The sequence below is a fragment of the Argiope bruennichi genome, chromosome 1 (genome assembly GCF_947563725.1).
Source record: "Argiope bruennichi chromosome 1, qqArgBrue1.1, whole genome shotgun sequence".
In the NCBI taxonomy this organism is placed as follows: domain Eukaryota; kingdom Metazoa; phylum Arthropoda; class Arachnida; order Araneae; family Araneidae; genus Argiope; species Argiope bruennichi.
This window is the reverse complement of record NC_079151.1, coordinates 61258296-61330384: the sequence shown is the minus strand read 5'-3', so window position 1 is coordinate 61330384 and position 72089 is coordinate 61258296. Positions and strand designations below refer to the sequence as shown.

The following is a 72089-nucleotide window of genomic DNA, read 5'->3' as shown; positions in this document are numbered from 1 at the left end:
GAGAGACAATTTTTGCTCACCTTGGTTAAGCAGCCCCCAGTAGGACCAACACCTGAAATCGAATTAAAAATATCATTTCATTTATTCTAATCAACTAAATAAGAAATCAATTAATAAACTTTTAGAGCGAAAAACACAAGAAATTTTCGAAATTACGAAGAAGTTCTAAATATCCAGTGTGTTTACAATTATTCTTTTATGAATTCTTCAAATAAAATGCAAGAATAAACATAGTACTTCTTAATCTGTAAAACACATAGTTGCTTAAGTTGTAAGATAAATGAAGATGAAAATGCAAGAATTAAAAAATACCATTCTTCATTTTTAGGGGTGGCCATATACTAACTCGAAAGAAGAAACTTTTAGTTTGTTAAATTACAGTTAAAGCTATCAGCTTAACTTTTGTTGCAATAAATCGTAAAATACTGCCTAATTGCTTATTTATGACCTATTTTACAATCTAATATTTTTCAAAATGTATGTCTTCTCTTTTTTTAGCGTGTAACTTGTATTAAAAATATAACAAGATTTTTTTTCTGTTGAGTCTGTACAAATGTTTGTTTTTTATCTAAAAAAATCCATTTTAAAATATTCTAATTTCAAATTCATAATTTGTATAAACTCCCTTCGGAGTTGCCACAGATCTGTTAGTGATAAAATAAAATTTAATAAATGAAATAAGCTTAAAATGAGTCAAACTCAAAACACAAGATGATTGCGCTTCTGAACTAAATAGTATCTGTAAGCTCAGAGAGCATTGTAACATGCCGTTTTAAGCGTAAATTTAATCAATTCTAAAGATATATATTATCATTCATAAAAGCAAAAATTTAAAACATTTTGATAATTATGAATGTAAGTCGTGATATCTCTTATTTATCCTTAAGATTTACAAATTTACATCATTTTATTTCAAATTTGCCGCTTCTAATAATCAGCAGGCACTTAGAGATTAATAGTCGCTAAAATTTTCAATTAAATATTTCATGTAGGTTGGTAAATTTCTTTCGAACTAATTTTTTAATACACAGAGAATTTTTTTTTTATTTTCTGGGAAATATGAGTTAGAAAATTTGCTAAAAAATTAAATTAATTAAAATTTGAAAAATGCGGTAAAATAATAGATAATTTTTTGTACTTTATGACCATGTAAGAACTATTTTTGTGCTGTAATAGGTTCGGAAGTTATCACTGGAACTTGTTAATTTTTGATTAATTAAATTCTATTTAAAACTTTAAAAAATCGCTTTGAGGTGTACATTACCACCCTCCAAAGTATATGTATGTCCTAAGTTTGGTGGCTGGAAATTAAATGATCTGATCTACAGAGCACCAATGTACAGACACTCACGCATATATTCTTTTATGCGTTCTTTTTTCAAAAGAAATATATTCTTTTTTTATTATAAATAGAGATTAACTATCTTTGATGCCAAGTAGAATTATTGGTTACGTAAAATGTCAATTCATTCTTTACTAGCTAACTTTATCTTAATGACTTTTATAGAAAAATGTTTTTAAATTTCAAATTTTCATAGTCATGTAAATGTTTTAGAAATCTTAGATAGTTATGTTTGTCATGCTGTTATTCTCTAATTTGCAATATTCATTTTGCTGAACATTTGAAGAGTAGTCAATTTTTTAAAGAGAAATGATTAAACTTCAACTAATACAATAATATTGTTACGAAATTTCCGGGGTTCGTTTGGATAGTGGAAGTTATATGGTGTGAAGAATGCTTAATCACCATGCGGCACTAGAAAATAAAACAACGACGTTGATTTACACGAAGACACACAGGACAGCACAAAGATGACAACTATATACAGCACAGCAGACGATTATTTTCAGCCGAGACGTGCAGTATACAACAGCATGCACAGCAGCATACAACAGTATACACAGCAGTATTCAACAGTATACACAGCAGCTCTACACCGTCGCTGCTCCGCTAGTCCCTGGAAGACGAGTTCTTCAGCGTCGCTTCCGACTACTCTTCGAGTCCACTGGTCCACGACTCAATTCACCGTCCGTTCACCACTACTGGGTCACGACTCCGATTCACCACTGGTTCACCACTCCTCTGCTCTGCCGCTTCCGACTTCTTCTCAATTCACCGCTCCCGGTTCACTACTGCCCGGCAGCTGCGGCTGCTTCCTTTTATAGGTCTCAGGAGGCGGGGCTAGACGCCTCTCAACCAATCAGTAACGTTCGAGGCGTATCTCCGTTCCTACTCGACGGATCGGGAAAATTCTCGATGTTTCGGGTATAATTTATTTTGGCGCCAAAGTCGCCAAATGGTCGCCAAGTTTGTCGCCAGGCTGTGGGACCTCCTATGGAACCAGCTATGCTGGGAAGCCGCATCACAGGTTCGTAACAATATGTATGCGGAATGGAAGCACATTTGTGAAAAAATATTAGAATAGAAAGAAAAATCCTCCAACATTGAAATTTGGGATATACTGCAGAATATATTGTAAGATTTAACTAATACATCAAAGAATTATTCAAAATGGTGCAGGAAAATAAGCCGAAAATTCATAACTTTATCTTCAAACTTCAACATCATAGCCTCAACAGAAGAAACGGGATAAATTATTAGAAGCTACGTTGAAAAAAACACCGCTCTGGTTTCTTTTAAAACAATTGCAATACTATTGCAAAATATACTTGTAAATATACGAAAACATTAATTAAATTTAGACTAAAGAATTTTACATTACATTGGTATTATTGAAAAATATTTTTTTTAATTTATAAAATGGTATAAAAATAATTTTTTGAAATAATATTTTTGAAATGATCAAAAAATGGCAAAATCCCGCTTTATTTTTAATAAATTAAAACTCTTCTTAAAAATTTTTTTCCTTTATTATTAGTAGAGAAATTAGATGAAAGTTTATTATTAGTAGAGAATTCTTCCTTTATTATTAGTAGAGAAGAAGATGATACTTACCCATTTCCTGAAAATATTCTTACGTAGTTATGCTCCTTTGACCTTTTTTTAAAATGAATGCAGGAATTTCTTTCGATCAGGCCCATCGCTACTTCAATCGAGGCCTTCATATGAGCTACATTTTATGTAATAAATGATAAATGGTTTTGTGTTGTTACTTTTGAAGAAAATGTAATCAAGACAAAAAAAAACCATAATTATAACTATAATTATACCTCACACACACACACACACACACACACACACACACACACACACACACACACACACACACACACACACACACACACACACACACACACACACACACACACACACACACACACACACACACACACACACACATATATATATATATATATATATATATATATTAAAATCAAGTTAATAGGAAAATCAAATAAAAGAAATAACAAAAAAAAAATCCGGCCTGGAGACTTTTTCAAGGGTTACCCTCAGGCAAGGATTCAAAAAAAGGGATTTTTTCTGTGAGGGAATGCAGACAATAAAGTCTAATAATGATTCCTCGTGACCCGAAAATCTCCTGAAATTAGGCCTAAGAGATATACCATTTTAACAGAAAGGACAATACAAAACAACAAATTAGAAGAAAATAACCTCTAATAAATAAAAATACAATAACAAAAGAATAAACACTTAAACCATTAAAGAAAAACAAAAGTTAAAGATCCATACCAGCAGCAGGCAAGGAAATTTTAATCTATCGATTGTGATTCCCGCTTTTTAAAAACACAAAGCTAACGTATTAAAGGTAACTAATAATTGTTGTCTCCCAGCGCCATCTATTGAGTGATCTAATATGCAAGGAAAGTTCTATATTTATTTTAGGTAAAGGATTAATCCCAAACCATACCTTGTTTAATTAAAAAGTTGACATTACATTAATTTTTAGGAAATTCATTTTTAATTAAATCTTTAATGAGGTTATTTGATGCTAAAATATAGGAATTTTTGTTATTGTAAACCCTTTTGATCCTGTTAACTTGTGAGAAAATTAGATTTTTGAAAATTTTAGAGTTAAGATTGGAATGATAGTTACATAGTTTTTTAATTTTAAAGTTGAATTCATCCCTTTTATCGTAGATACCAACTATTGTTTTATCATTAGCAATTTCGATTTTTAATCCAGAAAGGTAGCCACAAGTTGATTTTTATTTATTTCTGTTAGAATTAAATATTTTGGATAGCAAATAGCAACAATATTAGTATTGTTGAAGTTTATCAAAAGTAGGTCATCAATATACCTCCACCCGTTTATTAAATTATATTTAATTATTTTTTTCTCATAGTAATGTAGGAAAATATTAGCTAAAGCACTTGAGAAAGCTGTTCCCATTGGAATTTCCCTTAACTTCTTTATAAAAATTAATACCATTCAAAACGTAATTTTCAGTAATATTAAAATTACATAACTCTAGCCAGTTATTTTTAGGAATGACATTTCATTTAAATATTCGTCATATTTAAAAGTGCAGACCTTTATTAATTTTTCATGATGTAGATTGGTGTATAAATTTTCGAAATCATAAGTATTAAGTTTATTAATGTTGTTATCTTTAAGAAAATCCAGTACTTCTTCGTTACTAGAAATAATAAAGTTGTCTTCATCTTTTATCTTGCCCAGGATAATTTATATATATATATATATATATATATATATATATATATATATATATAACCAATCTAAAGTAAGAAAAAGTTTGAAAACGAAACTAAAATGAAAACGAAACAAAACAGTTTCGACATCGCAACTAAAATTTATTACCTATTTAAACTAAAACCAAAAAAGAACTTCATAGAATTTAGAGAGCGCAATTGCAGCTACTTCTATACCACAGATGAATTCAGGCCTGATTCTTTTTTATATTTTTTATAATTTTTTGGTTTGATTTTTATTTGATTTTTTGATTTTCCTATTAAATTGATTCTAATACTTAATATATATATATATATATATATATATATATATATATATATATATATATATATATATATATATATATATATATTATATAAAATGAATTTTTTATAAACTGTAATAGTGAAATTAATAATGCTAGGACTTTTTGAAAGTTGAAATAATCATTGTAATTTATAATGCAAATTGTTACTTTTCAAGGTCCTACATTTTATTTTTAAACGCTTATACTTAACTTGATATTTTCACGTGTGTAATCATAAAGTTTAGAAACTTATTTTTTTTCTGTCGTTTTTTGTACTAAAGATGCGAGAGATGCAAAATCCTTCCTAAAGCCTTCTTTATTAATAATGTAGCATTATTAATCCTATTTATTATTGAAGTACTAAATCAATAAAAACATAAATAATATATTAGTAATATTACATTATTAACAATATATTATTAATATTATTTTATTGTATATATATGTGTAATAAAATAATATTAATAATATATTAGTAATATTACATTATTAACAATATATTATTAATATTATTTTATTGTATATATATGTGTAATAAAATAATATTAATAATATATTATTATTATATTTGTTATATATAGAAATTGAACTATTTAATAATATAGTTAAATATTATATCAATTGCTTTCAGTGCTTATATATAACATAAAAGACAAAACATTCAAAATATTTTTATATAAAAATAAAATATACCATAGATCTGATTATAATTACAGTATGTATGTATTATATTACAGTATGTACAGTATGTATAATTAAATGTATTTCTGTCTGAACCCAATGCTTTTGCAATTTTTCTTCTAACCCCCAGATTATTGATTTTAAACAAATTGTTTTTTTACACACTATTTAAAATTTTAAAATTTGTATTTGTATTTTTATATGTTAATTACAAATTGATAAATGCATACTGTTATAAAACGAAGATATACTTTATTTAGATTAAAGCGATCTTGTGAACCGATATTATTGTAATTATATAGCTCAGTTCATAAAACTAAAGATAACAAAGTTGTGAGGAAGTTTCGAATAACAAAAAATGTGCTTTAAAAAAGGCTTGAAGCAAATGACAGAAATTTCACCATCTAGATTCGTCTTATAAATAAGTTTGCAACAGTTATTTATTGCTGTTTTTAACATCAGGGCATTTCTGCTCTTTATCAACCTATCGCTTTATACAAAAGATTTTAATTTAACTTTACTTATGAAACAAATTTGCTTATAGAAGTTTCTGGGTCTTGGAAGAGCAAACCAATAGTTCCATCAGGAGAATGAACTTTCAACTTTTATCACACTGATTCGTTCGTTCTTGATATTTTGTAAGTATGTTTTTGCAGAATTCTTTGCTGGTCAGTATTTCAAAAAGGAGTATATTGACTCTGGAGGTAAATGCTCTTGCAAAGCATTTTATTTAATTATAAACGAAAATCTGGGTAAATAAAACTGTTAATGGTAGTGGTACAATTTAAGCGGTAATTTTGATCAATTTACAATAAGAATGTACGTTAAAATTCTCCTCTATTGCTTCCTTTAAATGAATGTTTTAGCTTCCCATTTAAAATATGACTCATTTCCCGGTTCTGAATTTTCATTTGTCATTACTGTACTTTCTTAATAATAAAATAATATTAGTGAAATTTCTGTCCTTTTTATCATTTTATCTCTCTTTTTTCTACCTAAACTATCTTGTATCCTATTCTTGCATTAACGAATGAATTGTACTTGAGTCTAAATGAATGCGTCGTTCTAAAAAACAAACCTGATTGACAATTATTTTGAGATAACCAGCGGTTTTTTAAATTTATTTTTTCTTTCTCTCTAATGTGAAGCCAATTGAAACTGCAATTTGGAGATGGGCTTTGATTCAGTTTAGTTATATTAACGTTCCGTTTTAAAGCAGCACTAAGGCTATTTGGGGACGGTCCGTGTAAATTTGAACATAAGTCAGTAGACGATACTTGAGCTGGAAACACCGTCTCCAAACTACCACAATACACCAGCGGAAGGATGCTTAGCCCCGAGAGAGTTACCGTACACCATACTCGCTTACACGACGGTTCTTCGGGGGAATTGGGTCTCGAACTTGAAACCCAACGATTTCGAATTTATCACTAGGCTAACCCGGCTCAGTTTGGAGATGGGAAAATATCCAAAAGTAAACTTCTAAAAGATATAAAAGAAAATTAAGATTATTAATCATTTCTTAATAAAATTTGTTTATAAATGTGGTGGCTTGCTTTACAGGGCTTTTTTTTACATTCGTAATCGCAAGAATCTGTCTGAAAACGCGTTTAATGCAGGCTAACGAATTTCCGATTTGTTTGCACTTGTTTTCTTTTTTAAACTATTGTTTTGATTCAATTCGTATAGAGATACTGATGGTGCAATTCTCGAAGTAAAAGTGAAAAATCTTAGCCTTTTTAGTAGAAACGAATCTAAAGAGATAGTTATGAAACTTAAGTAGAATTTTTTTTTTATCTTGAAACATCGTGAAATATTCGAATATTTCTCATTGGTGAAAAATAATCCTTTACAGATTTACTGGAGTAACCGTAGACATTACTTATTTGACTGCGAACATTTAATGGCCATTGGTAGTCATTTATTATTTTTGCTTAATCAGGTGACGATAATTCTCAGATTGAAAGCTTTGCAAAACAATACTGATTATAAAATGAATCATGCAATATAATACTGCTCGTACAATCACTTATTAAATCAATGAAAATGAATTCGCATCAAACATCAGAAGGTTAATAGAAAAAATATTGAAAATCTCGATCGCCCATCTTAAAACTTGAAATTACCGTTTTTGCCATCTGATCCTCTATAAGAGCAGATTTTAAAATTTTGATGTAATTACTCCTAAATGTTGGAAAAATGAATTTATTTATTTATCTTTAACTCATTACAGTCTTCTTATCTTTATACCCTATAATGGAAAAATGGCCTTCAAACGTCAACTTCCATTTTTTTACAAACCTTAAAAACTAATGTTATTCTAATGGGAATCTGCACACAACAAATTAATAATAGAATCGTTCCAATGTGGAAATTTTATTATTAACCTGGGCAAAAAATGTTATAAAGATAGTAAATTATAAATTTGAAATATACATTTAAAAATTTCAAACAAAAGCCAAAACAAGCCTATTAAAAAACAGATGCCGTCAAACAGATAAATAAACGAAAACAGGAGCCAAAATCGATTAATCCCATTAATTTCCCATTTTTCTCACTTTCCGCAGTCGGAAGGTGAGAAAAATATAAGCAAGAATGCGATTTTATAAGTAAATAAAAAATGTATGGTACTCACTAACAGATGGATCCATGACATAAGGAACGATACCGTTACGCCAGCGCTGAGAGTCTAAAGGAACTGCATTTCTGTCCTGTGAATTAAAACATCTCTTGGTGATGAATTGTTTGGTATTAAAAACTGTTAAAAATTAATATTCATTTCAATTATTATCGTAGTATTTTTTCTATTCCACCCAAATGAAAATATTTAAAATCATTTTGAAGTTTTGCAAAACATAGTTTTTTTTTTTTTAGTTTTTAAATTATCTTCGGTATTTCCAGTTTTTATTATATATCTTTTTATGAAAAGTATTGAAAAAAAAAGACTTTCATAAAAGACTAAAATAAAAAAAAGTAAAAACAGTTTTAAAAAATTAAGTAAAGAGAAAATACTATAATCATTAGAAAAATTCAAGATTTTAATGAATTTCCAAGTTTCATACGTCTTTAAGTTTGAAAAACACATTTTTGTAATTATGTCTGTCTGTCTGTGAACATGATAATTCTAAAATATTCAGAACTGGATAAAAAAAAATCAGATATACGATCCCTATTCTAGACTTGTAGATTTCTGACAAATTCCAAATGAAATCCTTTCTGAGGAAGTCTGTTTGAGTATAAATTAATTTATTTTGTATTATTGCCTAGCCGTTTAAATAATATTGTCTGGCCGAGTATAAATTAATACAATAGCTACAAAATAAAGGGAGCCAAATCAATAAAATGTGATACAAAATGTAACATCTAAAATTTAGATCTTTATCAAATTTGTAGTAAAATACATCAAAATGTTGAATTTTATTTGTATTTTCTCAAGCATGTATACTCAATAATTCAAAATCACCATGCCCTAAGTATATAAAATTTCGAATATATATTTTGGACAACTTTTTTCCGATCAATTGAAACCGGCATTTTACATAGAACTATAGGTATAATCAGAACATTTCGGTTACTTGTTTATTAACTGCATGACAAGGATTAATCGCCAAAAAATTGCTAAAGATTTATATTTAGTTAACTATTGTTCACCTTTGCCATATAATGAATTGGCAACTTTATCCAAAATATACAATTTTATGCGGGAGAAGAGATAACACTTTTATTAGAGAGTGTAAAATTTGAGAGTGAAATTTTAAATGTATATCAGAAAAGGTATATTTAAAAAAAAAAAAAACTTACAATTAGAAAAAAGGGGAAAAAAAAACGGCTTTTTGCATAACTTAACTAACATTTAGATAACTTAACAAAGTATTTAAATAATATTTTAAATTCAATAATATATAAGTATATCTTTACTATACTGTATTGATGAAACAATATTTTTATAGGAGCAAAAACTGAAAAGAATCTTCTTTATCTTGTAAAACATTCCTTTTTGAAAAATTGTTTGTAATTTAATACCTAATTTTAATAAATGTTTTTTGGCCTACTCTTTAGAATGCATATTATAATTTATTTCTTCTTTGTAACCCTAAACTAATTTTAATTCTCAATTTCCTTTTAATAACGAGTGTTATTCTATTTTATTCAAAATGTGATATTGTATTTATCGCAATAAAAACTTATCATTTAGTCAAAAAAAGAATGCTATGCCAATTGAAATCTGTTATATTTCGAAAACATTTACAACTGCACATTGATAAATCAAATAATTTTCACTAATTTTCAACGTGTTTTAAAATGTATATCATATTTCCGAACAGAAGACATATTTAAATTCAAAGCTGATGCACAAATATTTGGGCTACAGACTTTATACATAAAAAAATGCTGTACAATAATTTAGTAAGTGAAACAAATATTAGAGAAAGGATTGAAACTTAAGATTCTAGGCTTTTAAAAATAAAGATAATGAAGACATTTTTTGAGAAAGTTACCTTGTAGGGATCTATTCCAGCTATGTCACCTTCAAAAAGTCCTTCATTGATCATGGGATCAGGTTTTTTGACTTAAAAAAGAATTTTTATAAAAAATAAAAATGTGTTTTAGTCAGTACAATTCAAATAAAACTTTTTGAATGAAATCATATATAATGAAAAAGTAAAAATGTATAAAACTTTTAAAAGCTCCACTCTAATGAAATAAATCTGAACCTTATGGCTGTAGAATTTGAATAGCCTTCTCGGCTTGGTTCCGAGCAAATCCATGATTTAGACACATAGTTACAATGCTTATATTGTTGGTTTCAATTTCATAATAAATGCTTGAAATTAAATTAAGGATTATTTAATATTTTTCCAAAAAACTGCTTTTATAATTGCTATATAAATTAAAAAGGAGTTTTCAGATTCGTCTTCCACGAATCTTTAAATATTTTATGCATTTTTTTAATTTTAATTTCAATGACTTAAAAAATGACTAATTTATTTGGCATACCTGGAATAGCAATTACCGAGGCTACAAGAAAGAAAATGAATGCTATCATCCTGATTGTCATTGGTTCAACTGAAGATCAATCAATATAAATGTTTACAATTACTTTTGCACATTTCCTTTATCAAGACTTTTCATGGGAAAAAGAGTTTCTGTCCTTACACACCTGTTGATTCTTCACTGGGACCACTAAAGATTAATTTATTAACTTGATCTTTAATCTGTTTATCTGATTTTATTGATGAGAATTGATAATCGGATCATAAAAAAGTTGAAATTCTTAACAAGATAGCAGTTTAGTTATGCGATTGGGATGCATAACATGAGTTATGCATTGCATGAATGTCGAGTTCACGTTCAGAGAACTCGATATTTTATGTAGTATTTTTTAAAATAAATCTCAACTTAGTCTTTGAACAAAAATTTACTAAGGACCTTCAAAAATCAATTGCAGGTTAGAATCTTTGAAATTTCTGTATTATTAATGTAGTTATAGCTCCAGATGCTCATTTTAGAATTGAACCTCGAAACTCATACACCCAAATTTATCTGAAATTTCTAAAATAAATTAGAAAATTTTAGAAACAAAAATCAAATATAAATTTTGGGAATTAGAGCTAAATGATGGCATTAAGAGTCGCGCTCAAATTTTTGGATTTCAGACTCACTATTTTGAACAATTTCTAAGTTGGAAAAAGATATTATAAGTATAAATTTCTTAAATTTTTAATCCGTTACTCTTCCGCTCCATTGCATACTCTTTAATAAAAGTGTTATCTTTTTTTCCCTCCCGTGGAAGTTATTGACCTATGGCAAGGCAATGAAAGTCACAAGTGCTCAAATTTTTATGTTCAGGGTCTCCAAAATTAAATATGCATTTTGGAAGCTCCTTACCAAAAATTGGCATCAAACAGGTAAAAAAAAAAAAAAAAAACTACAACTTTAGTAACAAGATTACACACCCAATTTCATTTATCTAAATCATTGCGTTTGTTGTTGTTTCTTATGGCACTTGCCACGGACAAGCCCGCCGTTACGAAAACAGCGATTTCAGCCGGAAGGGGAGCGTCTCTTGTTTTTATAGTAGCGCCAACTAGGACCAAGAGTACGACTTCGCTACTCAGGCATCACTCATTCGCTTGCGCAACCCCTTTTTACTGGAGGGCACATCCACACATCTCACAGACAGAACAACGAAAGAACCACCATGCCCAAACCGGGGCTCGAACCTGGGAGGCCGAGATCTCGGGGAAGACGCGCTATCTATATGCCAGGACGCCGGCTCATTGCGTTTGTAAGTTATTGAATTTACATGTATGCGAATTTAAAGATCAATCGATAATCAAATACTTGATGAGTTTGGTTTAAAAGTTGATATTTATCTGCACCTTAAATGCCAAGCTGTGTGCCAAATTTTATTCATCTAGCATTTTCAGTTATAATTATTGCAATCACTTGCGCTCAATCAGACAGAGAATAAAACCCTCCAATGAATGGATTGCCTTTAAAATGAAACAGAAATCAGCTAATTTGCTTCAAAATCGAACTTGCACTTTAACAGAAGACGAATTTAATCCGTCTTGATCAAAACATTTTTGAGTTATCGTGTTGACAAACAGATGGCGTGATGTACAAACAGGCAGACATAATGCCAAAAATGTGTTGATAAAAATAACAGGGAGATCGAAAACTTGGAAATTTCAAAATCTGAAGACCAAATTTTTTGACAAGTATAATTTCTTGTTTTTGTACTCCTCGTAAATGAGAAAAGTAGAAAGGAGCACGAAAAGAGGTTAAATGTGGGAAGCCATTGTATTAGATGGTTTATTCTTCCTTTAGTGTTAAATCGATTAGATAAGTTTTTAATAGAGATTATCTGCTGAATTTTAAATATTAGTCATTTCTGCTATGTAGCATATTTATTCTGTTATTCTTTCATGCATTTCATTCTAACCAAGAATACACTTAAATTTTGCCCCCCTTTTTCCCCCCTGAAATTTCAAATGAGTCCTTATGTCCTTTTAACAAAAAAATCTTAAGGATTTAAACTTAATATGATTTCGAACCAGTTTCATCAATTAAATTTTGTAATTAAAAACCGTATTAATACAATGAATTCTGTGATCATCGGTTTTTGCTGATATTCCCCGATTAATTTTTATAAAATTTATTTCAATCTAAAGTTTAATTAATTTTTTTTTTCATTTTGAAACAATAAAAAAAATTCTGCCATCGATGGATGAGTTTGGACTTCATAGCTTAAATCTGATAACGAGTGACACGTGACCTGTGGCAAAGCGGAAAAGCAGCGGAGATATTGACCATTATGTTTTCGTAGTTTAAAATCATGAGATCCGTCTCGAAAACCCATCACATCACTTCAAAAAGGAACGCTAATTTTACAGAATTATTTAAACCTTAGCAGATTTTTTTAATAATGTTTAGTACTTTAATTTGTAATGGGAAATATTGCATTTTCCAATTCAACTACAACTTAGAATATTTCACATCTATTTTTAATAATTTCAAACCAGAACTTCTATTTCAAAATCTAGCCACAATTTTATTTAAATAAAAATATATGTTTGTACATTTTTTTGACAGTCAAACAATACAATTAAAAATATTATACGTTGCTTGCAAGAAAGCATTAATGTTTTTAACATATAATATGATTGCATATTGGATGAAATATGAATTTAGATTAGTCAAAAATTAATTTAATAACCTATATTATAAATTAATATAAAATAAACACATAATAATAAAATTTATTCACGAACATGGAATACAAAATAGTAACAAAACTACACAATATAAAACAATATTTGCATTTAAAAAATTATGAGAATGTTCTGTATTATTTCAGAGTCTACGTAGTTTCTGTATATCGATAGAAGATAAGTCGTTGTTTCGACGTATTTCTCTTCCGTCTTTGGTCTCTATAGTTATTCTCCCATTTTTAGAGAAAGCGTAGCTTTCGTAAAGCATAATTGAATTATAATCGAAAGGGAAGTCTGTCCATCTGTACTCGCCGTAATCCAACTTCCAGAACTGAGACATATGACCTAGAAGTATAAACGACACATTCTTTCGTTATCTATTCGAGATATTAAAATTTAAGAAATGAAATAAAAACTGAGATGATACTTAAAAGGTTAAGATATAACGCCTTCGTTTTTTATGAAAAATAATAATTTGTCAAGTAAGAAATTTCATTTGCCCTAATCTGTTCCTTATTTTTTCTCTTTTTTTTAAAACAGAATTTGTCAGTACATATAAGGAGTGTCCCAAAATTAATGCAAGATTTGAATTTGCAACCATTCGTGCATTAAAGTGTTGACAACCCTATTGAAAAACCATTTGGCAGCTGATAGTTTAGGGTTAGTAAAAATGGAGGTTACAACATGTTAACGCAAGTTTTTAATTAAATAAAAGAACACAGTTTTTTCCTTTAAATTGTTATATTTTTATTGAATCGTAAAGTATAAAGGATAAGGTTATATATGAAACAACACATAGGGCAAATGGTCTCCATGGCTTTGCTGGCATATGCGCACTCTCAAAATTCTCCATGATCATTTTACGTAAATGTGGCTGAATTTCATTAATGCAATGTTGAATTTCCACCTTTAATACACGCGAGCTTGTGGTCTTGTTGGCATAGATCTTTGACATCACATAACCTAATAAAAAGAAATCCAATGGTGTTAAATCACACGATATAGGGAACCAATTCTCAATATTTCGAACTGTGGCCGTCAGATTTTCATCATTTTTTAAATATTTTGCAACAATGAAAACATGTTGTCCTATCGCTTAACATTGCATTTTTACTTATCCTAAACTATTAGCTATCAAATGGTTTTTTTAAATAGGGTTTTAATAACACTTTATTGCATGAATGGTGACAAATTCATGTCTGGCGTTAATTTTGCAACACCCTTTATTAATCCTAAGACCTTTAAAAGTTTTCTCCAGCATGTCAAATTCATTTGTTGACTAAACTAATAAAATTCACAATTTCACCCCCATATCAATGTGATTAAAAGAATGGAAAACGATTTTTTTTTTACTCAAAATGTAATGAGACAATATTAATTTACTAATTATAATCAGTATTACAAGGCATCCAAATGAATTCTAATTGCAATGGAATTTAAAACTGTTACCCCAATTTTTAATTGGCATAAAGAATTATATTTTATGATATTTTGGTCAATACATGTAATTTCAGAAAAAAGTAACGAAATCTAATTTTGAAACGCCTTCTAAATCTTATAGTTTATTTAATAAATTATTCTTAACAATTAATATTTTAAACAAAAGAAAATATTCCCAAATTTGCAACTGAAAGTGATTAAGGGCATATTATATCACTATTTATATAGTTTCAGATCATTTCAATAGCCACTTTCAAGCAAGATCCAGCAAAAAATCGGCACTATTTCCTCGAAGTGGCCGTTGACTGACCTGAAATTCAAAGCTTCATAACTCAGTCAGTTTCATTCGCAGAAGCGCAGATACTTTAAAAAAAATTATGCACAATTAATTAATTAATTATAACTAAATACAATTAATACTATAGGAGGACTGATTAAAAATTTAAACATTAAAATCTTTGCGTGAGAATAATTAATGACTCTAGCAATGTAAAATATAACTCTTTGCGTCAATTGGAGCATTATTCTAATTATTGCTATCTAAGTTACCCCTCTAGCAGCTTAAAAATTAACTAATACACCATGATTGAAAACTCTCAGAATATATTTATTAGTAGAAAACATTTAATAATATGGAGAGATAAATTTAATGAAGAGGTAATGTTATATTATTCAAAATTAACATATTCGCTCTGTTTAACGCAGTGTTTAAAGAAGGAACAAATACAAATATCATTAATTTTCTGGTCATAAGAAAGTTCACTCAAGTTAATGCCAACTATTCCGAAGGAAGAGTTTTTTCAGGAACCTAAAAATGATATTACTATATACTATCCGCCTTTGGTGACCAGCCGGTTCGTCAGTATTAATGCTCTCTAAAATGTGCAATTAATATTTTATGTAACTTGTTCTTATAATAAGCTTTTTAGCTAAATATTTTTAAGCTTAAAATTTTGATAGTCCTATTATTCACTTATACTATTATGTAGGCCTTAAGCCGTTCAGTTCATTGTATTACGCGTCTCTCTCTAATTTTCTATAATGCCCATAAAATTCCATTTTAAATTAAAGTGGAAATAATGAAACTACAATTAATATAAAAACGTATTTTAGTGAATTCCAGCATGCCTTTAAAAAATATAAGAACTGAAAGCAGAGTTGTTCGGCATTGAAGTTTTATGTGACCGTAGAATAATTTTACTTAATTTATAATATCTCAAAGAATTATTCAACAAAAATTTCACGAATTCAATAAAAAATTCTGTTTTTAGTTTTATTTTTAAAAGGATATAAACTCGGTCAATAAAAATATCTTATTTTTTTAGTTTATAAATATACTTTAAAAAATTATGAAATTTAAATTTTAAACAGTCCCTTGGTCCTAAGAATAATAAATAAATAATCGTTTCTATCTTCTACTCTCAAATCTGATCAATTTTTTAACTTTTGAATTTTACAATATTAGAACAATCAACATTTTCATAATCTAGGCCAATCATTCTTGAGAAACTCTTTGAAATGATTGGCTTCTTTGAGACGGTCGATGAAGTGATCCTCCATTTTTATAGAATAGTGACGTTGAAAGTTTCCTAAGATTTCAGCTATAGTGATTGACTTAGTTGATTCGAGTGCCACTTTTTTTATTTAAAATATTAGCATCTTAAGAATATTTTGTTAAATATGACTCACAGGGCAGGATATATGTAAAAATTTAAAATTAGTAATTCATCAGCATTTAAATACTCAAATCATATAAAATATAATTACTTATTTTATTTAGATCATTTGCTAACAAATGTATATCTGTTACTAAAAGTTTACAAATTAGCTGATAGACTCCAATTAGAGTAGATATCTTGTACATATTAAACCGTATTTACCTTAAATAAAATTGTTTAATTGAATTAGTAATATAGGTATTGTGGACGATCATAGAAAAGGTTTCCTTACATTTACTTTTCAAAAAATATTGTGTTTCGCATTTATTTCATTTTATACAGACACGTGCTGAAAATTACATTTTTATATATTTAATTTGGAATCATAGTTAACTTACTTTTTAATTTGAGCTTTTGTCAATATGATGGCAAAGTTAAAATAACGTAAAAAAATAAAAATAAATAAAAGTTAATTTTTCACCCGTTAACGTGCAACGTGCTCATGCAGCTTACATTTTACTTTTATTTTGTGTAAAATAAATTGTTGAAAAATATAATTAAATTATTTTTTCAAATTCATTAAAAATAGAAATTTAATTTGTTGGGTAAAACATTAGCATCATTAAACAGATTATTTTTTGAACTTCAATATGATGTAAAAATAAATTTTGTGCTGCAATATTCTCGGAAGTTATAGCGGTAGCACGCCAAAATTTCGTTTATTTATTAATTAATTAAAAATTCAAAAAAACCAACGCTCCGAGATTTACATTACCGGCCTTCAAGGTATACATGTGGCAAATTTGGTAGCTGTAGGTCAGAATGTCTGGCCTGTAGAGCGCCAACACACACACACACACACATTGAGTTTTATTACAAGTATAGATTTGGTTTTTCAGTTAAGCAAAAAAATAATTCAACTACGTGACTTTTTTAGAAAAAAATATTTTTTCTCAAAACAATAATTTGCTTACTTTTCTTAATATTCTCCCAATGGATAATGAGATATTTGTCCCTATCCGGCCTTTTTTGTTCGTGTTGGAATCCTAATGCATGGAGCAACTCATGCAGAATCGTAGCATAGCTCTCGCAGCCTATACCAAGTGAAATCTTTGGACGATCACAATCGCCATAGGCAAAATAACATCTGTAAAATAAAGGATTTTTATAATTTCAACTTTCAATATTAGTCTTTGGATCACCGTAAAAATATCATTTCTGCTATGAGAAAACTGAATGAAAAGTTTTTAGTTGATTAGTCATGCTTTTATAAAATGATATTATCGACTAAAATTTTATGAGATTATTTTTGCGCAACTGGATATTAAAATGATTTTTTACTGTTATATAAGATGTCTCTAAAATATTTGGAAAAAATATAAAAGCATATAGAGGGTCCCAAATAAGAAGACATTTTTAACGGAAAGTGAGCGCAAAAATGCTACTCATAAGCGCTAACACGTAAAGAAGATAAAAACAGCATTAAATTGCAAAAGGCAGGCACAGCTTATAGAAACAAAAATTCTGATCATCACAGTTTCTACAAGAGATATTCTTAAAAAATGTCAGCAAGTATCAATACATGATCCACAGCTCCGTAGTGTAGAAAAAAATGGTAGTTTTTTACAAGACTACGGAGATCTGGCATACCACTCACATTTCCAACAGCAACTGGCAGTTAGGCCACAAGATATACATCTGCCTCAATGGACTTTTGCATATTTAATACGTATCAAGATCCGAATGGGAAATGATGATTAACACATGGGATCTCTTTCAGTTACAATCTGAAGAGTTACATTCATTAAGCTTCAACGAGCATTTTTCGACCACATTTAACAATTTTTACTACTCCGAACAGAAAATAAGTAAAAATATGTGACATACTACGCACATTAATAACAGCAGTAGAAATTTGGCCGATAGATCTCCATCGAATCCGATGGCATTTTCACATATTAAATGTGCTTCTCAGAACAAATTCAGAAAAAAATTTATGCTTATCAAATATGGCGATTGTGTCGAGTTGAATTTTCATCGACACAACTGCCATATTTGGCGATTGTGTAGCCATATTGGCTACACAGTTTTGTAAAGAATGGCTAACTACACAAAAATTAGTTTCCTATTTGTGTGTAGTCAGCCATTCTATGACGCACATATGCATGCCTAAATATGTGCGGACATTTTGAACGTCTTCCTGTGAGAACATATGTAAATACTGCTGTCTCTGTTCTCAATAAGGTATTTTTGATTTACTGGATATAACAGGATACTTTATTCTTGCATCTTTCTTGAAATCTTTGGGTCATATAGATATAGGACATAAAATAACATGGAATAATTTAAGATAAAATATAGGTAACTAATTAAAATTTAAATTAAATGAAGAGATATCATTACATATATATCTCATTTAATAGGACCCCCTGAGATACTTCGTAAACCTTCAGTAATTTAAATTACGAATCGGAATGTAGTAAATACCGTCTCAAGTTCAAATATATTAAAGGAAATGTGTTACTATACTTTTTTATAGTAATAGTAGAACATTAAAGATTTTTCCACAAATACGGTGCTTCTGAACGGTGGCAGAATAGTGACTATATTTTGAACAGGATGTACAGGAACAATACAGGATGTTCATTCAAGTCACCCCAGAATGAGATGAGGGATTTTTTTGTCAAATTCTACCTCTCAACAGCTATTTATCTTTTCTATTACAACTTTTAATCTTTTCACTTATGTTAGATTTATCTATTAATGACCACCATTATATCATTTTTTTCCGCATACCCTTGAGAACATTTCACATCATACACAAACATAAATTCTCGAAAATAGTATCCTTCAGTTGGGAAGTGACCATCCACTATCCTTTTCCCAATTAAATCACTGTTCGTGCTTTGTTTATTATTTCCCAATTTTAACTTTTTTAAAATATTTTTTATTTTATTTCCAGAATCAATTCGGATAATTGAATTTTCATATTTTCATATCATTAGGCGTCAGACAACTGAAATTCTACAATGTTTCTATAAATGATTTTCTTTTTCTTACCCATCCTGCCTAGTTATCTTCAAGAAAGGTTTTTGATACGATCGTTTCACAAACCGAATGCGAGAATACTTTTCGATAGTCTTCATAGCCTTCAGTATTCGATCTCGATTGAAATCTAAAAAAAAACAAAAACATATTCATCATTTTTATATTAAGTAATTTATTTTAGCAATAAAATATCCAATGTTGTGAAGATCAACAATTGGACGTTTTAAAAACGATATCCGAGTTTTACAAAACCTATTAACTAATATAAAATATTTATCATTTTACTGAAAAGTAACAAGTTTGTTAAACATATCCATACTCAAGAAAAGAATTAAAGAACTATAAAATATATCGAGCAGTATATTGTATAGATATTAAGCAATTCTATTTTCAGACATTGCTGAAATGAATAGTTCTCAAAAAAATTTATGAATAATTAGATCCAAAAATTTTTAATTTAAATATTTTTAACATATATTAATATATGTTAAAATTTATTATATTACATTTTATATAATATTTTTAACGTATAATTTTATGTACATTTCAGCATTTACTGAGATCTTGAAATTCTAAAATTATTAATAATCAATTAGAATAATTAATAATTTAGAATATTAATAAATTAGAATGTTAATTAGAATATTAATAATTAATTAATTAAATGAATTCTTCAAAGAAAATATTTGCTTGAAGTATAATAATAGTATTTTTTTTTTATATAAACGATGTCTGTTTTTTAATACATTAACGTTGCATGATAAATTTCATTTTAAAAAGTAGTGATTTTTTTTCGATAAAAAATCTACAGGTTAAGGAATAACATTTTAATTATTTTTGCACAGCTAGTGAAAAATGAAAACAAGTTTTTAGGAATTATTATTATGTAAGTGTTTATATTAAGTTAATATTAATAGATAGTAGAAAAAATGAATGCTTTGACTAATTAATTGATTTTCAAGAATGAATTCGCCATTTATTGTTCGTCATCATTCCATTATAATCATGTCCGCTTTTACAAATTAAAAAGTATTTTGTGACGAATAGTGATTCTAGTTTCAATTAGCCTAATATTAGATATATGAAGTGACAATCAAGAAAAAGAAATCAGGAAAAATGAACACTGTACACAAATTGAAATGCGAATCAGGTTTGAACAAGTAATATCAGGCTTTTTCAATTATTTTTGTGGAAAAGTATTGCTACAATTCTTTATATATGGACACCGAAACAAGGATTATTAGGAAAGGTGGAGACCGTACACATACTTGAGATGCGATTCAGGTTTGAACAAACGCCGGACATTTTCAATTATTGTAACATATTTTTTTTTTTTTTTTTTTTTGAATAATGACTTGTTATGTGCTTAGAAAAAATAATTTGTGTTGTCCAAACCGCAACTGAATTAACTTGAATATAGAAAAATGCAACAATAAAGACAAAGGCGAGGTTGCTGTAAAAAAGAATCTGAAAGGCAATATAAGAATTACATTAATAGTAAGCGTCGTTTTTACATAAACTTTCGGCTCGAGCGAATAAGCACCCTGATGATTTCGTAAGTTAGGATATGCAAAAGCAGAATTGTCTTGATCAAGTTTGAAGTCACTTGAAACAAGTTTTGACACATTTGTGATTCTAATTTGCCACGCTGAAAGAAAAGAAATTTTAAATAAAATCATCATTAGCTATTTTTTTTTTAATTTTAAAGGTGTAATTTTATTCATCAAATAATGACTGTCCAGTAAAGTTCGAGTAATAATAAACTGTAACATTTAAGAAATTTTAAATTTTTCTTAAAGAGTTGGAAACATGCACTTAATAAACAAAAATTATACTTTTAACTGGCTTCAATGACAAACTTCATTCTGTTTATAGATAGCGATATTGTAAAATAAAACCGATATTAAAATTTATAAAGAAGAGCGTTTTAGAATTATTTGATACAGCAAGACAGAAGTGAAAAAAATTAAAATGAGTCTTCATCTAAATAAAGCAACTATTAAATAAAATGATGAACACTGTAACAAATGCGCCTTCTCCTAGAGATGCATAATCCACGATTTTTTGAATAACAAATAATTTTGCTATTGTTATTTTTAAATATTTGTTCCAAACATCTGTTATTTCAATCATATTATTAATTAAAAATTATTACTTAATATTAAATATAAAATTTATTAATTGTAATTAATACTTAATTTACTAATTTAAGTAACGTGTTATTGAATTAATTTATCTATTTCAGCTTACTTCTTAAATTTGATTTTTTTTTCAAAACTATTTATTTAACTTCTTTATTGGAGTAAACCATTTTCTGCAAAATTTGAATTAAATATATATATCATTCCTTCAAATGTTTACTTTAGTTCTATATTTTACCAATAGATGGCACCAGCAGTAAACTGATTATATCTAAAGTTAAGTCACGAGCAATTAAAACGGATTTGTATGGAATAGTGCATCATCAAATGCGAATATCGGAAAGTCAAGGTTACTCGTATGAAGTGAACACTTTCCAGTGAAGTCACCGCTCCGATAAATTTCAGTGATATGCAATTCAATGATGCGATAATTCCAATAACCGCCCCGTTCACTTTTCAATCCATTCACAGATTTCTCCTTTTCTGTTTTGTTCGAGAGCTTCCATTGGACAGATCGTATCGATTGTTACTTTCCAGTGAAGTCACCGCTCCGGTAAATTTCAGTGATATCGTATCGATTGTTACTTTCTATCGTGATCCAAAACCTGTAATCGAAATATCACCAGTAAGATCGTATCAAGGATTTAAATCACACCCCTCTTTGAAAAGTGTTGATCACTGGTATTTGTGACTTTATGATACTGGCTACGTAATAACCGCTCTTAAAATATTCGTCATCCCTACTTTCTCCACAGCAAATACAGTGTCATCATCAATATAAACACCGCCACCTATCGGCGCTGAGATAATTTGAAATGATAAATAGTGATTGAAATCTTTATTGTCTCTAAGCGTTTTGTGTGTATTAAATAAATTTATCGTGTTATTGCAACAATTCTAATTACTTAAAAAAATTTAATGATGCCTTAATAATTTTTTAATCAACCACTAGAAAATTATTTTGACTTTTTTTATAATGTTTAAAGGCAGATAAGTTCCTTAATAGCACACTATGTTTCCCGATATCTCCACGGTGTTCCTCGGTATTCTGAATGCCGGAAAATATTGTGAGGGTATCATAACGATGTTGTGGGGTATTTCGTGCTATTAGGAAACACATTAGACATATTTACCAGATTACATTTTAAAATATATATGTCATCTCATTTTCATTCTATGGACTTTTTCAAAGTGCAGAAATAAACACAATATTTAATATTTATTAGTTTCTGAAAAATAATTACTAAAAAAATGCAATTAGAATGAAAACTTACCAAGAGAATGATCGATTTCATAAGGAACTATGCCATCTGGCCATAACTCCCCGACTTTTGTCTAAAAAAGAAACATTTTATTTAATTGCATTTATACGTAGAAAACTGAGTACTTCCCCACATATCTCAGATCGATTTAAAGCTATAAAATAATGTCAGTTATCATTCTTTCTTTTTCTTTTTTTAACTATGGGAATATCACAGAGAGTTGCTTAAATTTTACAATATCATTATCTGAAACAATTTTCATTAATCTGTCCAATAGTGCTGCTTTTAAAACCTTTTAAAGAAATTTTTGTCTATGAAAATTTTTTATATGAATATACAGGAATGCATCTTTTATCATCATTTCTGAATGCAGCATGTATCTGACGGTTAATTAAAATCTTTATCAGCATTAATGAAAATTGCATAATGTAGATGATCAATTAAATGAATCAGACAACTGAAATTTTATACATGGCATTTACGCTAAAAGTGCAGATTAGGATACAATTTTGGACTAAACATTCTACAAAAAAAAAAAAAAAAAAAAAAATCCCCAACACACTTATTTGGTTTTTTTACTATATTAAGATTTTAAATATTGAAAGCATTGCCATATTATTGACTAAGCACCTGCAGACTGGGTCTATAGGCAGACCGACTTAGATGTTATTAACCTAGTAGTTAAAAAAATAAATTTCTAAGAAAATTTTAATTATGTGAATTATAAAATATTAATATATTTTTACATCATATATATAAAAATTTTATAGAATTAATTTTTCAATAACGTGTCCAATTATACTTTCTCAGGAGATTATTGGTTAGGTTCTTATTTGATTTTTTGCGTTCACTTAATTAGAGATGCATAATCCACGATTTTTTGAATAACAAATAATTTTGCTATTGCTATTTTTAAATATTTGTTCCAAATATCTGTTATTTCAATCATATTATTAATTAAAAATTATTACTTAATATTAAATATAAAATTTATTAATTGTAATTAATACTTAATTTACTAATTTAGGTAACATGTGATTGAATTAATTTATCTATTTCAGCTTACTTCTTAAATTTGATTTTTTTTCAAAACTATTTATTTAATTTCTTTATTAGAGTAAACCATTTTCTGCAAAATTTGAAATAAATATATCTATCATTCCTTTAAATGTTTACTTTAGTTCTATATTTTACCAATAGATGGCGCCAGCAGTAAACGGAATATATCCACAGTTAAGTCACAAGCAATTAAAAAGGATTTGTATGGAATAGTGCATCATCAAATGCGAATATCGGAAAGTCAAGGTTACTCGCATGAAGTGGACACTTTCCAGTGAAGTCACCGCTCCGATAAATTTCAGTGATATGCAATTTAATGATACGATAATTCCAATAACCGGTCCGTTCACTTTTCAATCCCTTCACAGATTTCTCCTTTTCTGTTTTGTTCGAGAGCTTCCATTGGACAGATCGTATCGATTGTTACTTTCCAGTGAAGTCACCGCTCCGGTAAATTTCAGTGATATCGTATCGATTGTTACTTTCTATCGTGATCCAAAACCTGTAATCGAAATATCACCAGTAAGATCGTATCAAGGATTTGAATCACACCCCTCTTTGAAAAGTATTGATCACTGGTATTTGTGACTTTATGATATTGGTTACGTAATAACCGCTCGTAAAAAAATTCGTCATCCCTACACTTAATCATACTTAGTCATTTATGAACATTGAGAATCTATATAAATAATTGTGTGTATAAAAATGATGTTGTGCGGTCATGAATCTGAATAAACAAAGAAATGTTGCTAAAATAAAAAAATAAAAATAAGTATACGCTAAATTATTAAAATGATATTAAATAAAGAACGTAAAACTAAATTGACTAGTTTATTAAAAGAGGGGTTTCATAAGAGGCCTAGGATCGAAAAATGCTCCAAAAAGTGGAAGTAGAGTTAACTCTAGGAAACTTGTGGAATTCTATGGTGAAATAGAAATGATGAGCAAATTCCTTGGATTATTAACTATATGGCAGTAAAAAGTATAAAAATCGATACTGAAATTGTTTTGAACAATTTTTATTTATAATATGATGCCTAGACTATAAGTAGGACTTAACAAATAGTAGATTTCTGCACAACAAAATGTGTCGATTTACGTTCTAACAACAAAAAATGTCATTTGATTGAGTTTTAAAACTCTCTCTTTTTTTAAATCCCTTATTGAAGTTTTTAACAACATTCTGAGATTAATATTTGGAAAAAAATCAGAATTTTACTGAATTAAAAAAAGTCAAAAGAGAACACTGGTTTAAAATTATTTTGTCATACCTTTTGACATGCCACATAATTTTGATTCGTTGATGTCCAACCTCTTCCCTCTGCTTCCCCTGGATCTTCCTCCTTGAATGAAAGACAAAGAAATTATTAAGACGATTCCAACTTTAATATAAACAATTCCGAAAACACTTTAGATAAATAGTATCTCACCATACACTAACAATTTATTTTTTAATTTTGGATATTCTTAATATTCCATTTATTCCTTTTTATATGGCTAGATAACTATTAGACAAATTTAAAATAACTTAAACTCAAAATTTCTTTCTCTCATATTCGAAAGTTTTCTAAATTAAAAAGTAAAAAATTCGGTTTCGAGGATCTTCAAGCTAATCATATGGATGATAAAAATTAAATTTAATAAATTATAAAATACCACTAATAAATAATAAAATAATAAATAAATATAAAATTTTTAATAATTTTTTTAATAAATTATAAAATACCAAAATTATCGAGTTACTGAAAATACAGAGGAGAAGAAAGAGGTATAAATATCCCTGTCATCAGTATTGGGGGGGGGGGGTATGAGAACAAACATTAGTACATTTAAACCACATATTTCCTTCTTGTATACGAAGCTTCAATGAAAAAGTTTCGTAATGATCAAAAAAATTTCAATTCCAGATTTTGATGAAGCTTCACGTTTCGGATCTTCCTCAACTCTAAGTACGTGTTATGTGTTCATAAGATGACGTATTATGTCAACATCAAAATATCATTTATTTGAGTAACAGCGTGCTGTCACAAATTTAAACCTTTAAGATTCCCTTTATAGATTAATTATTAATGTTGTTGCCTTTTTTTTTTAAATTGCACTCTCGGAGTGATAAATTATATGTTGGTTATATAACTTTAAATTTTGTATATTAAATATAATTAAGTACAAAAAGATAACAAATAAGAGGTTTCTAATAAAGAAATATATTAATATTTCGCAAATAGATCATTTACTGCAATGAAAATCTGTGAGAGATTTTAGCTGAATTTCAGTTTAATTTTTTAGGTGCACTTTTAAATAATAATAAAAAAAACAATGATTGTAAAATAAAACAGATGAAAATTGAATTATGTATTAATGAATGCAGTATAGATTTTTCATGAATTTAAAAACTACTTGGAAGTTTTATATGTTTTATAATGTAAAATAATTCATTAAAAATATCATGATTGAAGTTCTGGTAGTACATTCTTTAATAATGAAAGTGATAATTCAAAAACGCAGCTAGTTAGATAAATGATATTACAAACACAGTTTTAAAATGTAGATTCTTATCAAAATGTGAAGTAATCTTGTGAAATACTGCACAGTCTGTCGATCTGTTGTACTTTTAGATACGTATAAATAAGACATCTCAAAAGCTGAAACACTTAAAGGAAATTTGGTATGAGAGCTTTTTACTGAGATTTTAATTTTGCATTCAATGTGATTTCAGTTGGTTAAAAAAGAAGGCATTCAAAATCCAATTTGGTTTTCTTTAAGTAGGATGCAAAGCAAAAAAAGCTCATGGGTGTGATACTGTAAATATAAACCTCAACATTTGTAGAGTTCAAGGCCTAGCTGAAGTTTTTATGTAGAAGGGGATGATAATACCTTTATTAGAAAGAATGCTTGAAAGTTTCGGGGTGATTACTTCTGCAGGTTAGAAGGAAATATTATGAAGAAGTGAAAAAAAATGTCATGCTTGGGATGATGATGTATTATTCACATTATGCTCCAGGCGCTATTTACCCATACTACGTCACTGCCTGCCAGTTAACAATATTGAATTCTTAATTATTATATAAGTAACGTTTCATTTGTGTATACAAATTCTAGGAATAAAGTTTTATAATTAAAGTATAGATAACCCTTTTTCAAATTTAATATTGATGAAATAGTAAATGAAACAAATAATGAAATATACCGATTTTTTTTACGTGAAACTTCCTAAAAATTAACTTTTATAGCAGTCATTTGAAAAACGTATATAAAAACATTATTTTATTACAGTAAACTTATGGCATAACAAAGTAATAAATGATTTAAAATGAATTTAAATCTTTGGCAACAGATTACAATAAATTGAAAAAGACAAATTATAATTTACACCAAGATAAGACATTTAAATTAATGATACTTACCTCATTATTAAGTGTACCGGCCGGACAATTTCCCATTTTCAATAAAGATAATTTAATAATGCGAAATGCATTCACAATAGACGACTGTTTTATAACTGCAGTTGATAACTCGTCTCCTTTCACCGGAATGCTGCGTCTAGCTACCCGGAAGTGGGGATAAAATAAACCTCGTGAAGTTTCGGTTCGCAAAAGATGGCTTTTGAGGGGAAATTATAAATTAAAAATATTAGAATTTTGCCTTGCTTCTAACGGAAAAAAAGATATCTTAATTAGCATAAACATGTAGCAAACAATTTAACAATGACTTCTTCGCGTTAAATGATGAATCTAGCACTGAACATACATTTACAAAACTTTTCATAGTACAAAGTTTTTTTTTAAAGAATAACTAAAAGTTTAAATTATGTGCATATAGACATCCCTTAACAGATTTCCGACTGGACAGATTACACGATTGCCCAAGTGGGGGCCGCAAAAAGATCAATTAAAAATTTTGTTTTCCCAATAAATAAATTTGTAAAAATACACATAATATGAATGATAAAATAATATTTACACTTTACCAAGTATAATTGGTCAGATTCCTTTAGATTCACTTTTTTATAAAAATATTTATAAAACTGAACATTTGCACCAATAAATTTATTTATAAATGGTGGTCTGAAATCGTAACAGATGAGTGAAAAATTCGTAATTGCAAAGTGAATAAAATAAAAAATACAATAAATCATTAGAAGGAAAAAGTGTGTTTAAATGTAAAACAACACTGACCATTTTATTAAAAGAGGGGTCTCAAAACGTACACTGTCTAGAGTCACAAAATATCTAAATCTGCAACCGTGGATATCTCATATCTCTGATGAGAATTATAAAGATAGAATGAACTTGATGTACAAACGCCCTCAATAAAGGACACAATATTAATTTTTCAGTCTTTATTCCAGATAAATAAAGACTGCTCAGCTTTCTCCTTCGAATTTTAATTATTCATAGAATATTGATATCCTATTTCATCGAATAATAGCTGTTTCAGCATCGAATTTTTTTCAATAAAATTTATTTTTGTCTTGCATAGGCAAGTGAATCATGATTATCTTATTATTGAATTAACGATTAACGAGAAAAGAGTTTTCAAAATAAATGCAAATACACAGTAAATACAAATAATCTTGATGGATTCATCTGAAGAAAGGTTGTTGCAAACTGTTTATGTTTCTTTGTCTTTCTTTGCTCTCTTTTTGCCCATTTTTATTTAGAAACTTTTTTTAACCTAAAGATCATTTTTTTCTAACAGTGCTTTCTTTTTATCAAACGTGCATAGAATATGTTTTTTCCAACTGTGTTTCTCTTTGTTAGATGCTGAAATATGTAATTAATTAACATTCAAAGCCTGTCGGAGAGACCTCCTGGAAAGTTTATCACATACGCTTCATAAAAAACTTTTACCGTCCCTTTCCCCAACATTAAATTGTTCACTCAGGCAAGGCTATGAATGCCATGAATGCTCAGATTTTTGCTTTCAAAATCTTCCACATGAAAGTTTGTGCTTTATATTATAACTAAGAAACCGTTTATGCCTTTAGGACGTCTTTTTCTGGAGCGATTTAAACCAATATTTGACACAAAACTACGGCTCTAGTAATAAGTTCACATAATAAATTTCATTTATCTATGTCTTTTAGTTCTTGAATTATCGAGTTTACATTCTTGAGAAGATACAATCTGACAGCCGGCCAGACCGGTTTAGTTTAAAATTTCATACAGATCAACATTTTAAATAGTTAATCTGTCTGCCAAATAATATTCTTCTTAATATGCTTTGTAATTAATTGTTTTCACCTGCAGTTGGTCAATTAGACTTCTTGTGAATGGAAGTTAATCAAAATTTAATAGAAAATCTACAAATTTTATGTAAAGGTCACATATCAAATTTCAGCAGACTAATTCCAAAATGTTTTTGAGTTACCACATTCTCAAACAGGCAGACATAGTTCCAAAAATATGTTTTGGACTTCGGAGAAGTCTCTGCATTCGAAAAAATAAAAATAAAATTTTTAATCGTAAATTACAGTAATACAGAACTTTGTTTATTGCAATTATTCTTAAATTTTTTTAATGAAATCAATTATTGTATCGTAATAATCTCACAAAAACATAATTGTGCAAGTATTTTTTACACCTATCAGAAGCAGTATTATTTTAAGCAGTAATGTGGCTTCAGAACATTTTTTTTTTTGGACAGAATGCGCAGTTACTATTGTCATGTGCCTATATTGTTCCCACCATTATATCCTCATACATATTATTTTGTTATTTCATTCAAGACTTTTCCCAAAATTATAATAAAAAAATTAAGAGCATTTATTTTCAAGTAATGTTTACAGGAATTTGATATTAACATAAAATTAGAATCACACTAATTTTTTGTAAAAAATGACTTAAATTCTATTATAAATTCCTTGATTTTGAATTATCTAAAAAAAAGCAGTATTAAAACTTTTAGAACGTATGAATAATGCATCTACCAAACCATTAATTTGCCAATTTGCACCGTTAATTTGAACTCAAAGGTAATTCTTTTAAAAAGATAGAGCAGGCCCGATTTTCTTAAAATTTTTGTTTTATCATAAAAGGTGAAAATAAAAAATTCTCTTGATAATAGTGATCAAATATATATTCAAAGAAATATAAAAAACAATATATTAATACTTTAATTTATTATTAAGAATGAAAAAGATAGCATAGTATATTGTCACAATACAAGAGACATTGGAATACTTTTAAATACCACTCGAATGAAATTTCATTAACAGTTGCAAAAAAATGCAATTTTTAAATAACCCCTCTAAAGCGATGGAATCCGAATTGAAACTTTTCACCAATAGGAACTAACAAAGGAAGAGATTAAAAAACATTTACAAACTGTTGATATTTGATTAGATTTCATTGTATAGAATGAAATCGCTTGTTTGTTTGTTTTTTAGTAATTTAGAAGAAATTGTTGATATATGTATATGTTAATAGATGTTCCCATTTGACTCAATAACAATATCTCTATAAATTATTTGAAATACAATATTTCCGTAATGCAACATCAAGCCTTAAATTATTATGATTAATATGCTAAATAAAAATTATTATTTTATAAATATGCGAAATAAATAATTTTTATTTTTAAAAAAAAATCAAATTTCATGATTTTATTTAATTAATACTACATAGGCTATAAAAAATCTTCATAGAATTTTTTGATATTAAAATGTAATCGATAAGAAAAGGTATTATATACCTTTTATTAAAAGATTCGATCAAACTTTATAAAATAGATGAATTATATTAGGTCGGTGTAAGAATAATTTAAGAAATTAACTGTGCAAAAATGATTAAACTTAAAAAAAAGTTTTAAATAAAAAAAATTTGAAAAGTGTTTTTTTTTCCAGTTTTGGGAGAATTAGTGTTTAAACATGATAAAATAAATCTCACAAATTGTTCATTAATGCTTATGCATTTTTATAACTTTTTTAATTAATTTTATTAATTGTCCAAGTTAAAACTAATACAGTTCCAGCATTTTAATTTAATTTTGAAATCCACTTTGTAAGTGCAACTGAAGGCATCTTCAAAGTGTATATACTTCTTTATCTTTTATGAATACCAAATGCAAATATAGTTTTTTTTTTCATTGTGGCTGATTTTTTAAACATGTAATTTTTAATGTAAATTTTACAAAGAGAGATTCAATAAATAAAAATTTATTAACAGAAACAAAAAAAGGAATTTCTGGTTCACTTCTCATAGTCATAATAATCTAAGTTTTTCTTTGTCCATTTCAGACAGTTTGTTATTACGAACTAATTCTCCGCCATTCTTCCGCTCAATGGTAATCAGATCATTCTTTGAGAATGAGTAGCTATCATACATCATGATGGATTCATAGTCTATTTGAAAGACATTCCACTTGTATTTGCTAGGTTCCAGCTTCTCGAATTGAATCTTGTGTTCTGGAAATACAGAATGCATTTGCTAACTCAAATAAAGACAAATTAATCAAATTGAAACAAATAAGGCAAACGTCAACAAAAGCAACTTGAGGCTTAAACAAATAAGGCAAATTAAAATTAAGAGAAGTATATCACATTCAAAAGTTCAGAACATACAAAATCAGTGGAAGTGGTCTCTCCGAAACTTCCTCGCATGCTCTCCAATCCCGCTTTCGCCATCACCCCACTCCCGCAAAAAAATTATGGATGTTGTGTAAGGCTGCAAATGTAGCGTTGGTGCACGATAGATACGAAATACAGATTCTGTGATATGAATGTAGAATTTGAATTGATTCTATCGTGTGAATGTAGAATTTGTATGGATTCTATCATGTGAATGTAGAATTTGTATAGATTCTATCATGTGAATGTAGAATTTGTATTGATTCTATCATATGAATGTAGAATTTGAATTGATTCTATCGTGTGAATGTAGAATTTGTATTGATTCTATCATATGAATGTAGAATTTGTATTGATTCTATCTTGTGAATGTAGAATTTGTATTGATTCTATCATATGAATGTAGAATTTGAATTGATTCTATCGTGTGAATGTAGAATTTGTATTGATTCTATCATGTGAATGTAGAATTTGTATTGATTCTATCATATGAATGTAGAATTTGTATTGATTCTGTCATGTGAATGTAGAATTTGTATAGATTCTATCATGTGAATGTAGAATTTGTATTGATTCTATCATATGAATGTAGAATTTGAATTGATTCTATCGTGTGAATGTAGAATTTGTATGGATTCTATCATGTGAATGTAGAATTTGTATAGATTCTATCATGTGAATGTAGAATTTGTATTGATTCTATCATATGAATGTAGAATTTGAATTGATTCTATCGTGTGAATGTAGAATTTGTATTGATTCTATCATGTGAATGTAGAATTTGTATTGATTCTATCTTGTGAAGGTAGAATTTGAATTGATTCTATCATGTGAATGTAGAATTTGTATTGATTCTATCACATGAATGAATATTTTGGGCGCTTTTTTTCAGACAAATTGGAACAAAGATTTAACACGGATTTACAATTGTAATCATTTTTTTAGTACCGAGTTTAATGATTTAAGTCGTTGCGTTTATCTGCATGTGAAAGTACAGACTCACAGACGATCAACCTGTTGGGAGATTTGGTCTCAAATTTTATGAGAATCAGTATTTTAGATGCTAAACCTGTGTATTAAATTTTATAAACCTAATTCTTTGAGTTTTGGAGTTACCGAAGAATTTGGAGTTATCAAGTTTTGGATGAAATTCAATCAGATGTCTATCTGTCCATCTTTGCAAATGTGAGTTAACACGATAACTATAAATTGAAGGGAGCTAGATAAATACAATTTTGTAAGACGACTTCACATCTAAAGGGAATATGTGGAAAATTCAGAACCAAAACCTGGAAAAGGCTGACCATTGATCGATCTGTATTTTTACAAGTATGCAAACTTGATAACTGGGAAACGTAATGACTTAAATATAGGAAATTCGTAAGTGATTTGGAGACTATAACTGTAGTTTTATGATAAATTTTGGCTTCAATCGATCAGAAAAAAAGACGTCAAAAATGCACATTTGGCATTCTGGTACTTGTGTAATGATCGCCAAAGACCGGACGCCAATAAGCTCCTTCGCAAATAATGCTCATCAATGGCGTGAAGTTAATAATCCACAAGTGCATTTATTAGTGACATTACGAAAAAGTTTCGAATGAAACCACTTCCTATAACTTATAGAAAGTTTCATTTGTAAACATAAAAGAAAAAACTAAACTACAGGTAACATAAATTCTATAATCGACAATTTCTGCTGTAGATTTAGGGTATCTACATCTGTTTTCTGAAACATTTCTTAGTTTTAAAACTTTTTACTTTAACATACTAAATAATTCGATTACCTTCCTGTTAATGATAATGAAGTGTTCGATAAATTTTATGGATATACTTGCCTTCTTCGATGTTATCCCAGTGAATCGTGAGATATTCATCACGGTCCGGCCTGTTGTGTTCATGTTCGAACCCAAACACATGGAGCAGTTCATGGAGAATGGTTCCAAAATCTCTGCAACCTACTCCAAGGGAAATACTTTGAAAGCAGTTGTCGCCGCTATTGAAATAGCATCTGTGAAGAAACATTCGTATTAAGATAATTGTTTGAAATATTTCATTTAGTAATTTGTTTACATTTCTTATTAACATATATTTCAATCACTTAAATTGGCATTCATATTCTGCCCTCAATTTACCCGTATATACAGTAATATGGAATATTTTGTGTTTAATTTCGATATCCAAAATAGAGAATAGAATAACTTTAAGAATAGAATTTAAGAACTTTATCCTTAAACCTATCGATCTCAAAATGTTTTACAGATTTATAATTTTGATGCAAGATTACATGCAAGGTCGACCTTGGGAGACATGGCATCCATTTCGAAACATATAGATTAACTTTCTGCTTTCCAATAAACCAAATTAATAAGAAAATTGAGCGGGTTTTGTCTCCTTTTATACATTTCAAATCTGGTGGAAATGGAAATAAAAAACAAAAAAAACTTAGGCTGAATTTTTTTTTTCATATTTATTTTTGTAATTTTTAAAAATAAGGTCATTGTTTTATTTTTGCATAAACTATCTATACAGAATTTTGACTTTTTCTATTAATGATGCGAAAAGAATACTGAATCGGAAAAAAATTTATCTAAAAGGCTAATTAAAATCATACCTATGATCAAATAGTAAAAAAAAAGGACTTAAGAACTAATACCTCCCTTTTTTGCTGTATCATTAATTTTTTAAACAATTTTTTAAAAGATATTAAGGATTTGCGAAAGGTTGACAGCTAGAACTGAGGAAAAAAGAAAACTTTCTTACATTCGTAAAAATGGCGTGCCTTTTATAATGATGATGCTTAGGCACATTTCAATTGAATTTGTCCCAGTGTAGTTACCTCACTGAAATGGGTCAAGGGTAGATTGTACTTCGGCACTGGTCTATTTAGACGTACGAATATTTATGAGTAATCGGTTAATGGTAAATTCTGACTGCATACCAAATTATATCTATATTTAACTTCAATTAGCTACTATCAATTAGCATGAACCGTCAATCTGTTTATGGATTTGTTAGTCTGTTTATATTTTGATATGAATCGAAGACTATTGTGAATTTAATGTTTGTAACTCATTACAATTTTGTGTTAACACGCACACGAACGAACAGATTCTATATATATTTCTGAAGAATTTTATACGAAATTAGTAAAATTCACCAGTTTTTATGTAAATAGACATAATATGTACGTAAATAGACATTTCTTTGTATTATCCTAATTGTAGACAAGTATAATCAAAAATTGGTTTTGTATTTTTTTTTTTTTTTTCCGATTCCTCAAAATCTTTTTGTAAAATTCATCGAAGAGTGAAATACTTTCTATATTTCGTTAATGAGAGCGTAAAAAATTATTAATAATAAAAGTTGAAATTAATATTCTGATATTTTTATCAAAAGAAATTTAAAGGCGAAAACATTAAATTAAGAATGTTTAGATATCAAATTAAAGATTTACTATAAAAACTGTATAACTACTAGATAAAAATGAATGAATTATATAATACATGGAAGATATATTATATGGAAACAGAAAAGTAAGTTTCCAATCTGCAATTTCCACAAAAAAGTAAATAGTTTGAGTTATTCGACTGTAAAGCTCATTAAAATATACGCAAAAAATAAGAGTTTTCTAACTCTTCCAACACATAACTTTCCATATCAGAATGTTTTCTAACGAAAAAACAATTACTTACCCGTCATCTTTAGTAATGTTCAGATAACATCGTTGAGTTGTTCGTGGAAGGAATTGAATACGAGAATACTTTTCTATTTCATTCATGGCATTTTCTATATGTCTTCGTTTGAAATCTAAATGATCAGATATATTATGAACACGTTGATACAAATTTGGATTGCATATTAAATCAAAAAATATTTAATTTGGCTTTTATAGTATATATTGCGAACAACCGAATTCTTAACACAAGGAATTTATTTTAAATGATATCATTAGAGTTCCAAGATAATAAAAATGCAATTTTGATGTTTTTTTTGGGGAACCACTATCAATTGATTAATCTAATATCTAATAAGAGGTACGAATTAAAATAAGGTAATGAGTTTGTTGTTATTCCTTATGACACTTGCCATGGACAAGCCCGCTGTTACGAAGCGATTTTAAGCCGGTGGGGGAGCTGCTCTTGTTTTTTTAATAGCGTCAACTAAGGCCAAGAGTACCACTTTGCTACTCACGCATCACTCATTCGCTTGCACAACCCCTTCTTACAAAAGTGCACATTCACACATATCTCACAGATAGAACAACGGAAGAAAAACCATGCCCAAATCGGGACTCGAACCCAGGACACCCAGATCACGAGGAAGACGCTTTACCCCTATGCCAGGACGCTGGCAGGTAATATGTTTCCTTTAACGAATGAAATTGCTCCAAATGCTGACTTTTTGCCTCCCAAAAAAGAAAAAAAGATGTACTTAGTGGAAAATTGACAGGAATTTGAATATAATGTCCTGGGTTATTCTGGGTCTCTGTGACCTAATAGTAAGGTTTTGATTGCGAAGCAGGAGAATTCCGGATTCGGAATCCTAGTCCAACAAAGAGACGCCGTTTATGTGAACCTATGCACATTAAAAATGATGGCCTTCCATTGATGTGATGTGAAAGGTTGGAGAAAGGGGTACCAGCTGATCTGGATTCAAAATTACAAGGCCCATTCCAAAATAACCCTACATTTGTTTTCAAATAAGACATTAATATTACTGAGTTAAACTTGGATTGTCCTGTTTTTATATTTACTTGTAATTACTTCAAGGAAAAAAAATAATATTATTTTAAAATATGCAATTACATTCGGGAGAAACTTTTTGAAAATCGATATAGAATACACAGACTTTGAAAATGTAAAAATAGATTGAAGAAAACGGGGATCTTAAAAAATTATAAAGTAAAACAACTTCTAGTTTAAAAGTTTATCAAATGATATGTTTAAAATTTTGCAGATAACTTGAGAATTATATTGCCTAGTTGTTTTAAATCTAGTTTTTAAATATTAGGGCTCAACTTTAAATAAAATTTTTTCTTCACTGAGAATCATTAAAATAACAGTAAAATCTTTCTAAGTAATAAGATTGCTTATTCTATAGTACTGTATCTGCAGATCGTAATGAGAAACTGTCATACCAAATTTGATTTTAATTTATTATTTTTTTCATAAGAAGTTGTTACCAAAATTTAGAATTTGAAAAACTGGCTTTTAAAAATGTAGAATAGCATTAAATCAGGAATTATACGATTATAAAAATAATTTTATCTTCCCAAAGAAAATAATTGTGCAAACGAAATTGAAACGGTTTTTATAAAGGTAATTCAGAAAGAAAACGTCTGGGAAACTATTTTTTGTCGCACATGTCAACTCTGTCGAAAATGTCAAATAATTTATTCTATTTTCTTAATTTTTGGAATTTTTTTCACTAACGAAAAAGAATTCAGAAATTCAAAATATTAATTAAAATCATATCTTAAACAAAAATTTTAAACTTTAAATCAGTTTGCATCTAAGTATTCTACGTCCTAATTTTTAACTTGGGAAGTGAATGACAAATCGATTACAAAATTCAATTAGAAAAAAAAATTAGTTGAATAAAAATCTGTAAACACTAGAAAGATTTTAGTAAATTTTGTCTTGCATTGTTTTTCAATTACTTTTTATTTGCGTCTGACACACTGAAAATAGATTTAAAAGCAAAACTTTTTCTTTTCTTATCTGAAATTTAGGTTGAAGAGGTTTAATTTAACCAATATTTAATATCTTATCTGAATTTTTCCTTTATTTGAAAACTGCATAATCAGATAAAAGAATTTTAAGATAAGGTTATAAAAACAACATTACACGAATTTTCATTATTTTTATATGTCATAGAAGCAATAATACAGAAGTTGCCAGCTTTTTTATTGCTTTCTTTGTTTTAGGACAGGGCAGTAATTACCTGGTGGCCATATCTCACCGTCTATACTAGAAGTTACTAGATTTGAGACTCGAATGTACCAAAGATTCGTCATGGGAAAGCAGTCATTTTTCGAGTTGACTGATGTCACATGTTTTATATATTCATATCATATGTTTTTCATATATTTCAAATAGTTTTTCTACATGCTTTTTGAACTACATGCATAGACTTTTTTGTATATGGTGTTAATAACTTCAAGAAATCTCCGAAAATATATTGATTTGGAGTTAAAAGCGTGAAAACTCATTTCTACTATTGTTAAAGGAAACGGAACTATTTATTAATTATAAAAGTGTGTGTGTGTGTGTGTGTGTGTGTGTGTGTGTGTGTGTGTGTGTGTGTGTGTGTGTGTGTGTGTGTGTGTGTGTGTGTGTGTGTGCGTGCGTATGTACGTGTGATTGTGCGTGTTTACCGACGCTCAATAAACCAGATCTTCAAACTAAAGATACCTAATTGATCACAAATATAATTTGGAGAATTCAAATGTGCACTTCCAACCGACTTTTTTTTTCAAAAATTTCATTTAAACTTAAATTTTTAATTAATTTTAACCTATGCAAAACTTTGACATTTTCCCGCGATAACTTCCAAAAATATTATTGCACAAAACTGATTTTTACACCGTGTTAAAATTTTTTTAAAAATATACCCTTTTATTAATCTAATAAGTTTTTATTCGATTTTCCCGAATTCTGACAAAGTTTAAAAATACTTTTTTACTTAATTTTCAGCAAAATTTTAATTCGTCTATTGAAATTTATATCACTGTGATTGTTTCATAAAATTTAATAGGGCGAATTTCATGCATTTCTATAACTATACAAGATTCGGCTTATTATCTGATCAGTAATCCTGAGGTACTAGAAAGTGAATTTTCATTATCATGAGAGAAAAAGTGCAATTTGTTTATGTATTATCAGAAATTATTTTTTCCTGTGAAGCCAGTAAAGGATGGTTTTTAAACAAACTCTTTCATAATTTGAATTAAAATATCTTTTAGTCGTTGAAAGATTTATGTGTACAATTAGATTTATTACCTAAACAAGGATCGATTTCATAGTGAATTTCCCATGCATCACCTCTTCCATCCTGTTATTAAAAAGAAGAAAGAAATATGAATTTTTTAAAAACATTTTTAACGGCAAAGAACATTTATTAAATAATAATTTTCTATTAAAAATTCACAGTTTTAAAATTTTCTTTCATGGCTTATTCTGTAATTCTTTATTAAATATTGAAAAATAAAGGCTAAAGATCTGATTACACTAATAAGAAAATGATTCAAAGTGCTTAGTAATTACTACGAGAAGTTTCGTAAAGGATTGCTAATTATTGGAATATTTAAAATAATTTTTTTATTTATTTTTAATGCTTCTATTTAAAATGCTTCTATGCTTTTTTCACTCACATTAAATATAAAAGCATAAATATCAAGAAAAATTTTATAACATGACATGATCAAATTTTTTTGGCGGTTACAGTATTTTTATTTTATATGCTCCGTATACGAAAAAGTGAAAACTATTATTATTAATAATTACGAGAAACAAAACAATTAAAACCGAAAAATATGGTATGATAGTTACATGGGAGGAGTTTCTTCGAAATTTTTTTATTAGAAACTCGTAATAATAAACTAAAAGAATTATTTCTAAATCTTATTTAAAATTAATTAAAGATTTTTCACTTAATAAATAAATATTTTTCTTTTATAGTTACATACTAAATCCTATTAATGCATTTTATTTAAATTAGTTTTCAAACATTTTTAAAATTAATTTTTTGACAATTTAGTACAAAGATAAATTTATTCTTTTCTTCTTCTTCTTATTATTGATGAAAGTCGATAACCAAAAAGCCGACAAAAATAATAATGATAAAATCAAGAAATGACTAGCTTAATCAGTAAATAACAGTTTTGTCATCTAAAACTGTGTCTATGTACAAGTATTGTCTTCCTAGGAGATATTGCAGAATTCTTTAACGATTTAGATATAAATAATAAAAATTGGCATAACTTGCTATATTTATTTTCTAATATATCGTTTTTATTATATCTTTTGATCACAGTTCAAATGAATTAAAAGCATATATTATATAAAATATTTTTTTAATTTATTAATGATTTGCAAATCTAATTTCAGTATTTTTTTCATTAAAGCTACATTTCATAAAATAGATAAACAAAAATTTGTACGATTTGTTTCTTAAATAAATTCTATTTTGTTTCTTAAATACGTTATTTCAGATATGTTTACGATTTAGATTATACATAAAATTTAAAGAAAAACTTGTTTATATAAAATATTTTTCATCCATTAATATTTTCTGAGATTTATTTTGTACTTTTTTACATGGAAGAAACAATTACTGTCTGTTTTATAAACAAGAATATAAAATTGTAACAAAAAGCGCTATGAGCTATTAATAACTATGCAATGCTTTGTTATATTTTTAATTACGTAAGACTATCTGTTAACTGTCTTTGATATAAATTATCAGATAGCACAAACATAAATAACTCTTTTTTTTTTGTTATTTAGGCTTACATTTACCGAAATTACATTTCTTTTCCTTCATCTGACTCTACTTATGCTTGTGAGAAATTTGGACTTACTTCATTTGACAGGTGTTGGTCTTCCTGGTGTATATCTGATGCCATTTTTTGATTCAATGACTTCAATTTGATATCTTAAAACAACACCTACTCTTATCAATTAATAATGATAAGAAGGCCATGAAGAATTGATAAAACTTAAAATGATAATGCGTGTAACAATAATGAGTTCAAACTTGATTTGAAAAATTTTATATCATTCACTGCAAATTTATAATATTGCATATTATAATTACTTTTTAATTCAAAGACATTTTAATATAATTAATTTATTAAAGACCTTTCATTTAAAAAATCAGTTAATAGAGTAACAATAAAGTTTTGATACCATTTTCTTTTGGATTTATAATTACAACTCTACAAATCCGAATTTCTGTATTGTAGCAATTTCATAATCACTGTAAATATAAAAAAATAGAAAAATTGTTTTAAATTAAAAATAATAATTTTTTCTGAACTGTCAATGTAACTGACTGTTAACTTTCACATAAATATGGTATAATTTAACCAATTCTTTTAATTATTTATTTGTTATTTATCATTTAGACTCTCATTTTGAAATTGTATTTATTTATTAGAATATTAAAAGCAATATTTTATAAGTTAATTCAACAGTAACACACAGTAATATTGTTTATGATATCATACAAGCTTGATATACAAAAATAATTAATTTAGAGATAGTTTATTTGTAAATATTCCATTTAGTTGTATAGACTCCTATTTTTATATCGAAAAGTTTCTTAACATATTGTCTTAAATTACCTATCCAAATCAGGAAGAATTTTTTTTAAAAAATTTAGGGAATAATTTTTAGCTTAAAATAAGTAAATTTAAATTTTTTTTTCCTTTTTTTTCTTTCTTTAACTCTCTTTTTATGAACAACCAAATTTAGTCAATTAAAAAACTAATTTATCAGATATGCATTCAAAATTAAAAATAAAAAATTCCACAAAGATGTTTTTTTAATTTTATGAAAAATACATATTTGTTCTATAAAACATCAAAATTAAGCATATGTTAAAAAATTCCAAAATTTTTTTAGTCATTGGATCTTGCATTCATTTCATTTCTGAAACTGTTGGGCATTAAAATCTCAAAACGAACATTTAAACAATTTCTTGATATCATAAAATAAACATAATGTTTTAAATGATTTGATGACGCAAAAATTGTTTATGGAATATTATTAAACTCTATATACAATGTGCAACTGAAACGAATCCCTTTTTTACTTATTGTTAGGTTCATTTATTTGACTTGACTCATACTTGAAACCTGAGAAATTGGTTGAATTGAATGCATTTTTTTTTTTTTTTTTTGCTTACTATTAACATAACTGAATTTGAGGAAAGAAATATATTTCAAGCTTCTATTATATTTGCAATAATTATTAATGAACTTCAAATTGAAGATTAGAAAAAATTAAATTACAATAGTATATTTTAATGCACTTTCCGAAATTAGTTTCTGAAAATTGATTTTAAAAATTAATTTTCATAAATTTTCACAATCTAAAGGGGTTAAGTAATACATAACCATACACCTTGCTTCAAATAATTCAGATGAGTTGTTGTAAATAGAGGACAATTCAATATTTCAATAATAAATGTTTATTCATCACATTAATATATAATATAGTATACAGCAAGTTATACTCATCCATATATACAAAGAAATATACAAAAGTAGAAATAGATTAAGTATCTGAAAAAATTGTTCAATAATATCCGTAGTAATACAACTCGCATCAAAAGTTACTGCATATAGTACAGAATTTTGTAATGAACAGCAACTTGTCATTTCACCTCTATTTGTGGCATTCGTTTATGTAAAAAAAGTTTTCAAAACAGAATGGAATATCTGCAGTGCTTTGATGATGAATCCACAGATTCAAGAAATATTCAATTGATTCAGTCTGAATCAAACAGATCCAGGCATTCCAAGGTGAGGAAATTCTGAAAAATCTAGGAGGTGATTCAGGATAAGCATAATCCTTGCTTCAAATAATTCAAATCAATAGTTGCAAATAATTCAGGACAGTTTAATATTTCAATAATAAATGTTTACTCATCACATTAATATAATATTGCAAAAAGTTATATCAACACTTGTCCATATATACATAGGAAAACACAAAAGAAGAAATAGTTTAAAAACTTAAATAAACAATTTTTAAATAATACAACTCGAATCAAAAATTATTGCACAGTTTCGTTTGTATAACAAAAGGCTTCAAAAAAGGCGCTGTGCGGACGATGAATCCACAGATTCAAGATATATTCAAATGATTCAATCTGAATCCAGTAGATCCTAACAGTCGAAGGTGAAGAAATCCTAAAACATTTAGGTGGCGATACAAGATAAGTTATTTCCAGATTGACAGCATAGCGATCACATGAGAAAACTGCCTCTTCGCTTCTGTCTCAATTGGTGTTAGAATTAGTATAATTAAAAGCACTACAAATGAGAAAACAGAACATCCATAATTTGCATCTTTTCTGTATGAGAAAACAGAAATTTTTTGCCTATCACTTCATGACACAAGAGATGACTGAAGAGGTTCGAGAAGTCCACCTTTCTTGGTTCCAAGTAAGAACTCTTTAAGTAAGATACTAGCCAGAGTGTTTCTATAATAAATTAACAATAGGTGGTAATTGTAATTTTTAATCATGCTGAAACAGTAATTAAAATTCATTATCTTTCTCAGCCTTTAAAATATTTTAACTTTCAAATCGAAAATACCGAAATCAAATTTATGAAAAAAATCATTAATAACAATAAAAAGAGAGAATGACAAAGAAAGTTCATAGACAGAAATTTCACAAAAATTTTCAAGATTACAACGATCTCAATTTTTCTATGTCCATGTCAGACAGTTCCTCGTTTTCTTCTATCTCTTCCTTATCCTTTCTCTGAATGGTCATCTGGCCATTTCTCGAAAATGCGTAGCTGTCGTACATCATAATGGATTCATAGTCAATATTGAAATCCACCCAATCGTATTGGCTCCATCGAAGTTTTTTGAACTGATCCTTGTCTCCTAAAAGTAAATTTCTTTATACAGCATATATTTTCAAAAAAAGGTGCATGTTATATACTATCGCAATAACCTTTGTCTTTTTTTCTACTAAAAGTACTAGATATAATTATAATTAATAGGAAACAAGACAAAAATAATTAAATACATGAGAGCGCTTTACCATATGTATGAAAATGTTTAACTGAGTAATATTATTCATTTAATTATTTTGAACTGAATTAGGATAAAAATTCCCTTTATACGTTATGAATCCTGTATATTTAAATTAATGGATTTATTATGATTTTTCACATGTGAGCTTTTCCTTTGAAGTTTGCACCATAATTAAATTGAGCCATTTTTCGTTGAATGTGTACTGATATCTTTATTCAAAAAATGCAATTCTAACAAAGAAAGCCAGAATAAGATGAATATATGAATCTGAAAAAGTAACCACTTGATACTAATCGCAGTGTTCTCAGTAATAAACTTTAATAACTAGCGATTTTAGCACAGAATATGGCAGAAAAAGAAAAAAGTAAACCGACTAAGCGGATATAATTACAAAACAGGAACGGCCTGAAATGTGGAGTATCATTAAACTCTTGAGGCTGACTTTAAAAAAAATATATAATATCTTTATACACTCTTATATACAATGCATATGAGAAAACAAACTACGCAAATTTCATCAACAAACACACGTAAAAGGCTATAAAGCGGCTTCTTGACTTAATATTTGAACGTAGTTACACCATATTATTCTTGAACTATAGCTGTCTTTTTAAATAGCTTTAGCTTTTTAAATAGCTTTATAGCTTTATTTTTTAAAAATATTTATTACATTTTAAATAGTCTACTTTGCATGGAATTGTTTATGTCTAAATTTTGCTCAGCTTCTAATAGTATATCATAGTGAACCGAAATTCAGAAACTGGTGCTTACTTCTGGCTGCGCAATTGTGTACTGTATCGACCATCTTCATGTCATCGAAGTTCTTCAAGAATTTGGTACCTTTCGCGATATACTGTGAACATCAAATTTTAGATCAAAAGATGCTTGAAATAAAATGTCTTCAATTGGACATCTGTTTAGCTTATAAATTTCTACTCATATTAAAAGAACAATTGCCTTGTAATAATTATCCTTGAGAATTTGATTTGATATAAAATCATTCGATTCCGATATCAATAGGGAAAACTTCTCCTTACCACAACGAATGAATCTTGAAAGAAGAAAAAGTTTCTTTTTGCGTTTCATCTTACCCTTTTTTATATTCCTCCAGTTAATGGTAATGTAGTCACTTCTGTCAGGTCTGTTTTGTTCATGTGGAAATCCAATGGCATGGAGCAGTTCGTGAAGTATGGTTCCGTATTCTGTGCAACCTATTCCAAGAGAAATACGTGGTCTGCACTCACCATAACCTTCAAACCAGCACCTATACAAAAATTTATTTTCATTCAAGTAAAAATGCTTTAACACAAACATACGACAGTCATAACATTTTTGGAAATGTTTCGCTTTCTGGACATCATTACATCTCCGTGTCTATCTTTTCTTTAAGAAAATATTACTTCAAATTATGGATTATTATGAATTCATTAGCTATATAATTAGCTATATTATACAACAACAAATTACGTTTGAATATTTCTAATATAGAGTACATGTAAATTACTACTGCATTTAAAAAAATGCAGCATTTGGTATTATATTATTACTGCAATCAAAATATAGAATTACATTTCTATGTCGTCGATTTACAAATATGTAAATTTGACAGTGGATCTGAGATAACAAATTTTACTTCAATTCAGTATTACTTAACAATTTCAAATTTTGAAACAGATAAATGTATATGCAAGTTAAAATACGCTTTGTCAATATATTAAAGGTAAATTTTGCTTTCAGGAATGACATTATAGGCATTATTTGCGCTTCTTTAACTATTTTAATTATATGTAAAAATAATGTCACATATGTATTAGAATCAGGAAAAGTATTTTTTGGTAATTATCTAAAATTATCTAAACAAAATAAGTGATCGAAATCAATAACTGAAATCTGTATGATTACAAATGGTGGTGAAGTTTTTAATATAATTATCTGTTGACATCTGTTTTTGAATTTCTTCAAATCACAATTAATTACCAAATGAATAATTATTTATGGTTTTTAATTAGGAATTTTGATGTAAAAAAAGAATAAAAAAGTAAACATTTCATATTTATTCTGATCATATAAGCCGAATTGGGAGATACAGCTTTTCAAAGTCCAGACTTATTAATGGTGAACTGGCCATTAAGAATTCACAGTAAAAGGGAAGGCAGTCCTCAGGAGCCTATCATTATTTGAAAGATTACCAACTACAGAATAAACGTCATGCAATATAATTTAAAAACTATAAAATAATTGTCATTTAAAAATATTCGGCTTTATAAAAAATCTTGGTTTCAAGATTTGCCGAAAAGTAAATTATAGAATGCAATATGCATATGTTGCGCTCGCGCGCGTGTGTGCCTGTGTATGCGTGTATATGAGGTAGATAAAATATGAGTCTCAAAAATAAGAAATTTAAATTAATCACCCATCTTTTTTGGTAAGAGTCAAAAAACATTTTTGGCGTCTTCTTGGCACAAATCGAATGCAGGAATATGACTCGATTTCTTCCATCGCTTCTTCTATTCTTCTTCTATTGTATTCTATGTAGGTATTAAATAAATCAATTACTATTTATTGTAATCAAAACTTTAGATGAACATATATTATATAAAAGTAAAAAAAAAAAAAAATTCCAAAAAATAAACCAAAATAATTTTATGGAATTATTATCCAGTAGCTGATTACAAATAAGGAAGAGAAACTTTTTCGTGACAGCAAAGAAAAAAGATATACATTCAAATGTACAATTTTTTATTATTTACAAAGAGTCATGACACAAAAACATATTTAATTTCATGTCACCTCATTGGATGCCCTTCAAGCCACCTCTGTATTATATGCATAAGATTACCACTTTTCAAGTTGACTTATAAGTTGATAAGTTACGACTTATAAGTTGAAATTAAATAGCTCAAGAAAACAATAAGTGATACAAAAACTGCAAAAAAAATATTGATTCTTAATTGTATCAGTAGGACAGAATATTTTCGAAACGGAAGGCGTCATGCAATTAGACAACAACAACAATAAAATAAAACAGTTAAATGGTTAATATCAAGGCTTGCATCTCGCATAATCGGAAAAGAATTTCATATCGATACAGACTGCGTAACGAACATCCGTTGCCATACATTCCAAAGAATATCATCTAGTGTTTCACTCATGTCATCATATCGTTTCCTTTCCAGCGTTGTACTGTGTACAACAAGCCATGCTGTAAATTTTGATGTGAAATAATTCTTCTTATAGTTGTTATTGCATTTTTTTTTCTTTGTGTTACCTAATTATGTAAATTTTCGCCTACTAAATGTGACTGATTTGCGACATCCTATTTCATTTCAATATTTTTTATTTCTCTTAGTCACTGTATCGGCTGATTACCCTAATTATTAATTTAAAAATTACGAAAATATCTTTCAAATGCTTCGAGCTACAGTCATTTTTACATTCAGTCGGGCAAACAATGGTTTGAACTTTCTATTGTTCAAAATGGAAACATTGGAAGAGGAATAGATTAATAATTTATATTAGTAAGAATTAATTTATAGAATTGAAGCATTTTCCTTTTAGCCTGTTGCAAATAAGACCAATCATATATTTGAATAATTTTATTCGATTTTAAATGTAGCTTTAACAATATTAAGATAAATCATTATTACATACACATATACAAATTACATTTTTCAGATAATATTATATGCAAGAAAAGAAATGTTTCAAATACCAAATAAAAATTATTAGTTATGTATTTTCTTTTCTACAGATATATTTGTCTACGGTAATATTTATATGCTTTTAAATAATGACGCAAACATGAAAATTAAATGTTCTACATACTTAAAGAGCGTTGAAGTTTGTAGTAAAATGTATAATGCCGCCCATCGTCTATCTGTAAAAGAAATAAGATCAGCAAAAGGTGAACAATTAAAAATAATTAATGTTAGCCGTCTTCTGTGACCAGCTGTTTGTCCATCATATTAATAGAATTAATTATTAATGTCAACCATCTTTAATTAACTACATCTTATCATACCAAATCGAAATAATATTCTAAGTTATACTTACACAATAAATTATGTTTATTTATTTCTAAAAGGTGTCCTAAAAACAACGCAAGATTCGAATTTTCCACCATTCGTGCAGTCGGCAACCCTATTAAAAAAACCATTTGACAGCTGATAATTTAAAGTTAGTAAAAATGAGCGCTTCATGATAGAATAACGTGATAACTCAAGATTTAAATTAAATTTTTTTTAATGTAGTATTTTTTCCTTTTAAATTATTATATTTTTGTTGAATCGTAAAGTACACATGATAGGGTTATGTATAACACATAGTATGTAATAACACATAAGGCAAATGTCCTCCCCGGCTCCACTGGCACATACGCACTCTTTTGCCGAAATTTTCCAAGTGCAGTTGTATTTCGCTGATCCAGCGTTGAATTTCCTCCTTCAATGCACGCGTGCTTGTGGGCTTATTGACATAGACATTTGACTTCAAATAACCCCCCCCAAAAAGAAATCCAATGGTACTAAATCACACGATCTAGGGGACAAATTCTCAAATTTTCGAACTGTGGCTAATAGACTTTCATTATTCTTGAAATATTGTTCATGAATGAAAACATGTTGGTACGCTCCATTTTTAATAATCCCAAACTATCAGCTGTCAATACTTTACTGTAAGAATGGTGGCAAATTCAAATCTTTCGTTAATTTTGATACACTCTTTATAAGAAAGGAGATAAATTAATGGGTGGATAAAAGTGATGAAATTTATCCATTTGTTGAGAGGTGGAAAGATGTGCTAAGATTTTATTTTGAGATGTCTGTAGAAAATAGAGATTGGACAGAGACAGATGGCCTTTGATGATATCTTTAAACCTTATGAAATTTCAAACAAAATTAAAATTGACAGTGAAAAATTGGCGGTAAATTCTGCTTTTTGAATTGAAGCTCTGTTTTATTTAAATCCATAGATAGTCAAATGAAATAATATATATATATATATATATATATATATATATATATATATGATTTTTTCCGAGACTGGAGAGCGATGGAAGACAAGCAATCATTAATAGTATATCGATAAATCAAAAGCATTCGTATGAAATTTAAAATTTTCTGAATCAAACCAGGAGTTGAGATTGGGGGATTAAATCTTTAGCTTTCCTAATTATTTTAAATATAATAAATAATACACTTTCAAGTGACATTAAATTCTAATTAGCGAATCATCATAAGCTTTAAAATAAAATAAATACAGAATTCCCATTCATAAATTTTGCAAGTAATTCGAAAGTGATTAAAATGCAGCAATAATCCATGAAGAAAATACGAGATTATAGCTTAGCTTAATCTTGTTATAATACGGCCAGTTATAAAGCAATATAAGGGTTATATGTGATGAACCACCCATATCTGAAACATAAGATGATTATTATGAATTCATCTAAGACAGAACTTAGCTCTAAACGCTTATGTTACAACACGCTATACATTTAAAGCGCAATGGGTTTTAAAAAAATGGTGTCAATTTGGTGAAAGAAGCGTAGAATTATCCAATTTCAAATATGAAACTTCATAACACGGGAATTCATTGCGATATCGGACGTATTGATGCTGACATAGAAATCTTAATTCTCAATCTTCAAATTTTGAAAAGCTAACAACTATTTGAATAAATAGATAGAAAGTTTGAAATCTTTATTAACCCTAAAATGTTTAAGAATTAATCATATTGCAAATAATTTCTTTACAAATTTATAGATCAAACACAGCTTTTTTTTTTTTTTTTTTTTTGGAAAAAATAATCTAGTAGAATTTTTACTAAGCATTTAACCCCAAGCTTAAACATCTGTTTTTAAATTTCACCATAGTTCTTCTATCAAAACAAATATTAGTATAATTTTCTTATTTAAAAATAATTGATCGCATTTTGGAATTAAACGTTAAGCCTTACATCGCATGAAATTAAGAAATTTACATCAGTTTTTAATTTTAATTTGCAGGAAACTGTCTCAGAGAAAATCAATATTTCTACAGTTTTTGTAAATTTAAAATCATCATTTAAACTTTGTTTCTAATAATAGGTGGTATAAGTGACTTACTTCAGCATTAAATCGTCCATTCCAACGTTTCGTAGCCATTACTTACGACAATTTTAAACTCTATGTCAGAGAACAAATGTAAAAACGCCTTGCACTTTCACACCCAAAAGCTTCAATAAAAACTGGAAGCTATTACCTATAAAAAACTACAACAGTTGATGTTTACGTTATAAATAGATAACAAACCGAAAATAAAAAGAGTAAGCATCTTGTTTTGGGTGTGGAAATTGGGAAACCGGTACAGCATCCTTAGCATAGGAAACAATTTTATTTCCTTTTCCGGTGCTTGATTGTCTGCGTTTTTTAATTAAAACTCCCAGATTTTCTATATTTCCATTCGAGAGTTTTCCCATATTGAGAGGAAAGTGGGTGGTATAATAAGATGTAGACTGATATCCTAGTCATCATTTCATTTAAATAATTGTTGCTACAAATCTATGAAAATAATGGTAATATATGTCTTATTTCTCCATTAAAATAGAATGAATATATTCTCGGTACAGTGACACTGGAAAGGAGATATATCGAGAATTTGAACTTTTCAGCTGAATCAATCATATTTCAATTTTTGTGAAACTTGAAATAAAATAAAGGAGGTTTCTTGATTACATGGATTCTGAACATTTTTCTTTTAAATATGAATGAAAAAATTTATTACGTGCTAGTCACTAAGTATCTTCCATGCACAATTTTGGAATAGCTAACAGATAAAAAAACTATCAAATCAATTAATGTAAAAAATAAATTCCTCTCTGAAAGCTGGAAGGCAAAGGTATATTCCTCTACATCTGATATATTATCTGGCAACAAAAATTGTTGTTGTTAGAAACAGTCAAATTTAGGGCGTAAAAATCACATTTCAGCTCGTAACTTCTAAAGTATTGCAGTTATCGAAAATATTTAAATACAAAAGTTGTTCATCTTAATGAAGTGCTAATTTGGCTAATTGTATTTATTTTTATATCTTTAATATTAAGGAAGTTATAGCGAAAGGAAGATTTCACCCCTCCACACTATTTCCACACCCTTTGAGCTAGATGGGTCATTTACGAACTCGTCTGAGATTTTTATATTTCTAACAAGATATTCCAGACAAAACTAAACAAAAACAAAATTATACTAGCTATTCTATTTACAAGATAACATGGACAAACTGTTATACAAATATGTATATATAAGCTTTATAACGAAACTTTATATAAACTTTTGAACGAAGAGTGGTTTTGGGTTCAAGGGATCATGATCGGTGAAAAACTGAAGACATTGTCATGAGAACCATCGCTATAAGTAGTCTTCCTTTAGGACTCTACCTAAAATGGAGTATTAATTAATTAATTTTTATGTATAAAGATAACTTCTCATTTTTTTCTTGAGTCATTTCGTTGTTTTATATTAAATTAAATGAAATTTCACATTCAGATGGATTTCAAAGTGTGGAATAGTTTAAAAGAAGAAAAACTGAGGGTTGCTTTCTAAAGATAACATGAACATAAATATGATTATATTATTGCGACTATTTTTGTCGCAATAATAACGACTATTTTGTTTGTCTATGCTTTCAATAATCATCGATTCGAAGTAATCAGTCGATCAGATGATTCAATAATCATCTAATCTTAGCTGTAAAGCTTTTATTCTTTTCCAGATTTTTAGAACAATTCACATTATTACAAGTTTTGAAAATGCATCGAAAGCCGTATTTATTATATCGTTAAAAATGTTCTTAACTTCCGTTTGTACAGTTTTTTACTAATTAATAGCATATGATACGATGTGCTATTTATATGTTAGCTATTTAGATTTAGTTTTTCAACGAGATATTTAGAAATTTACGTGCACTCATCGTTAAATGCTATAACAACTGATAACATTTTCTATTTTAGGAAATCTCACTTGAGTCGATAATTTTACTAGGAAGTCTGGAACTTTTTAGTGTAATATATCTAAAACATTTTAGTACAGATTATAGTTTCAAAATAGTATAAAGATCAAATTTTACGGCATCGAGGTGTCATTTTTTATATTAGAATTCAAATTACTATGTTATTTTAATTTTTCTGCTATTTTGGCTTTTTCGAATGAATATTGGAATACTAATTAGGTAGTGTGGAAGTAACTGTTTTTTTTTTGTGTGTGTGTGATATACGCTTACTTATAAGTATTGGAAACATTCGCTTATATTTACTTATAAAGTGTAACTACGTCAATGTTTTTTATAAGGACGGCTCTTCATTTTTATATCAAAGGAAAGTATCTTTATTTATTTTAGTTTCAATAAGAGATTTCCTCTCTCTTCCCCACAATTCTGTTCTGTTTTCATTTCCTTTCTAAAGAAGAGCATTTCGCTAACTAAGACAAGTACTGATTTATAATGAAGTTATTTTTAATCATTAAAAAATGAAGCCAACGAATGTTTTCGTCAATTATTTGTTATCCACTGAATTAAAGTATCGAAATTCGTCCTTATATTGTGAAAGAGGTCATTTCAATAGTGAAATCTGCTTGGCTGAATTCAACAACTGCTAATCTTAAACATTGTTTTCTGAAATTAGAAAGTTTTAGACGGTTAATCCCTCTTTGGATTTGTCTAAAAATTGAATAAATGCCGGCATTATAGAATGTTAAATATGTACATTAAATTTTTATCCATCTGGCTCTCTTCGTTTTGTAGTTATTGTGTTAACTTATATTCAAACAACTGGACAGAGAAATTTTCTCTGAAATGATTTTACTCAAAATTTGAGAGACATCTACAAATTTGACGTGACGACCATATACCAAATTTCATCCGTCTATCTAAAGCGTTTTTGGATTATGTTTGTACAGACAGACGAACATTTTCCAAAAATGTATTTTTGATATCAAAGAAGCTTGCAACGTGGAGAATCACCAGTTCGAATTTTTTTGACGATAACAATAGTTTTACTATACTACATATACGAGAACGATGTAAAATTTATTTTTGGAAGTTATAACAGAGAAACGCTAATATTTCGCTTAATGATTAAATAATTAAAATTTTAAAAATTCGCTCAGAAGTACATATTGCTTCCCTCTGTGCCAAATTTGTTAATTCAAGCGGTCTGATTTGCAGAGAGTCAAAACACACACACTCAAAATTTCATCTTCATTATTAGTATAGATATTATATATATGAAACAAATAATATATATGTATACATTTGTTTGTGTGTCTTCCTGCTGGAGGATCCCCTTCCAAACGGCGAACAGCACCTATATGAAATACGTACATAACATTCTACGATTCATTTCTAAATTAACTGCACTATGTTCAATTTCAAAGCTAATAAATGCTTAGAAAATTTAAATAAATAATAATAATAATGCAAATTTTTGAAATTTTTGCACGATTTTTGACTTTTAAAAATAGTAATTGCTCTTTTGAAATAGCAATCGCTTGACTTCTGAAATAGAAATCGGTCTTTATGATGGAAAATAAATTATTTCCCCTATTAAAGAGCGAAAATACTATTTTTAACAACCGTAACTTAATTGTTGTACATTGTTTCCTTTATATTTCAATAAATTTTACAAAATACATTTTTTAAAAATTTTCAAAAATGTTTTTTTTCTAGTATCCATTGGAATCCAAAATCATTTTCAGTAGTTAATCGAATCTCCAATCCATCTCTGACATGATTTTTTGACATTGTTTAAGTTATGATAAAATATATTGCTACCTTTCATGTAAATATTGGATCATAAATATTGTTTTTCCGCAATCATTTTTCTACGTCCGGCAATATCTACATTAATTTCAATACTGATAAACGGGTGATGCAATCTCTCTGTCAGCAGATGATATCTTCATATTTGTAACAACAACGTCCTCAGTGATTAATGCAGATTACAAAATAAGAATATTATTATCACTTTAAGTATTTAGAGTAATCAAGTAAGGAAGTTGGCCGTTTGGATAAAACATGCTGTCAGTCAAATGGATGAAAGGCCAAAAAGTTTAGATTTCAAATGATAAAATTATAACGACGATTTTTCTACCTTTGTCAAATAAAAAATTTGCATTTTTAAGTTTTCTTTCGTATACATCATATTTGTAAGCACGAAATTTTGTGAATGATTTTACATTCACTTCTTCAAGCACTAGCAATCTGAAATCTTGTACAATTATTGGTGCCGAAATATTTACAAAGTTTTAGAGCTCTTAATTATATATTAATGTGTTAATTTAGTAAAACTTTGATTTCACAAGGTAGGCCTCAAAATCTAAAAATAGGAAAACATTAAATTTTTCGAATTCATAATATGTAATATTAAATTATGAAATATATTAAAGTTTAAAGCAGGAATAAATAAAATTAAATATTTTTAAGCACTTTTATTAGTGTAGTAAAAAGCAAGATATAATTTTTAAATAAACAATATTATTAAAAAATTGCGGTGCATTTTCATTGGAACTTAATTATAAAGGTGATTAAGATTCCAAACGACGTGAAATATTTTTATCATACGCTTCAATAATTTCGTTTTGACATTCTATTTTTTGCAATAAAAAATGTATCTTAGCAAAAAAAAAAAAAAAAAGAAGAAGAATATCATGAAACAGTAAGAATTTAAGAAATGTATCCCTTAAAATAGGATTCTTGTTAAGGCGAATCAGAATATTTAGTACTCAAGAAGATTATTAAATAATAAGATTATTGTACAATTGTGAAAAGTTAGCAAAACTTATTTATATATTTATTTTCAGAAACTTGAAACTTTAATAGAAAATAATTATCTTCCTGGCGAAATTATATTTGAATGTTTAGATATAAATTAAAACTTAAAAAAGACGATATTTTTGGTATAAAATTTTGCACATGACTTTGGAGTACTAGAGCGACCGCATTCGTTTTGTGGAGAAGGCTTCTGCATTTTGTTTTGACTCTTTTTTTTCTTATCACAATAAAAATAATACGTATTAAAAAATAAAAATTAGAAGATAATAAATCTAAAAACTTTTAAAAACAATTTTATTATTGTACTAAAAAAGAGAAATAATTTTTTTATCAAAAATCAGGACATCAAAACAAAAATAATAAAAGATTTATAGCAGAAAGGAATAGGAAAAGGATAAGAAACTGCAAAGAATATCGTAAGAAAGAAATAATTATTATATTTAATTCGTGTACATTGTGAATGCGATTTTGATTTTGATTTATTTAATCAAATGTATAATCTGCATATTATACATTTGCAATTTTTGTTCTAATTTTTTTTTCTTGTTTTTGATAGAAAAGATATTTTTAATATAGTGATTAAAGCGTCTTTTATAAAGGTTTTCATGATTATTATTCAGTTTGGGCTCCAAATTTGTTCAGTCCACAAAAATAGCAACTGCTATAACCGTTCCCAAGAATTGTTTTGCAATTAACGCAAAATAATAACTGCAAGACGTTCAGAAGAATGATTTCCAGATGAAATTAACCATAATGTTTTTATTAATATAGATTTTGTTTTAATAAAAATTTATTATCTATATAATATTAATTATCCTCTTTCGTGTAATAATGGCATATATGGTGATGGTAAGATGTTATTAAGAAATTAAATGGGTTTTTTCTGCATGACGCCGTTTGAATAGTTCATTGTCAAAACATGGAACTATAATGTGCTATTTGGATTAACGCACAATAATGTAATGTGTTTAATGCTATGATACAAGCATTATATGCATTAATACATATTCCTTTCTATTCCTTTGAGCCAAATTTGTTAATTTAAACTGTCTGGCTTGTAGAACGTCAAAACGCACACACACAGAATTTTGTCCTTATTATTAGTAGAGATATTACATATATAACGCAGATAATATAGATAATATATGATGTTTGTTTGTCTTCCTGTTACAGAAGCCCTTTCTAAACAGTGAACCTGTATAAAATCCTTACATAATATTCTCGGATCCAAGAAAACTGCACTTCATTCAATTTCAAGGTTCATAAATTCTTAAAAAAAATTAAATAAATAATAAAATTAAGCAAATTTCTGAAATTTTTGCACAATTTTTGACTTTTGAAATAACAATTGCGCATTGAAATAGTAATCGCTCTTTAAGTTCGGAAAATTAGTGATTTTTCATCTTAAAGAACAAAAATATGATTTTTAACAATAATTTAATTGTTGTACATTTTTTTTTCTTTTATTTCAATAAATTTCACAATATATATTTTAAACAAAATTTTTCAAAACTGTTTATTTCTAATATCCAATGAAATTCAAAATCATTTTCAGCAGTTAATCGAATCCTGCTCTGACATGTTTTTTACATTCTTTAAGTTATGATAAAATATATTGCTACTTTTCATGTAAATATTGCGTCATAAAAATTATTTTTCAGTTACTGATTTTTTTCTGCCTTGCAATATTTACATTAACTCCAGTACTGATAAACGGGTGATAATTCTATCTGTCTTCAGGTGATATCTTCATGTCTGTAACTACAGCGTCATCTGTGATTAGTGCCGATTACAAAATAAGAATATTACCATCTCTTTAAACATTTAGAGTAATCAAGTTAAATTGTTGAAATTTAGCTGCTTTGTTAAAACTTACTGTCAGTCAAAAGGACGAAAGGCCAAAAAGTTTAGATTTCAAATGATAAAATTATAACGACGATTTTTCTACCTTTCTCAAATAAAAATTTGCATTTTTCAGTTTTCTTTCGTATACATTCATGTTCGTATACATTCATGTTAATTTTGTGATCAATTTTTCAGTCATTTCTTATGTACTAGCTATCTGAACTCTTGTACAATTATTAGTTCCAAAATATTTACAAAGTTTTAGAACTCTTAATTATATATTAATGTGTTAATTTAGTAAAACTTTAATTTAAGCATCATTATCTAAAAATAGAGTAAACATAATTATCTAAAAATAGGAAAAAAAAATTATAATTTTTCAATTTTTTTAATATGTAACAATGACTTATGAAAAATATCAAAGGTTTAAAAGTAGTAATAAATAAAAATAAAAAGGTTTTAAGCATTATGGTTAGTAAAGTAAAAAGTAAGATATATTTTAGAAATAAAGCAATATACTGTTAAAAAATTGAGATACAATATAATCAAAAGAAAGAAGTTCTTGGATATTCATTGAAATTCATATATATTATAAAACTGGTTAATAACTCTATATCAACTGGCTCTATTCCACATGATATAGAGCACTTTTATCACATTCACACAGTTTAATTATTTTGTTTTAATATTCTAATTTTTCATAAAAAGTGTAACTAAATAAAAAATTAAAAATATCGTGAAATTGTAAGGAATTAAAAAATATATAGTTAAAATAAGTAGTTATATAGTTAAAAAATATATAGTTAAAATAAGAAATTGTTAATGCCAATTAGAATTTTTATTACTCAAAAAGATAGTTAAAAATCAAGATTATTTTTAAAAATTAGCACAAATTATTTACGTTTATCGTCTGAAATTTAGAGCCTTAATTAAAAAAAATTATCTTCCTTAAGAAATTTTAAATAATTGTTTACAATATAGAAAAAAGTTAAAGAAAGACAATATTTTTAGTATAATTATCACATTTAGCATAATTACCACAACTAGAAGTGGAGTCAAAAATTTGATCGCAAACTTTAGTGTGGAAATCTCAACCCAAATTCCCTTTATGTAGCTCGTTTAATATGTTAGGCCTTTATATCCCTTTAAACTGATTCAAACGGAAATTTCACACAGATGTACAATTCTGGTAATAAATCTTATCCCAAATGTCACTTATATGTAATTTTTAAGTTATTGGATTTGGTTGTATTCAATTCTGCTCAAAATTGGATGGAAATCTATAATTTTGGTATAAAAATCATACAAAATTTCATATAGCTAACTTATTGTATTTATGAGTTAATGTATTCATCCACAGATCGACAAAAACACATATTTCCTAAAAAAATCATTTTTTTCCTGACTCTGATTATAATCTGGATGTCAAAACGTTTGATATTTATAATATTTTCACACTAAGGATTTGTAAAATTTTATTTAAAAAATCCTTAGTATATTTTAGGACAGATTCCGCATAAACGAGTTTTATTAAATATTTGATAGATATTGACAATTTTATTAAATTTCCTCTGCGTAGATCATAATATGTCTAAATTTTAGGTTCCGCACACAAACCGATCAACACGAAAGCATATTTCCCACTATGATCGAAATATTGGAGGTCTAAACTTTACAATAGTTTCTTTCTATTTATTATCATTACAATACTTTCAGTCTATATGACTTCGTATTCAAATGAAAGAAAAACATGTTTGTCAACATGTCGAAATATTTCTTCTTGACCAAAAAACAACAAAAATAGAAAAAAAAAGTTCTAAAATGTCTAATTTTTTGAATATGTTTTTTTATATCTTTTTTACTTCTAGATTTTATTTTTAAAACCAATCGGCTTCTATAAACATAACATAAAACATTGAAACAACCTTAATGCATATTAATGTTGTTGTTTTCTTTCCCTACTTTAAATACTTTGCACACTAAGCAAATTGTCAGTGGAATATTTTAGATGAGTTTCTATGAATAATGCACACTTCATACCTCACATTTTTTTTTTTTTATGAACCGAGGATTGTCTCTTATCATGATTATTTCTGAACAGCTCTGAAGTTTATTTCAATAAATAAGATCAAATCTTTTACTACAATTGCAGCCTAATAAAAAAGTAATAGTGAGTAATTTTAGTCATTAAATATTTTAAAGCAGCAGTTAAAAATGATCCTTGATAGATCTATTTTTATTAAATTCTCTTTTTACATTCTTCCTGACTTGTAAAAAAAATAGATGAAATTCATACAATGAAAATATTGAATCCAAATCATACAAATGCATTTAATGATAAAAAAAATAATTATAAAAATTAATCATGATAACAAATTTTACAACAGGTTTGGGATTGCTGTAAGTACAGCTCTTAGCAATTGTCACACTACAAGCAAAAAATGGCTCATGGAAAATTATTAAATAGAAGGAAAATAATCACAAATGTAGTTTATAAATCACAAATTTCATTAGCAGATTCGAAATTATTACAAACTCAGTTTTGATTACAATTCAAATACAGAAAACTTGAAAAGTCCAAAAGAAAATTATTAGACAACAAAGAAATTATTCACAAATGTAGTTCATGAATCACAAATTTCATTAGCAGATTCGAAATTATTACAAACTCAGTTTTGATTACAATTCAAATAAAGAAAACTTGTAAAGTCAACGGAAAATTATTAGACAAGAAAAAAATGATTCACAAATGTAGTTCATGAATCACAAATTTCACAAAGAAGTTCCTAATTGTAACAAACTCAGATTTAACTATTGTCACGCTGCAAATAGGAAAACTGATTCAGCAAAAATAATAAAACAACAAAGAACATTATCACAAATTCAGTCCGTGAATCACAAATTTCACAAACAGTTACAAGATTGCTCCAGATTCAGCCCTTAACAATTATCACATTACAAATAGAAAAATTCATTCATGGGAAAATATTTATTACAAAAGTGAAAAAATCATAAATTTAATTCATAAATTACAAATTGCAGGATACTGTCCGGATTTTATCATAACAATTTCAGTTTAGCTATGTCCATATCAAATTTATTTTTAATGATATGTCTATTATATTTTAAAAATATAATAGACATATCTTATTAAAAATTTTATATCTTCAATAAGAAATGACGTAAAAACTTTTCTTTGCGCTTTCTGCAAATAAATGAATCTCTATACTTCTAAAAATGAAAAAGTGTACTTTTTGTTCTACGACCAAAAATGGAGTCTTTCATAGTAGATGCAATATTTAAATTCCTCAGACTAAATAAAATATTAAAACATTTTATACCATATTTTGACCAAAAAAGAGAGAAAGAGAAGGAAAATAAAAGCAGTAACTTATCGGATGACTTCAGAGATGGACTATCTTTCGGAAAGATATCAAGTTTCAGTTTAAAAAAAAACATATATGATTAAAAACTAATAAATGCAAATTATAATCTTTTAAAAAAGAATTCAACCTTATGAAAGTGTATGTGTGGTTAAAATTTAAAAACAACAGATAAAAGAGCATACGTTTCTCAATCTGATGGTTAAAATATCAAAAATAAATTTATTACCCACTGTTTCTAGTAATTAATTGTCAAGAAACATTGCTATCGCCTTTCGGGCTCAAATTTAATGCAAGAATATGATTCAATTCCATCCATTTCTTCTTCTATTCTTCTTCGAGTGTAATCTAGATTAAAACACAAACCTTAGTCAAATATAAAACAAAAACCTACTAAGATAAAGCAAATATCAAACTAAAACATATGCTGAAAAACTATTTTTGGTGAATAAATTAAATAGAATAAAAAGGAATTAAAATATAATAACAACAATGGAAACTTCATTCATATGTATTATTTTTTATTACAATCACAAAGATTGTTGAGTAATCAATACTAAAAATCAATTAAAATAGATAAAAGTCATTTATTTTCAAATACACGTTAAAATATTTATTGATGATGTTATCTAAAACAAAACAATTTTTTAAAATGCAGTGGATGCTGCTTAATGCGATAGCAGCTAATGTAATCATTCATTTTATGTTATCAAAGTATTCTGGGGGCCATGGTAGACTGGTGGTAAGGTCTCGGCTTCTGAACCGGAGGGCTTCAGGTTCGAGACTTGATTCCACCGAATAACCGCCGTGTAAGCGGGCCTGGTGCACTCCAATGCTGGCTGGGCCAAACGTCCTCCCGCTGGCCCGGAATGAGCTCGGACGGACTTAACGTGACTTGGTGCGGAGAGGCGGGGGTGCCAGCTCAGGCGTCGAATTCGTCATCTGATCGCGACTCAAAAATACGAGGTCCGTCCCAAAATAGCTCTTGTGTTGCCTTAAAACAGGACGTTAATATAACTGAACTAAACAAAGTCTTCTGACCAAAGTACTTAACTGTACACATATTGCACTTAAGTCATCACTACATAATTTAGTGTTATTAGCTTCGAAGTAAAGAATAATTAATCTATCCTTCATTTTCAAATAGAGTTAACGATTGACATTAGTAAAATTGTTTCCATTTGTAAGGAATAGGGATTGCAATACCGGGATATCGAATACCGGTATTTTGAGCCATTTGTACAATTTCGTGATACCGGTATTCATAAGTTTAAATACCGGTTTTCGGTATTTACTAGAAATTTTTAAAATTGTCTCCACTATATGTGCAGGTATCGCGAACATAGCAAAATAGTATACGTTTTTGTTTTTATGTCTCCATAACGGGAGAAATTAATTAGCTAATTAATGGCTTAATTTATTGCTTAAATCTAAATTAGCGAAAGGTGGATTATCCCTGAAAGAAAATATTGTATCCATAACGTCTGATGGAGCAACAATTATGAAAAAAGTTGGAAAGTTGATTGGTGCAAATCAGCAGTTGTGCTATGCACATGGAATTCAATTAGGAGTAATGGATGTATTATACCAAAAAAAAATAAAGAACGGAAGAATCCAAATACTGTGGATATAGAAACTTCGGATTCCAACTTTGAAAAGAGTAAGAGTGAGAGTGATATTGACAAATGAAGATAATGACAATGTAATTGTTGAAGAAGATATTGCTAATGAGGATGAAATATTAACCTATCAAGAATGGCTTCCTATAATTTATAAAGTTCGAAAAATTGTTAAGATATTTAAACGTTCCCCTATAAAAAGGATATATTACTAAAATATATACTAACTGAAAATAAAACAGAATATATGTTAATATTAGATTCTAAAACACGTTGGAACAGTTTACTCCTAATGATGGAACGATTTTTGAAACTGAGAAATCCAATCCAAAAAGCAATAATCGACTTAAACCTGTAAATTAATTTTTCAGATAGTGAATTCGACTTAATATCCAGAACTGTATCAGCTCTACTTCCAATAAAACTGACTATTGAGGCATTGTGTCGGAGAGATTCCAATTTATTAACAGCTAATGCAACAATAAATTTCATGTTGCAGTCACTAAAAGAACAGCACACATCACTATCTGAAGAATTATATATTACATTGAAAAATCGCACAGAAGAAAGGCATACCGAAATAGAAAATGTCTTATGGTATTTACATAATTATAATGATTTTAAAAATGAAAATGAAAAAGAAGAAAAGAAAATAACCAATTCAAATCCGATTAAGTTTAGAGTAAATTTTCTTTAAATTGTTTATTCACAAACCTATCCACATTCGGAAGAATTCGGTTCAATTATCGAAAATTATGATGTCACTACTGTCGATAGTGAAAAGGAATTGTCTCTTGAACAAAAATTAGAATTAGCGATAAATAAAATTTCAACGAACCAAAAATATAATACAGAAATCAGTTATATCCAAAACCATCCGACGAGAAATCGATTTATTTGAAGATGAGGTATTTAGGGGTAAATACTTGGAAAAAGTATATCGCGTATTGCTAACAGTACCACCAACTAGCTTAGATGCCGAAAGAGCGTTTTCGACAGCTGGTAATTTTTACACAAAATTACTTTTCAGGCTTAATGACAGTACAATTGATGTTTTTTAAGATCACATTTCAAAAATTTGTAATAGTACCACAAACTGAATAGTGATATTTACATTTTTTTGTGATTTAAATAAATAAGATGTTTATTTACTTTTTTGTGATTATATACTGTTATAATTTATAAGTTACAAATTATTTTTAGTGATATTTACACTCTCTAACAAAACTGGCAAATAAAACAAAAAAACACCTGTGTTTTCTTTCTTTTTCTAAAATTTCTAATACCGGTATTAAAACCGGTATCCCGGTATTAAGATTTAAAAAATACCGAATACCGGTATTGAAATTTTGGTCCGGTATTGCAAACCCTAGTAAGGAAACATTTGGATGTCATTGTTACCATCAGATGAGGTTTCAATTTTTTAAAAAAAATTTCTGGACTAGAGTGGTCTAATTCTGTTTAAAAATGAGAGATGCGCTGCCAATTTTGAGTTTAAATAAGAACAACTGCGATAAACCACTATCTGCGATTAAATTGCAAAAGCAAAAGGAATTTTAAAAAAGGACCGATTTAAGGGTTAAAAAATTGAAATTCTCAATAAATATAAAAATGCATTTGTTGCTAATGGTACTTTTCATAGACAATCCGCAAACGAAGTCAGCGATTTTAACCCTTTAAAGGGCCATTTTTTTCTAGTCATATTATGTTTAAATACTTTTAGGCTTGAAATTAGAATAAGAAAAGGGATTCATTTAGCTTATTAGATAAATTTAATTTGGTTAATTAATAATTAAGTATCAAATAAAAACACATCATTTTGTGTAAAATAAAGAACTAAAGCATCTAAGTTTCTGTCTTTCTAAAAAAAATTGTCAGAACTTATGCCAACCTACATAAATTTATACAAGGATTGATAAATTTGGTGGGAAGCTTACTTCCTACGGCCCTAGAAAGGGTTAAGCCGAGAGAGCGTCTCTTATTTTAGTAGCGCCAACTAGAGTCAAGAGTATGTCTTAGCTACTCACACATCACATTCGCTTGCACAACCCCTTTTTACAGGGAGGGACATTCACACACGTCACAGATAGAACAGATGAAGAACAAACATTCCCGAACCGGTACTCGAATCCGGGACGCCCAGATCACGTGGAAGACACGCTAAAGCAATATGACCATAGTGAATATGCCGTGAAGAAGAATTTCACAATCAGAATTTTATTTTATAATTTTAATAGATAATGTAAAAGAATAAAAGGTTTGAACATTTTCAAAAGAATGTCATGCATGAAGTTTATATCTATCCATTTATATCTATTATATTATTGAAAACACTGTAAATAAATATAAATACTTTTCTTTTAAACCAATAGAAAACAAAACAAAAAAAATCTTTAAAATGAATGTAAATAAAAACTTAGAAAATAACAAATATTTATGTCAATCTTTTGTTATCACTTAATCCTTTCCTTAAAGTAATGTCCCTACAGCATTAAAAGCATTTGTGCTCTTTCAGCCTCGAATATATTTGTATAAAATGAAGGCACGTTTAGTCTAAATAGGAGTCTTACATTTCATATAAATGGATATGTCAATAAATATTGGCGTTAAAAATTTAAAAAGCAAAAACAAATTTAAATTCAAACAGTATTTGAAAAAAATACATTTTTTTAAATTTTACAATTATTAATCTAAATATATAAAAATAGTAAGAAATTAGATAGTGATCTTAAGATTCTAGAAAACTGTATACAGAACTAATATTAGGACTAACATTTGTTGAATATATCCGCAATAATCTTTTCAATCGCGATTTCGTAAGTATATAAATATATTTTCTATTTTTTTGGAAGGCAACTAATAACTGCAAATGATGTGTTATATGAAGACCATCTAATTATCTGTTGATTACTTTAACAGAAAATGAATAAAATCTAAGTGCTTTAACAGAAATGAGTTCTCTTTTGTGAAAAAAGGCGCAGTTAAAAACATAGGGAGAATAGAAAAAAAAGTACTGGAAATAATTTATAATTCAATTCTAATTAAGTATATAAGAAATGATACATCTATTACCTCTGTTACTGCTATTTACCAACTGTTATCATATAAAAGAGAATAAAATGAAAACTATTTACCCTTATTTATTAATAAGCACAATTAAGTGCGTGTGTGCGTGCGCGTGCATGGGTACGTGTGTGTGTATGTGCGTGCGTGCGTACGTGTGTGTGTGTGTGACTGAGAGAGAAAGAAAGAGAAAACTTGAATTTCTAGTTCAGAATTCAAAGACCAAGAATCTTTAAAATAAATCATTTTAAAGTCTGGAATTTTTCTAGGGATCACATGTCTTTCAAAATCTTGAGGAAGTTAGTATTAAAATTAAATTTTTACTGTTCAAGTTTTATTTAGTAAAGGTCAAAAGAGTAATGAATGGCTTCATTTTCAAATAAACTGCCTGCAAGTATTATACTTTTATCTATTGATATTGATATAAAAAAAGCAGAATTACACTTTTTAAATTTGCATGCATGTTGGAATGAAGCATTTCAGGCATACATCATGAAAAATGTAACATGTTATGTATTTTCTTAACAAAATCTCATGCATATCTAATATGAAGAAAACCCAAAACAAAGCAGGGAAATTGAACATATCTTCATTGAATATATAACTTAATATATAATTCAGTTGATGTTAGTATCTAAATCTTTACTTCAAGAGAAAATAAAATTAAACTTGCTTCATCTGGAAATCGCTCACACCAAATTCCTCTACCCATGCTATTCGATAAATAGAAAGAAATTGTGGGAATAAATGTTTTACAGAGTATTTTTCTCTATGCACTCAGTGACGACTAGGATAAGTTAACAAAAATAATTAAAAAGCTAATATAGTAGTAAATGTTTTACAGCGCTCTTTTCTCTACGCACTCAGTGACGAGTAAGATAAGTTAACAATATTCATTAGTGATAACAGACAACTGTGTTTTGAACAGATAGTGAACCGAAACAAATTTTAAACTACTTCATCAGCAAAGAAAATACCATTTAATAAATTGTGATACTACCACCCTTATCAGAATTTAGAATGTCCCAGATGAAAGTTCTGGAAATATGATAGCTTCAATTAAGCGCGCAGGCAATTAAATAGCAGAAAGAAGAAGAAGAAAAAAAAAAAGATTCTAATTCCAGTTTGATAACCTATTCGGGATTTTCCCCTTTTACTTCAACGGAGAAGTTTACATGTTTTAGTTTCAGTTCGTTGTTTATTCAGTGGCTTTGTGACAGCCTGATTCGGTCGTCATTGAAGATAGTGCACGCAGAAATAAATAATTCTGTACTAATCGTGATATTTTGTGTGAAATTTGCTTTACAAATAATGGCTATGAGACGTTGGGATGGGCGATTTCCAGCTGAAGTAAGTCAAAATTTTAGTTAAAAGAAATCAAGGTTAGGACATTGATTTCATTTTAATAGAAATTTCTCTCTTATGCTAATTTTTCTACCTTAATATTGGGTTTATAAGATATCACTTGAAATAAAATGAGTTTTAATTAAAGAAAAAAAATCATAAAATGCTCAATTATCCGCCTTTCAAGCACGAAATGTATAATTCTAAAGTCCATTGAGATATTACACTTCCTTTTATTACATCAAGAATATAGGACTTTATTCTTTTAGAAAAGTTATTCAAATATTTATAAAAAAATGTCACACGCTTTTATTAAATGTTATAATACTATCTTATTGATATTAACTTCAATTTTAAAAATCCATTGAAACCACAACTTTACAAAGAGTTGTAAGCTTTATTTCAATATAATCAATTTAAAATATACAAGTACAGTGAAAGAATTTCACTGTTTGCACTTTCTTTCCAGAAATTCTTGCAGTAGCCGATACCTTTTAGAAAATCTAAATTTCCATATCGTTTTTAACCGCATTTTTTCCCCATTGATATTTATTAAATGTTCATCCCCTCCGAAGGAATTAGACTATTTTATTTGTTATGAAAATATCTGCAACTCATTTTTGTATTAAAAGAAAGTATCCTCATTTTTTTTTTGCTTCGATAATTGTTTTATTGGATAACTTTTATATCCTTTACTCAAGACTTTTTATTTCCCTCCTAATACAGAAAAAAATTCCCGACAATATCGTTACGATATTATTTAAGATATTGCATGGCATTCAGAATATCGAACATATCTTAAAATCGAACAATGTCTTGTGTTAATGCAGTCATTCCCTCCTCACAATATACAGTACCCCACATACTGAGAATTATTCAGTTATACAGTACTTTTTGTTTAATTAATAACATAATTACATAAATATCATCTTGTAGTTAATATTTGATCGCCAGGAGAATGTATCGAATCATGTTATTTTACTTTATAATCATTATTTAAAGGAAGAATCTTCATGGATCATTGAAATATTTTTGCCCTAAAAACAATTTACAAATTTAGAATTGTGATGAATATTGTTGTAACTGTGGCAAATTTTCAATATTAATTCTTGTCTCCGTATGTGAATTTATAATACTATTGTATTATAAATTGTATTGTATTGTATAAATTGTATTGTATTGTATAAATTGTATTGTATTTATAATACGATCTTAACTTTATTTAGTTTTGGACATATTAAATAATTTTAAAAAAATCAAAATTTTCAATTTTGTAACATTTTTAATAATTTTTTTAACAATTCAACAAAGGTACAACATAGTGCTTTTCTTCTACTCGAGTAGTGTTGCACCTTTGATCTGGACTTACTAAGAAAACAAATATAAATAAGAAATATGGTTTTCATTTTCATAAATTGGCAAATTATTTATTTTTGATTAAAATTCAAGTTTTTATACATATAAACATGCAGCTTAGAAGAATTCGGGGGTTTTAAAAAGTTCGCTCCTTTCAAAATATATTCGACTATTTAATGAATTAGGAATAACATTACTGAACTTTATAATTAGAAAACAAAAATTATCACTACTTTTAAATTTTCCTTTTTATTAATCAATTTTGCTAAAACATAACAGTTTCTTTTCGATCTCTTACTATATATTTTTATTTTCTCGTTTACGTTGTATAAAAAAAAATTTAGTAATCGTCCAAAAATTCGATATTTTGACATCTCCAAATCTTAGATTTCCATGACTAAGAAAAACCCATTTTTGGGAAATATCCCCCTATTTGTCTGTCTGTGACAAAGAAACTCAAAAGCGCTTTAATCTAGACGACTGAAATTTAGTATACAGTCTTTACACCAAATTTTCAGATTTCTATCAAATTTTGAGTAAAATCCATTTAGAGAGAGTCTGCTTGTCTGGCGGTTCGAATATAAATTAACAAGATAATTATAGAACGAGAAGAGCTAGACAGATAAAATTACACCTGATAGATACACAGATTTAACATCTATAATGTATTTGTCAAAATTTGAGCCAAATACAACTAAGGGCTGATTGTCTGTCGGTCTGTAATTTTAGAAACATGTAAACTCGATAATTCAAAAACACAATGATTTAAATGTATCAATTTTCAATGGTATTTTGTGACTACAAATGCAGTTTTGTGTCAAATTTTTGTTTCATTCGGGTGAAAAAAATGTGTCTAAACCACAAATCGATTTTTGGATGCCATTAAGGCATGACATGGATTAATCTCCAAATAACTCGCCAAACATGATACGATAGATTCATTAAAAATGCTACATTCTCGCCAAAAGTTAATATTTCGCAACTATCGCGCCAAAATACCATGTAAGGCGTTCTCTAGCATGGCAAATTTATTAGAGAGTATACGAGAAAGTTTTGGAAAGACCACTCCCTCTGGTTTACTTTTGGAGCATTATTTTATTTCAACTCTTGTAAGACTAATTTTTTGGGACTCTCTGTCGTAATCTTCAGTTTAACTTATGGTCTTTCTGTACTTGCTCCTGTTCTCTCAGGCTTAGGGTCCTTCCGCTGGTGTGGTGTGGAGAGGGGGGTGCCAGCTCAGGTGTCGTCCTCGTCATCTGACCACGGTTCAAAATTACGAGGTCAGTCCCAAAATAGCCCTAGTGTTGCTTTAAACGGGACGTTAATATAACTAAACTAAACTCAGGCTTAGGGAAAGTCCTTACATTTTCATGAGATATACCTATATTAGTAGTAAAGATGGAATTGAAGCAGAAATCATATTTTCATTTGTAAAGTTACCGCAAATAAAAAAAAAATTCTTGGAATTCGGATTTTTAATTCCTTATTATAAATTAGGTTATAATTTTTTCTAGAATTTGTGAAACCTTTTATATTTTACTTGATCTCTTAATCTAAGAATTTACTTACTTAATCAGTCCTTAAGTGCCCCAAACAGCAGGCCTTGAGATGACTGATTATAACTAGGAAATTTCTTCCACTTTTCGTTAAGTGTAATGGGCTGAATACCCAAAGCGCTTGGTTTGTTCGTTAGAGACGGTCGCCCAAATGCGATTGAGTGACAGAGAGGTTTTTCGAGAATTCTCAAAAGATGTCCGAGCATAAATGCATTTAATAACTATAAACTAAGTGGGGGCATTTTTTTAATCTGTTTTTTTACATAGCTTAAGAACACGAGTTATTCAAGTTATGTAGGAGTAGGGATTTTCTTTATTTTTGTGAGAGAGAATCTCGAGTGTTCCAATATTCTGCGGAACCTGAATTCGATTGATCTTAGGAATGAAAAGATTGGTTACCTTTCTAATTATATGACGCATCTTATTTGAAATATTTACTGTTATTTTAAATTCTATAATAAAATAATGAGCATTTGAGACGTGGAAGCAGTTTTAAGTCATTTTTGCATTTTAAATTATTTAATACTTCAACTTAATTACAGATTTAAAATTAGAATTTAAATAATTCGATGCATGTGTCAGACTTATCATTATATGGGGAAGAATTAAATTATTGTAATCACATAACTTATGTATGTTTTTACAATTTATACAAAACATTCAATAAATATTTTCCAATCATATTGATTACTTAGAATAGATTATTAATTGAAATTTCAATGGAGTAAATAGAAACTACTGTTTCAAACGTCAATGTGTTGTTTTTGTGAAATTATAATGGCTAGACTTAGTCATTATAAATTATATTACATTTAGTATTTTAAATAGCATATTTTTTTATTTGTATTATATCATTTTAGATGGATGATGGTAGATATTGCACATTTTATTACCAAATTCAACGTTCTTTAAGTAAGTATCATGTTTAATTACTGTATTATTTTATGTGCTTAAAATTGCAGGAGACAACCAACAATCAGCATTGAACAACTAAAAACAAAAGCAACGAACATCCACAAAAACAGGATTTAAACTATTTTAACTAAGTTTTTTATGCTAATATCTACTTATATCTTATTCATATCATCTGGCTTCTTAGCACTAGCAAGTAATTCCCAAATTCATATTATTTACTTCATTAAATGTTAAAAAAAATAATTACAGAAAAAGAATGTCTTCAAATAAGAGAATTATAGGCGTTTTTAGATATATTTATGTGCAACTATACATAAATACAAAATGTAGTCTCGGTTCTTATAAAAAATAATTTCTCATTTCATTTTACAAAATTATTTTAAACTACAACTGATAATGGGGAAGTCGGACAATTCCTAGCCGAATAATCAAGTATTTAAGTACAATTTTTAAGCAAAATATAATCTTGCTTTGGAAAGTTTAGCTATTTCTTTTATAATTTACAATATATTGAATTATATAATATTGAAACACATATTCAAAAATAATCGACATGAATTGATCTTTTATTCATATAAACTTGCATAAAAAATAAAAATTACAATTTTCAATGGAATTGTTTTTCTGCATTGTGAAATAATGCTTTTTCGTTAAAATTTTACTATCATGACTGTTTATATATTTCGCAGGAGTTGCTTATTTTTTTCTTCCTATCTAAAATTATGAAGAAGATATAGCCATATATAGGCTGTGTTAGTGTATTAAATTATCCTGTAAATTTGAATGTTCCAATTTCGCTGTTTTTTTATGTTGTTTTCTTGTAATTTATTGTTGAATAATAACTTTTTTAATATTTTTTAAACAATATTTATTTTTTAATTGTTTTTTATTTATATTTATTCAGTAGGAAAATTTTTTATTTGTGTTTTTATTTAGATTACAATCGGGGGAGAATAGAAGAAGCAATGGATGAAATTGAATCACATTCTCGCATTCGATTTGAGCCAAGAAGAAATCAGCGATGTTACTTGACGCTAACTAAAAGAGATGGGTAATTAATTTATCTTTGTTTAACAGATTTTATTAATTGAACACTTATTTTTTTAATACAAGAAATTTTTTAAACAAATTTCTTCTTTAAATATAATAATTCGCTAGTATTTTGAATTATGATTTTTATAATAAACTGCATATATATTTCAAAACGCTTATCGATATTTGAGATCAGCCTTAATACAATTATCTAAATTTTAATGTAAATTCTTTTATATGGGAAAAATATATTCTGAAAAAAAATTCCCATTTTATCTTATTTAAAGAATTTAAATAGAGCAAAAAATAAACTTGAAATGTAATGATGTTTTAAAAATATTTTTGATACTTTAATTCTTCGAGTTGTAGAAAGAGAAACAAAAATATGCTGTTTTCCTCCTATATAATAAAATAAAAATTTAATGGAAAAAATTTGTTGTATAAAATTTTTTTAAACTTTTGATTTTTACGAATATTGACATTTCAGACTTCCCTTGACCGAAAAACATATTCTTAGCATTATATCTATCTGTTTGATAACACAATAGCCCAAAAATGCTTTATGCTAGATGGATGGAATTTGGTATATACACGCAAGACATATTTTGAATGAAATCGATTCAGAGGAAGGCTAGCTGTCTGGCTATTCGATTACACGATATTTATCAAACGAAAAGAGACAGATAAATGAAATTTGGTACACAAATTTTGCATCTAACGTACAGATTCTTGTCGAATTTTGAACAAATTATGTAACAGAATTGATCTTCTGACGGTCTGTGTTTTCACATGCTTGTTAACGCAAAGCTTAAATTCTTGAAATTTGGTATGTGATCTTTCCTTTATAATGATAGTTCCTTGTCAAATCCTGGTTTAAATAGGCACGAAAAAAAAGGCATTCAAAATACATATTCACGCAATACATACAATAAAAATGCTAGATTCACGCAAAAGATCTATTACTTGGCACCTATTATAAGGATGTGAATACCGCCATGATGTGAAAGGATGTGAATGCCGCCATACACGGTATTCACATCCTTATACCATGACCATAATTTTATACGGGAGATGGGGAGGGAGAGAAGCGTAAGCCCTTTATTAAGGGCCAAGTGTAAAAATTTCAGGAAGACCATCCCAACATGTTTTCTTTTTCATAACCGAAATTCTTTTTTTAATCTATTTGATTATTTACTCATGATTAACATCTTATTCGTTATGTTATTTTGTTTAACATATTATAAAAAAAAAATTTAGAAATATGACTACTGTCTTCCTATGTTTGACGTCTCTTTCAACTTCAATATTACGTAAACTTTTCAACTTCCAAAAATGTTTTTCCTTTAAAAACTATATGTCACAGAAAATAACGTAACAGTTATTGTCTATCATGGTGCATATATTTAATGACACTTAAGAACCATCCCGCAAGCATCAAGTTACTTGCTTTTAGTTCAAATGTTCATATATGCCCAGTTCCAATAGAGAAGATATTGAGGCAAATGCCCCAGAAAGTCCATCTTGTCAGTAGGACTATTGTCCGTTCAATCAAAAATTGCAGTATGAATGTCCTCATAAGTAAATGAACTGAAAGTCTGCAGAGACCAGCTGAAGTGTTATTCTCATAATGTAATAACGATTCAAAATTACCGTCCAAGATAACTCTTGTATAACTTCAGAATGGAATGTTAATATCATTAAATATACAATTTTTTTCAGTTTATATTTCCAGTGAAACTATATGTCTAGCATGAATTTTAATTTATAGATAGGAAATTTTTTATTTATGGCATTATTTTCTCCGTTTTGAGAGAGAGAAAATAGTTTTATGATGAAGAGGCAAGAAACTTTCAACGTTTAACTCCATAACTAATGCTTCCATTGCTATTTAATGCGACAA

General features: G+C 27.9%; 5 protein-coding genes across 6 annotated transcripts in view; 1 reads left to right on the top strand and 4 right to left on the bottom strand.

The window, feature by feature from the left end:
- LOC129967890 (astacin-like metalloprotease toxin 5) overlaps positions 1–10672 on the bottom strand; it is a 14871-nt gene extending 4199 nt beyond the window's left edge. Inside the window, exons 1-5 of the mRNA XM_056081920.1 lie at positions 10600–10672; positions 10101–10171; positions 8237–8312; positions 2957–3071; positions 1–52 (exon numbers count right to left, since the gene is read on the bottom strand). The exon at positions 1–52 is cut by the window's left edge and continues 127 nt beyond it. Coding sequence (XP_055937895.1) covers positions 1–52; positions 2957–3071; positions 8237–8312; positions 10101–10171; positions 10600–10660 — 375 coding nt within the window. The 5' untranslated portion in view covers positions 10661–10672. The remainder of the gene's footprint in view (positions 53–2956; positions 3072–8236; positions 8313–10100; positions 10172–10599) is intronic.
- Positions 10673–13349: 2677 nt separating this feature from the next.
- LOC129956640 (astacin-like metalloprotease toxin 5) lies at positions 13350–27488 on the bottom strand. 2 transcript variants are annotated; one of them, XM_056069610.1, is made up of 6 exons: positions 27332–27488; positions 25199–25270; positions 22881–22941; positions 19478–19592; positions 17392–17564; positions 13350–13664 (listed from the first exon to the last, which is right to left on the bottom strand). In XM_056069610.1, the coding sequence occupies exons 1-6, from the start codon at positions 27365–27367 to the stop codon at positions 13462–13464; spliced, it is 660 nt and encodes a 219-aa protein (XP_055925585.1). In that variant the 5' UTR covers positions 27368–27488; the 3' UTR covers positions 13350–13461. The 2 variants fall into 2 exon arrangements, with proteins under 2 accessions (XP_055925585.1, XP_055924773.1); XM_056068798.1 differs by lacking the exon at positions 13350–13664 and adding an exon at positions 14044–14282.
- Positions 27489–31063: 3575 nt separating this feature from the next.
- On the bottom strand, positions 31064–40155 carry LOC129971157 (astacin-like metalloprotease toxin 5). Its single transcript, XM_056084672.1, has 5 exons — positions 40079–40155; positions 38499–38550; positions 35190–35304; positions 33333–33505; positions 31064–31332 (listed from the first exon to the last, which is right to left on the bottom strand). Exons 1-5 carry the CDS (start codon positions 40121–40123, stop codon positions 31130–31132), a joined length of 588 nt encoding a protein of 195 aa, XP_055940647.1. The 5' UTR covers positions 40124–40155; the 3' UTR covers positions 31064–31129.
- Positions 40156–41747: 1592 nt separating this feature from the next.
- Positions 41748–49472, bottom strand: LOC129988427 (zinc metalloproteinase nas-6-like). The gene is made up of 5 exons (XM_056096689.1): positions 49378–49472; positions 47100–47151; positions 45688–45802; positions 44366–44538; positions 41748–43121 (listed from the first exon to the last, which is right to left on the bottom strand). Exons 1-5 carry the CDS (start codon positions 49414–49416, stop codon positions 42919–42921), a joined length of 582 nt encoding a protein of 193 aa, XP_055952664.1. The 5' UTR covers positions 49417–49472; the 3' UTR covers positions 41748–42918.
- Positions 49473–64977: 15505 nt separating this feature from the next.
- Positions 64978–72089, top strand: part of LOC129988340 (astacin-like metalloprotease toxin 4) — a 10776-nt gene continuing 3664 nt past the window's right edge. Inside the window, exons 1-3 of the mRNA XM_056096579.1 lie at positions 64978–65336; positions 69103–69154; positions 70094–70208. Of these exons, the coding sequence (XP_055952554.1) occupies positions 65298–65336; positions 69103–69154; positions 70094–70208 (206 nt within the window). The 5' untranslated portion in view covers positions 64978–65297. The remainder of the gene's footprint in view (positions 65337–69102; positions 69155–70093; positions 70209–72089) is intronic.

What these genes read in the sequence shown, in the direction of transcription:
- LOC129956640 (XM_056068798.1), bottom strand. Translation starts at nt 27,367, where the DNA reads ATGGGAAATTGTCCGGCCGGTACACTTAATAATGAG. An exon ending in CCGGTACACTTAATAATGAG is followed by an intron (nt 25,271 to 27,331) that starts GTAAGTATCATT and finishes CTTTCATTCAAG; the next exon opens with GAGGAAGATCCAGGGGAAGC. An exon ending in TTGGGAGAATATTAAGAAAA is followed by an intron (nt 14,283 to 17,391) that starts GTAAGCAAATTA and finishes TCTTTTTATTAG; the next exon opens with GTTATGTGATGTCAAAGATC.
- LOC129988427 (XM_056096689.1), bottom strand. Translation starts at nt 49,416, where the DNA reads ATGGCTACGAAACGTTGGAATGGACGATTTAATGCTGAA. An exon ending in CAAACTTCAACGCTCTTTAA is followed by an intron (nt 45,803 to 47,099) that starts GTATGTAGAACA and finishes ATACCTACATAG; the next exon opens with AATACAATAGAAGAAGAATA. An exon ending in ACTCTTACCAAAAAAGATGG is followed by an intron (nt 44,539 to 45,687) that starts GTGATTAATTTA and finishes ATTTTTGTATAG; the next exon opens with GTGCTGGTTTGAAGGTTATG.
- LOC129971157 (XM_056084672.1), bottom strand. Translation starts at nt 40,123, where the DNA reads ATGGCATCAGATATACACCAGGAAGACCAACACCTGTCAAATGAA. An exon ending in TGAAATCGATCCTTGTTTAG is followed by an intron (nt 35,305 to 38,498) that starts GTAATAAATCTA and finishes CTGATCATTTAG; the next exon opens with ATTTCAAACGAAGACATATA. An exon ending in AACATTACTAAAGATGACGG is followed by an intron (nt 33,506 to 35,189) that starts GTAAGTAATTGT and finishes GTTTCTTCACAG; the next exon opens with ATGCTATTTCAATAGCGGCG.